The sequence below is a fragment of the Carex rostrata genome, chromosome 26, assembly GCF_964058835.1.
Source record: "Carex rostrata chromosome 26, lpCarRost1.2, whole genome shotgun sequence".
Lineage (NCBI taxonomy): Eukaryota > Viridiplantae > Streptophyta > Magnoliopsida > Poales > Cyperaceae > Carex > Carex rostrata.
Genome location: NC_135943.1, coordinates 7,583,537 through 7,655,625, shown reverse-complemented (window position 1 = coordinate 7,655,625; position 72,089 = coordinate 7,583,537). Strand labels below are relative to the sequence as shown.

General features: G+C 37.2%; 1 protein-coding gene, 3 long non-coding RNA genes and 1 pseudogene across 4 annotated transcripts; all 5 read right to left on the bottom strand.

Annotated features, from left to right (window-relative positions):
- Positions 1-28,017: 28,017 nt before the first annotated feature.
- Positions 28,018-28,820, bottom strand: LOC144544640 (uncharacterized). The gene is made up of 4 exons (XR_013508280.1): positions 28,783-28,820; positions 28,379-28,478; positions 28,220-28,294; positions 28,018-28,076 (listed from the first exon to the last, which is right to left on the bottom strand). It is a non-coding gene; the product is annotated as an uncharacterized LOC144544640 (long non-coding RNA).
- A 19-nt stretch (positions 28,821-28,839) lies between these two features.
- On the bottom strand, positions 28,840-29,836 carry LOC144544639 (uncharacterized). The gene is made up of 3 exons (XR_013508279.1): positions 29,585-29,836; positions 29,379-29,506; positions 28,840-29,036 (listed from the first exon to the last, which is right to left on the bottom strand). It is a non-coding gene; the product is annotated as an uncharacterized LOC144544639 (long non-coding RNA).
- A 1,159-nt stretch (positions 29,837-30,995) lies between these two features.
- Positions 30,996-64,367, bottom strand: LOC144544664 (uncharacterized). Its single transcript, XR_013508293.1, has 4 exons — positions 64,292-64,367; positions 63,879-64,190; positions 63,180-63,275; positions 30,996-31,162 (listed from the first exon to the last, which is right to left on the bottom strand). It is a non-coding gene; the product is annotated as an uncharacterized LOC144544664 (long non-coding RNA).
- LOC144544028 (uncharacterized) lies at positions 38,413-43,769 on the bottom strand (annotated as a pseudogene).
- Positions 64,364-67,250, bottom strand: LOC144544294 (uncharacterized). Its single transcript, XM_078292749.1, has 6 exons — positions 67,247-67,250; positions 66,346-66,525; positions 66,143-66,239; positions 64,726-64,807; positions 64,513-64,631; positions 64,364-64,424 (listed from the first exon to the last, which is right to left on the bottom strand). The coding sequence occupies exons 1-5, from the start codon at positions 67,248-67,250 to the stop codon at positions 64,611-64,613; spliced, it is 384 nt and encodes a 127-aa protein (XP_078148875.1). The 3' UTR covers positions 64,364-64,424; positions 64,513-64,610.
- Between the last annotated feature and the right edge of the window lie 4,839 nt (positions 67,251-72,089).

The following is a 72,089-nucleotide window of genomic DNA, read 5'->3' as shown; positions in this document are numbered from 1 at the left end:
AGCCTTCACCCGAGCCTCCATCTGATGAAGTGCCTGAGAAGATAATCAGTCGATATCTTCTTCTGTGAGATGCGGAGCTGGCGGCATAGAAGAATATGACTGTGAAGAATGCGATCGAAAACCGCTAGACCCACTAGAGCGAAATGCATCTCGTCTTGCATGGAACATTAAAATTAAGACAATCAGTATTATTTGACAAAACTAAAAATAAATTTCAAATAATGCACCGAGACCATAGTTGTCACCGTTGACATTCTGATCATCAATGTCAGCTTAAACAAGTAACCGGCAAGTAGGCCTTGGCTGACTTCTACCGGTCAGGTACACGAAACAGCCACAAGGGGAAAAAATAAGCCGTGCAACAAAAAAAGAAATGATATATTATGAAGGAAACTTATCTTACAAGCGAAACCGAAAGGAAGCCATGGTTGTTGCATGCATACCGTTCCAATAAAGCAGCCCACTTCAAGAAAAGCTCCATCTACATAAAAAAAGTACAACTCAATTATTGGTACTAACGAAGAGTGAAGGTTGTGAGATCAGTGTTGTTCGTACAATAATCTTTTACGTCTATTTGACTAATTTGCAAAAACATACAATTATTGAATTTTACGATTTCTTCTATTTTGAGAATATGTAGGTCCAAGAAGAGTAAGAACTGTAGTATAATATGCTTGGACTGAAGAAATCACGAAGACTTTTATCAAGAATACAAATTGTAAAATCAGAAACTTGGTAAAGTAAGTGTGAGGTTGATTAAAATGGGATAAAACGTTGGTAACGTTTTCAAAACGTTGTAACGTTTTACATTGGTCTGAAACAATAAACTGATCAAAAGAAGAAACTATGTTACAGCGTTGTAACGTTATACAAACGTTGTGACGGTTTACAAACGTCATAACGTTATACAAACGTTGTAACGTTTAACAGCTACAGAACTTTTAAAGCACAGCTGTTCAGTATCAGCTAGAAACGTTGTAACGTTTTAAAGCTTCAAATAACTTCTATTTTGATCAAGTTTTTACAGGTTAAAACGTTGTAACGTTTTACTAAGCTGTCAGAGAATTAAAACCCTAAAATCGCATTTGAATAAAACGTTGTAACGTTTAATAAAACGTTGGTAATGTTTTATGTCAAACAGCTCATTTTTGAGCTGACACTATAAATAGAGTGATGGGATCTCTTCCCAAATTATCTCAGCCGACCCTAATTAATTCAAAAGCAATTTTCTGAGAGCTTAGCCTACTCCATTGTTGTGAGAGCTTAAACTTCAAAATCCCTCAAGCAACCTCAAACCTACTTCACTAATCTTGATATAGATTAGATTAGAGTGATCTATTAAGTGTTCCTCTTGTGTTTCTAGAAAATCGAGGCCTTGTTCTCATCTCTTTGAGTTGGCCGTTTGACATCCCGCTTGGTGTGTAAGGGCTCAACGGTTCACAAGTTGTAATCCTTTCGTATTGGGTAATAGAAATGCGCACCTCACAAGGTTGCGAAGCCCCGGAGACGTAGGCCTTTGTTTTGCCGAACTCCGTTATCACCCCGCGTGTCAAATTTCTCTAAACTCATCTCTTTACTTTCAATTGCAATTTAATTTCAGTTTTTGAGCAATTAGAGGTGCCCCTAAGTGCAACAAAGTGGTATTAGAGCAAGTTACTCGAATTAAGACACACTTAATTGGAGATTAGATCAACTTGACAAATGGCACCCTATAGATCCGTGAAAGAACCCCTAATTTTTGGTACTACTACCAAAAATTTCATGCATTGGAAGAAAACCATGATTAATTACTTGAATATCCTTGAGGTGTGGTATGTGGTTGAAAATGGGTATACACCAACATACACAAGTGTAGCTACCGAGGGTTCAACCGATACCAAAATTGAGACCGTCGATTCCAAACAAACCAAGAAAGACAATGACCTAGCAACCAATGCCATATTCAATTTGGTTAGTGAATCGGTAGCCTCACTCTTTGGTAGTGCATCAAGTGCGAAAGAAATGTGGGATGCTCTTGTAAACCGGTATGAAGGCAATACCCAAATCAAACGAACCAAAATAACCGGTTTAGAAGCAAAATTTGAAACCTTTAAGGTTGAAGATGGTGAAAGCGTTGAGGATATGTATAATAGACTTATGCATATCCAAAATGAGTTTACCGAATTGGGAGAACCACTTTCTAACAATAAACTTGTAGGAAAGCTATTGAGGGTGATGCTCATGAGGGATAGATGGTCCGGATTGGTGAGTGCTCTAGAGGCAATCCAAGGCACGCATGACACATTCACACCGGATGACCTCTATGCACACTTTAGGAGCTTCGAAGAAAAACTTCGACAATCCGGTGATTTGAAGCAAAGCTCAAAATCTAAAACCGTAGCTTTCCCGGCACAAAACCGTAACTTTCCGAGCTCCTCAAACACCCGTCTTTCAAATGATCAATTTATCAACAAAATTGATCATGAAACATCCAAGGATGCCCTTCTCTTATCCAAGATGTTTCAAGGAATGCTTGACTTTGAAAGAAAATACAACAAGGAACGAGAAGAGAAGAACAAAAGGGTAATGTGTTTCGCTTGCCATAGAGAGGGGCATTCCATTCAAACATGCTTCAAGCTATTTCCACAATTGAAGAACACGGATGGCGAAACACAACAAGATCGAAAACCAAGACAAAAGTATGATGGGTACAAGAAGAAGAAAGCCAAAGCTATGCAAGCTTTGTTCTCGAATAGTGAAACGGAACAATCCGATACGGAGTCGGAGAATGAAGAGGAGATCAACCTTGCATTTATGGCAAGTGTAGATGAAGGTCCTTTGAAAATTGACTTGGACTCAATTATAGCAAGCAAGAACATCACCGATGAGACAACCATCAACTTTCTCATGTAACTCGCTAAATCAAAGAATGCCATGGAGGGAGATGATGTAGTCAAAACCTCAACAAACTTTGCTAATGAGGTACACTCAACACTTAGTCTTGATGGTTATGAGACCGAACTTGAATTTATAAATGAAGGTGGTGAAGAATATAGTGGTGAAATTGATGTTGAAAATTGCATAATAACAAATGAGACCAATAATGACTTGTATATCAATAGGGTAGACACCAATGATGCGAGCACTTTCAAAAATGAAATTCTAATGCACAATGATCATGAATCTAGGTTGAAATCACTCCTTGGTGAGTCCAATAGAACCTTGGTTGAGAAGGAAGGTATTATTCAAAAATTAATTGCTAAAAATGACATGTTAGAACTTGAAATTAAAAAGTTAAAAGCATCACACTTGGGTGAAATAGGCATTTTAAAAGTTAAAGTTCAAACCTTAGAAACCGAAATTTGGGCATTGAGATCTCCTAGTGAATTATCAAAAGTCACTAGTCTAGATCCCTATTATGTGAGCAAGTTGATACATGATCAATCCTATTATAAAAATGATAGAGTTGGTCTTGGATTTGAGAAGGGTAAATCCCCACTTAAATCTAATCACATGCGAGGCCCTAAAGGAAAAGGGGAACATTCTCAAACTTCAAGTATTCCAAATGCCAAACTAAAGTTTAATTGTGAACAATATTCAACTTATCAATTTTTTACTAACAAGGGTTTAACTCCTTTGAACAAGGAATCATCAAAATTGAAGTCTTCTCATGTTTCAAATGCTAAACAAGATCAAAAGTCACCAAATTATGCATTTAGGTACAAGTACAATAAAAGAATTTCTAAGAACAAAAATGTCTCTAAAGATAGTGATAGGAACACTCTTAATCCAAAAGGGTCAAACAAAACATATTTCAAAGGACCCGATGGATGGTTTTATGAATTCAAAAATAAAATTGCTTTACAAAACCAAACTCAAAGAAATGGTTTAGCTAGAGATATTCCCCAACATCACAATAGAATTGATTCTAACAAAACCAAGAGTGTTGTATTTAAAGTTGCAAATGGGTCACATGGTAATAATAAGAGTAGTTTGCATGAAGTGAAGTACCAATTCATTCTCAAACAAGGTTCTACTACTCAAAAGCAATCAACTACAATGTGCAACTATTGTTGCAAACTCGGCCACACTTCCTTAGAATGTAGATTTAGGAATGTAAACAACAAACATAATGTTGTTTGGGTTCCTAAAGCTATACTAGCTTAGGTTCACACTTAATCTCCCCTAAAAGTATTATAATTGCCAAACATAAAGGGGGAGATTAAAGACAAGGTATATGTTAGTTACTAACTCAATAATAACTAATATATACTTTGTAGGTGTGTTTGATTTCATCTCAAAAGGAAAGTGCTTGGATCATTGATAGTGGATGCTCACACCATATGACCGGTGACAAATCTAATTTTAAATTCTTAGAACCATATGATGGAGGTACGGTTACCTTTGGCAATAATCAAAGAAAGAGCTCTATTATTAGTATAGCCTCAATTGGTAACCAACACTTGACCATATCTAATGTATATCTTGTTGATGGATTAGATTACAACTTACTTAGTGTAAGTAAGCTATGTGATTCGGGATATTATACCAAATTTGATGCTAATGCTTGTCACATAGTTAAGTCCTCGGACAATGCTCTAATTTATTCGGGTAAACGAAAGAAAAATGTTTATTACTTGTATTTTACTCACTTTGATTCCGGTGAAACATGTCTAAGCGCCATATCTAATGGATCATGGTTATGACATCGTAGATTAGGTCATGTTTCAATTGATACCATTAGGAAGTTAGTGAAATTAGATCTTGTGCGTGGTTTACCAACACATAAACTAGAACTTGAAGGATTATGTGAGGCATGTGTTCAAGGTAAACAAACCAAAAGTAGCTTTAAATCCAAGGATATGGTTTCAACCGATCAACCTTTGCAATTATTACATATGGACTTATTTGGACCAATAAGTGTACCAAGTTTAGCAAAGAAGAAATATGCATATGTAATTGTAGATGACTATAGTCGCTTTACTTGGATTTTGTTCCTACAACACAAGGATAAAGCATTAGCAACTTCATTGAATTTTGCAAACGTGTTGAAAATGAAAAGGGGTCAAAAATCATTAGGATTAGAAGCGACCATGGGGGGGAATTTGAAAATGCAAAATTTGATCAACTTTGCTCTAAAAGGGGATACAAACATGAGTATTCGGCTCCTCGCACACCTCAACAAAATGGGGTAGTTGAGAGGAAGAACCGAACCTTAGTTGAGCTTGCCCGAACCATGCTAAATGAATACTCCTTACCTAAACACTTGTGGGCCGAGGCAGTAAATACGGCATGCTACGTGGTAAATCGCGTAAGCATAAGGACCATATTGAATAAAACACCATATGAGCTATGGAAAGGGTACAAGCCTAAGATATCTCATTTTAGAGTATTTGGTTCAAAATGTTTTGTTCTTGATGAATCTCCCAAAGTAACTAAATTTGATTCTAAATCAATTGAGGGAATGTTTGTAGGGTATTCAAATTCAAGTAAAGATTATAGGATTTACATTCCATCTCAACGAATTGTAATTGAATCCGTGCATGTTAAATTTGATGAAAGTGTTAATCAAAAGGTCGAGAAAGGTATTGAGATTGTAGGTGTTGAAGTGCCAATTCTTGATCAAGATGAAGTTGAGACAAGAACCGACACAATTGAGAATCAACCCGAGCAAACTCAACCCGAAATGGATACAACCAACAATATTGAGACGGATCAAATAATTGAAGATGCAACCAATAAGGAGATGGATCCAATAGTTGAAGGAATGCAAACCGAAGAGATACAACCTCCAAGAATTGAGTACCAAATCCCTCAAGACCTAAGGGAAGTACCATCTCATCCTCTTTCTAATGTAATTGGTGATCCTAGGAAAAGGGTTAAAACAAGATCCAAATTAAATCAAATGATAGGTCATTGTGCATTTGTATCTCATATCGAACCTAAAAATTTCAAAGATGCAAATGTAGACCCTAGTTGGATTTGTGCCATGCAAGAAGAACTTGCTCAATTTGAAAGAAACAAAGTTTGAGAACTTGTACCTAAGCCAAATGATAGGATGATTATTGGAACCAAATGGGTCTTTAGAAATAAAAAGGATGAAGATGGAAATGTAATTCGCAACAAAGCTAGGTTGGTAGCTCATGGGTACAAACAACAAGAGGGTATTGACTTTGAAGAAACCTTTGCACCCGTAGCTCGTCTTGAATCCAATAGAATGCTTTTAGCATATGCATCAAACAAAAATTTCAAATTATTTCAAATGGATGTTAAAAGTGCATTTTTGAATGGATTCATAGATGAGGAGGTGTATGTTAATCAACCTCAAGGCTTTGTTGATTCAACATTTCCTAATCATGTGTATAGACTCACCAAATCACTCTATGGACTCAAACAAGCCCCTAGGGCATGGTATGGTAGATTAAGTTCCTTTCTAATTGACAATGAATTCATTAGAGGCAAAAATGATACAACTTTTTTCACCAAGAAAAGGAATGGATCATTATTGGTAGTGAAAATTTATGTAGATGACATAATTTTTGATTCACCTAATGCGGCACTTGCCGAGGAATTTTCTTCTCTTATGAGTAGTGAATTCGAGATGAGCATGATGGGTGAATTGAATTTCTTCTTGGGACTCCAAATCAAGCAACTCATGGATGGCACCTTCGTGAGTCAAACCAAGTATGCGACGGAGTTGATCAAGAAGTTTGGGATGACCGAAAGCAATACAAGCAAAACTCCAATGGCTACAAATGCCAATCTTGACTCGAATCCAAATGGCACATCGGTGGTCATCACTCAATACCGAGCTATGATAGATAGCCTACTCTATTTAACCGCTAGTAGACCCGATATAATGTTTGCGGTATGTCTATGTGCTAGGTATCAAGCAAATCCCAAAAAATTGCACTTGAAAGCCGTTAAAAGAATTCTCAAATATGTCAATGGTAGTTTAAATTTGGGATTATGGTATGGCAAACAATCGGATTTAGACTTGATAGGATATGCCGATGCCGACTTTGCCGGGGATCGTATGGATAGAAAAAGCACAAGTGGTACATGCCAATTTCTTGGTGGTTCACTTGTATCTTGGTCGAGTCGCAAACAAACCTCGGTTGCCCTTTCCACAACGGAAGCCGAGTATGTAGCGGTTGGTAGTTGTTGCACACAAATTCTTTGGATGATCCAATCCCTAAACGATTATGAAATTTGCTTCCGCAACGTACCAATTATGTGTGACAATACTAGTGCCATTATGATATCCAAAAATCCGGTCCTTCATTCTAGAACCAAGCACATAGAGATAAGGCATCATTTTATTAGGGATCACATAGAAAAAGGTGAAATTGAACTCATACATATCGACACCAAAGAACAAATTGCCGATATATTCACAAAACCCCTAAATACTCAACAACACAATGAATTAAGATTTAAATTAGGCATGCTTGAACTTAGAGAATAGACATATTCAAAACTTATTTCAAAATAATTCATTGCAATCAAAATAGTTCATTAAATATTGCCCTACAGGAACAAAACGTTATAATATTTTTGAAAATGTTTGTAACGTTTTCTGAACCTTCAAAAAGTCCGAGAGCTTCACAAAAACGTTACATAATGTTTCTGAAACATTGCAACGTTTATCTGACAAGGGGCTAACATTGTAAAAGTTACACAAAACGTTGGTAACGTTTGTAAAGCGTTACAACAGTTATCTGACAGGGGATCAAAATTACAAAAATTACAAATAAAAATGTTGTAACGATTTACAAACGTTGGTAACGGTTTGTGAGACTTCAAAAGTCCGAAAGCTTCACAAAAACGTTACACAAACGTCATAACGTTTTAGGTAAAAACACAGTATTTTGAGCAAACGTTGGTAACGATTGTCAAACGTTGGTAACGATTGTCAAACGTTGGTAACGTTTTATAGCGAAAAGGGGTTATATTGGATCCGGACCCGTCCCTTCCTTCTTATTCTCTCCAAAGCACCCCTTACTTCCTCTTTTTCTCTTTTCTTCCTCCTCCGCCGCTCTCTATTTCTCTCCTTGCAAGGCTAACCGACATCACAAAATCGACAAATTTTTGTGTGATTTCTCTTCTCCTCTCTTCTCTCTACTCAAATCCACTCACAAAATCTCATTTCTTTCTCTCTATCTCTCTCTCTCTCCAAAACCCTAACCAAAACCCTAGGCACAAATCCGGTGATCCGACCGTTGGATTGACGATCCGGCTTCACCACTGCACTTCTTGGGTTCGTCTCTTCTCGGTTTCACGCTTCTCTTCTTAATCGGTAAACTCTCAGTTTAAACTCAATCCAATGGCTCCAAAAGCCCGTGCTATTCCTAAGGGTGGTAAGAAAAGACCCCGTGTGGATTCGGAGGGTGGTCAAAATAGTGAACCTAGAACCGAATTGGACAATTCACCGGTCAAATAGATACCTGTTTCGGGATATTGTTGCCTATGAGAATTATGTGGGGTCTTTTATGAATAGGAAAATAACCGATTGCTACCGGTTTGATAAATCAACGGTTACCTTCTCCCAACCCGAGGATGACAAGATAATTGACTATGTGAATCATTGGGGTTGGGAACCTATTGTGACTTGTAATGAACCATACACCCATCTTCTAACCCGCACATTCTATGCAAACATCAAAATCCAAGATGAACCCTTCATTATCACTTCTTGGGTAGGCGGGCAAGAAATTGCACTTTCTCTGGGTAATGTGGGTCAATGGCTTGGGGTTCAAAATGACGGGGAGGAAACCTATCCCTTGAGGAGTTGGCCTCTCTATGCCGATGGTACCTCAAGTGACTATAAGAAATGGTTTAACCGAAACAACATAGCCGGAGCACCAATCTATGTTTCTCACCTTCCATCCCTACATCGGTTACTCTTTCTATTCATCAACAACATTCTCATGCCCAAAGTCACAATCAAAACCAATCTTGAGTGGGGACCCATGTACTTTCTTCGTCACCTTATTCAATTGGATGGAAAGAGCATCAACATACCCTACATCTTTCTTCATCACATAAGTGGTGCATTTTCAACCACGGTCCATTCTCTGCCCTATGCCCATCTCATTCACAAAATCATCCGTCTCAATGGTATTCAAATACCTGAAGAAGCAGAAGTCTCCTTCCCGACTAATTTGGTTGATCACCTAACCAAAATCGGGTGGGTTCATGGTCATTCATCCTCTGGTCTGAGGCGCTACGAACCTGATGTAAGAGATATCAATAAGTGGATAAACCATCAGGAAGCCCTACCCAATCTATATTGGGATCCGGAAGAAGAAGTGGCCCCGGCTCAACCTCAACCTCAACCACAATACATGCCACAAGCGGGTGCGTTTGTTCCTCCACAAGGCCAAGAAGCACAAATGTTGTGGTTATGCCAACAAATGCATGCTCAAAGCCTTGAGATTCAACAAAATCATCAAGCAACGCTAAGGAGGTTCGATAATCTGGAAAATGGGCAAATGAAGATAAGGAAACAACTGCGAGCACATGCTCGAGCTCTCAATGTGCTTGATGAAGCACAATCCAGTCTCTCGAATCGCTTTATCAAGCAATATGGTCCCTCGGGAAGCCCGGCACGAGCACGTGAAAATCTGGTTGAGGAAGAGGACCTAGATGATGAGGAAGAGGAGCTTGAAGGTGATGGAGAAGTGGCCGACGCACCAAACGACCCCATGAATGACGAGTAGATCGCACAATTTCAAAAACTAAAAACTTGTTAAGTTAATTGTTTGTTGATTGCATGAATTGTTTGTTAAGTGCATGTTTAATTTGAATTGTTGAATTGATTTAATTTGGTTGTGTTAGTTTAAATTGTTGAATTGGTGAAGTATTGCCTTGAACTAGTTTAATTTGGTTAATTTAGTTGAATTGCTTGAATTGTGTTATTTGGAATTTGGTGTGGATATGTATGAGATGTAGATGTGTTAAATGTGGTGTATGAATTGCTAACTTGTTATGGGCTATATTGCAAAATTGCAAAAATTTTTGAATATGTCCAATTGGATATATTGGAGCCTTGACAAGTTGTATTGAATTGCTTGGATTGCATGAATTGAAATGTTTTATATGCATGGTTTATGCATATTGATATGCATAATTTGATGTGATGTATTGAAACTAAATTATCATGCATGTTAGATACCACTCTCAATCTTATTTTATTTAAAAGTTATCATTGTTATATTGCTAAATTGAGGGGGAGTGCATAATTTGAGGGGGAGCACTTTAAGTTAGTGCTAACTTTTCACCCTTTCGTCGATTTCCAAAAGGGGGAGAAATTGGTACAATTGGCTTAACATGCAAAATCAAAATTGGATAAACTAATTTCTGAAAATTTTCGATTTATGCACTTACTCACATTGTATATTTTTGCAAATCGCCAAAAGGGGGAGATTATTGTTCGTACAATAATCTTTTACGTCTATTTGACTAATTTGCAAAAACATACAATTATTGAATTTTACGATTTCTTCTATTTTGAGAATATGTAGGTCCAAGAAGAGTAAAAACTGCAGTATAATATGCTTGGACTGAAGAAATCACGAAAACTTTTATCAAGAATACAAATTATAAAATCAGAAACTTGGTAAAGTAAGTGTGAAGTTGATTAAAATGGGATAAAACGTTGGTAACGTTTTCAAAACGTTGTAACGTTTTACATTGGTCTGAAACATTAAACTGATCAAAAGAAGAAACTATGTTACAGCGTTGTAACGTTATACAAACGTTGTGACGGTTTACAAACGTCATAACGTTATACAAACGTTGTCACGTTTAACAGCTACAGAACTATTAAAGCACAGCTGTTCAGTATCAGCAAGAAACGTTGTAACGTTATAAAGCTTCAAATAACTTCTATTTTGATCAAGTTTTTGCAGGTTAAAACGTTGGTAACGTTTTACTAAGCTGTCAGAGAATTAAAACCCTAAAATCGCATTTGAATAAAACGTTGTAACGTTTAATAAAACGTTGTAACGTTTAATAAAACGTTGGTAACGTTTTATGTCAAACAGCTCATTTTTGAGCTGACACTATAAATAGAGTAATGGGATCTCTTCCCAAATTATCTCAGCCGACCCTAATTAATTCAAAAGCGATTTTCTGAGAGCTTAGCCTACTCCATTGTTGTGAGATCTTAAAACTTCAAAATCACTCAAGCAACCTCAAACCTACTACACTAATCTTGATATAGATTAGATTAGAGTGATCTATTGAGTGTTCCTCTTGTGTTTCTAGAAAATCGAGACCTTGTTCTCATCTCTTTCAGTTGGCCGTTTGACTTCTCGTTTGGTGTGTAAGGGCTCAACGGTTCACAAGTTGTAATCCTTTCATATTTGGTAATAGAAAGGCGCACCTCACAAGGTTGCGAACCCCGGAGACGTAGGCCTTTGTTTTGCCGAACTCCGTTATCACCCCGCGTGTCAAATTTCTCTAAACTCATCTCTTTACTTTCAATTGCAATTTAATTTCAGTTTTTGAACAATTAGAGGTGCCCCTAAGTGCAACAATCAGACCACCTAAAAAAAACTATAACATACAACTATCAGCTCAAAAAAGTAACGGAAAAGTCAGCTTTGGCTGACTTCTACCGGTTATGTACACGAAACAGCCACAAGGAGAAGAAATAAGCCGCGCAACAAAAAAAGAAATGATATATTATGAAGGAAACTTATCTTACTAGCGAAACCGCAATGAATCATGGTTGTTGCATGCGTGCCATTCCAAGAAAGCAGCCCACTTCAAAAAAAGCTCCATCTACATAAACAAAAGTACAACTCAATTATCGGTACTAACCAAGAGTGAAGGTTGTGAGATCAGACCACCTAAAAACAAACTACGACAAAGACCTATCAGCTCAAAAAAGTAACGGCCAATTCAGCTTTGGCTGACTTCTACCGGTTAGGTACACGAAACAGCCTCAAGGAGAAGAAATAAGCCGTGCAACAAAGAAAGGAATGGATATATTGTGAAGGAAACTTATCTAACAAGCAAAACCGCAAGGAAGCCATGGTTGTTGCATGCGTGCCGTTCCAAGAAAACAGCCCACTTGAGGGAAAGCTCCATCTACATAAACAAAAGTACAACTCAATTATCGGTACTAACCAAGAGTAAAGGTTGTGAGATCTGACCACCTAAAAACAAACTACGACATAGACCTATCAGTTCAAACAAGTAACGGCCAAGTCAGCTTTGGCTGACTTCTACCGGTTATGTACACGAAATAGCCACAAGGAGAAGAAATAAGCCGTGCAACAAAGAAATAAGTGATATATTGTGAAGGAAACTTATCTTACAAGCAAAATCGCAAGGAATCCATGGTTGTTGCATGCGTGCCGTTCCAAGAAAGCAGCCCATTTAAGGGAAAACTCCATCTACAAAAACAAAAGTACAACTCAATTATTGGTACTAACTAAGAGTGAAGGTTGTGAGATCTGACCTCCTAAAAACAAAATATAATATAGACCTATCAGCTCAAACAAAGTAACAGTGCAGTCAGCTTTGGCTGACTTCTACCGGTTATGTACACAAAACAAACTCAAGGAGAAAAAATAAGTCGTGCAACAAAAAAAGAAGTGATATATTGTGAAGAAAACTTATCTTACAAACAAAAGCGCAAGGAAGTCATGGTTGTTGCATGAGTGCCGTTCCAAAAAAGCAGTCCACTTCAAGAAAAGCTTCATCAACATAAACAAAAGTACAACTCAATTATCGGTACTAACCAAGAGTAAAGATTGTGAGATCTGACCACCTAAAAAGAAACAATAACTTTGACCTATCAACTCAAACAAGTAACGACCAAGTCAGCTTTGGGTGACTTCTACCGGTTATGTACACAAAGGAGCCTCAAGGAGAAGATGTAAGACATGCAACAAAAAAAAAAGAGATATATTGTGAAGGAAACTTATCTAACAAACAAAACCGCAAGGAAGCCATGGTTGTTGCATGCGTGCCGTCCTAAGAAAGCCGCCCACTTGAGGGAAAACTCCATCTACATAAACAAAAGTACAACTCAATAATCGGTACTAACCAAAAGTGAAGGTTGTGAGATCTGACCACCTAAAAACAAATTACAACATAGACCTATCAGCTCATACAAGTAACGCCCAAGTCAGCTTTCGCTGACTTCTACCGGTTATGTACACGAAACAGCCTCAAGGAGAAGAAATAAGCCGTGCAACAAAGAAAGAAGGGATATATTGTGAAGGAAACTTATCTTGCAAGCAAAACCGCAACGAATCCATGGTTGTTGCATGCGTGTCGTTCCAAGAAAGCAGCCCACTTCAAAAAAAGCTCCATATACATAAACAAAAGTACAACTCAATTATCGGTACTAACTAAGAGTGAAGGTTGTGAGATCTGACCTCATAAAAACAAAATATAATATAGACCTATCAGCTCAAACAAGTAACAGTACAGTCAGCTTTGGCTGACTACTACCAGTTATGTACACAAAACAGCCACAAGGAGAAAAAATAAGCCGTGCAACAAACAAAAAAGAGATATATTGTGAAAAAAACTTATCTTACAAACAAAACGCAAGGAAGACATGATTGTTGCATGCGTGCCATTCCAAAAAAGCAGCCCACTTCAAAAAAAGCTCCATATACATAAACAAAAGTACAACTCAATTATCGGTACTAACTAAGAGTGAAGGTTGTGAGATCTGACCTCATAAAAACAAAATATAATATAGACCTATCAGCTCAAACAAGTAACAGTACAGTCAGCTTTGGCTGACTACTACTAGTTATGTACACAAAACAAACTCAAGGAGAAAAAATAAGCCGTGCAACAAAAAAAGAAGGGATATATTGTGAAGAAAACTTATCTTACAAACAAAAGCGCAAGGAATCCATGGTTGTTGCATGAGTGCCGTTCCAAAAAAGCAGTCCACTTCAAGAAAAGCTTCATCAACATAAACAAAAGTACAACTCAATTATCGGTACTAACCAAGAGTGAAGGTTGTGACATCTGACCACCTAAAAGGAAACAATAACTTAGACCTATCAACTCAAACAAGTAACGGCCAAGTCAGTTTTGGCTGACTTCTACCAATTATGTACACGAAGCAGCCTCAAGAAGAAGAAATAAGACATGCAACAAAAAAAAAAGAGATATATTGTGAAAGAAACTTATCTAACAAACAAGACCGCAAGAAAGCCATAGTTGCTGCATGCGTGTCGTTCCAAGAAAGCAGCCCACTTGAGGGAAAACACCATCTATATTGACAAAAGTACAACTCAATTATCGGTACTAACCAAGAGTGAAGGTAGTGAGATCTGACCACCTAAAAACAAACTATAACAGACACCTATCAGCTCAAAGAAGTAACGGCCAAGTCAGCTTTGGCTGACTTCTACCGGTTATGTACACGAAACAGCCTCAAGGAGAAGAAATAAGCCGTGCAACAAAAAAAGAAGGGATATATTGTGAAGGAAACTTATCTTACAAACAAAATCGCAAGGAAGTCATGATTGTTGCATGCGTGTTGTTCCAAGAAAGCAGCTCATTTAAGGAAAAGCTTCATCTACATAAACAAAAGTACAACTCAATTATCGGTACTAAACAAGAGTGAAGGTTGTGAGATCTGACCACCTAAAAACAAACTGCAACATAGACCTATTAGCTCAAACAAGTAACGGCCAAGTCACTTTTGGAGGACTTTTACCGGTTATGTACACAAAACAGTCTCAAAGAGAAGAAATAAGCCGTGCAACAAAGAAATAAGTGATATATTCTGAAGGAAACTTATCGTACAGGCAAAATCGCAAGGAAGCGTTGGTTGTCGCATGCGTGCCGTTCCAAAAAAGCAGCCCATTTCAAAAAAAACTCCATCTACATAAACAAAAGTACAACTCAATTTTCGGTACTAACTAAGAGTGAATGTTGTGAGATCTGACCTCCTAAAAATAAAATATAATATAGACCTATCAGCTCAAACAAGTAACAGTGCAGTCAGCTTTGGCTGACTTTTACCGGTTATGTACACAAAACAGCCATAAGGAGAAGAAATAAGACAAGCAACAAAAAAAAGGATATATTGTGAAGAAAACTTATCTTACAAACAAAACCGCAAGGAAGCCATGATTGTTGCATGCGTGCCGTTCCAAAAAACAGCCCACTTCAAGAAAAACTCCATCTACATAAACAAAAGTACAACTCAATTATCGGTACTAACCAACAGTGAAGGTTGTGAGATCTGACCACCTAAAAAGTAACAATAACTTAGACTTATCACCTCAAACAAGTAATGGTCAGGTCAGTTTTGCCTGGCTTCTACCGGTTATGTACATGAAGCAGCCTCAAGAAGAAGAAATAAGACATGCAACAAAAAAAGAAGAGATATATTGTGAAAGAAACTTATCTAACAAACAAGACCGCAAGATAGCCATAGTTGCTGCATGCGTGTCGTTCCAAGAAAGCAGCCCACTTGAGGGAAAGCTCCATCTATATAAACAAAAGTACAACTTAATTATCGGTACTAACCAAGAATGAAGGTTGTGAGATCAGACCACCTAAAAACAAACTACAACATAGACCTATCAGCTCAAAAAAGTACCGGCCAAGTCAGCTTTGGCTAACTTCTACCGGTTATGTACACGAAACAGCCTCAAGGAGAAGAAATAAGCCGTGCAAAAAAAAAAGAAGGGATATATTGTGAAGAAACTTATTTTAAAAATAAAACCGCAAGGAAGCCATGGTTGTTGCATGCGTGTCGTTCCAAAAAAACAGCCCACTTGAGGGAAAACTACATCTACATAAACAAAAGTACAACTCAATTATCGGTACTAAAAAAAAGTGAAGGTTGTGAGATCTGACCACCTAAAAGCAAACTATAACATAAACCTATCAGCTCAAACAAATAACGGCCAAGTCAGCTTTGGCTGACTTCTACCGGTTATGTACACGAAACAGCCTCAAGGAGAAGAAATAAGCCGTGCAACAAAAAAAGAAGGGATATATTGTGAAGGAAACTTATCTTACAAACAAAATCGCAAGGAAGCCATGGTTGTTGCATGCGTGCCATTCCAAGAAAGCAGCCCATTTAAGGGAAAGCCCCATCTACATAAACAAAAGTACAACTCAATTATCGGTACTAAACAAGAGTGAAGGTTGTGAGATCTGACAACCTAAAAACAAACTACAACATAGACCTATTAGCTCAAACATGTAACGACCAAGTCAGATTTGGCTAACTTCTACCGGTTATGTACACGAAACAGCCTCAAGGAGAAGAAATAAGCCGTGCAACAATGAAAGAAGTGATATATTGTGAAGGAAACTTATCTTACAAGCAAAACCGGAAGGAAGCCGTGGTTGTCGCATGCGCGCCGTTCCAAGAAAAGCTGCCCACTTCAAGAAAAGCTCCGTCTACAAAAACAAAAGTACAACTCAATTATCACTACTAACTAAGAGTGAAGATTGTGAGATCTGACCACCAAAAAAAAACTATAACACAGACCTATCAGCACAAACAAGTAACGGCCAAGTCAGTTTTGGCTGACTTCTATCGTTTATATACACAGAACTTCCACAAGGAGAAGAAATAAGCCGTGCAACAAAAAAAGGATATAATGTGAAGAAAATTTATCTTACAAGCGAAACTGCAAGGAAGTCGTGGTTGTCGCATGCGCGCCGTTCCAAGAAAGCAATCCACTTCAAGAAAAGCTTCATCTACAAAAAAAAAGTACAACTCTATTATCGGTACTAACCAAGAGTGAAGATTGTGAGATCTGACTACAAAAAAAATACAATAACACAGACCTATTAGCACAAACAAGTAACGGCCAAGTCAGCTTTAGCTGACTTCTACCGGTTATGTATACCAAACAGCCACAAGGAGAACAAATAAGTCATGCAACAAAAAAAGAAAGGATGTACTGTGAAGGAAACTTACATTACAAGCGAAACCGCAAGGAAGCCGTGGTTGTTGCATGCGCGCCGTTCCAAGAAAATAGCCCACTTCAAGAAAAGTTTCATCTACAAAAACAAAAGTTCAACTCAATTATCGGTACTAACCAAGAGTAAAGGTTATGAGATTCGACCACCTAAAAAAACTATAACACAGACCTATCAGCTCAAACAAGTAACGGTCAAATCAACTTTAGCTGACTTCAATCGGTTATTTAAACGAAACAGCCATAAAGAGAAGAAATAAGCCGTGCAACAAAAAAAAAGAATATGTTGTGAAAGAAACTTATCTTACAAGCAAAACTGGAAGGAAGCCGTGCTTGTCGCATGCGCACCGTTCCCAAAAAAGATGCGCAATTCAAGAAAAGCTTCATCTACAAAAGTACAACTCAATTATCGGTACTAACCAAGAGTGAAAATTGTGAGATCTGACCACCAAAAAAAAAACTATAACACAGACCTATCAGCACAGACAAGTAACGGCCAAGTCAGCTTCGACTGACTTCTACTGGTCATGTACACAAAACAGCCACAAGGAGAAGAAATAAGCCGTGCAACAAAAAAAAAAGAATGTAATGTGAAGGAAACTTATCTTACAAGCGAAACCGCATGGAAGCCGTGGTTGTTGCATGCGGGCCGTTCCGAAAAAGCAGCCCAATTCAAGAAAAGCTTCGTTTATAAAAACAAAAGTACAACTCAATTATCGGTACTAACCAAGAGTAAAGATTGTGAGATCTGACCACCAAAAAAAACTATCACACAGACCTATCAGCACAAACAAGTAACGGGCAAGTCAGTTTTGGCTGACTTGTACCGGTTATGTACGCAAAACATTCACAAGGAGAAGAAATAAGCCGTGCAACAAAAAAAAAGAATGTAATGTGAAGGAAACTTATCTTACAACCGAAACAGCAAGAAAGCCGTGGTTGTTGCATGCGCGCCGTTCTAAGAAAACAGCACACTTCAAGCAAAGCTCTATCTACAAAAACAAAAGTACAACTCAATTATCGGTACTAAACAAGAGTGAAGGTTGTGAGATTCGACCACCCAAAAAAACTCTAACAAAGACCTATTAGCTCAAACAAGTAACGGCCAAATCAGCTTTAGCTGACTTCTATCGGTTATGTAAACGAAACAGCCATAAGGAGAAGAAATAAGTCGTGCAACAAAAAAAAAGAATATGTTGTGAAAGAAACATATCTTACAAGCAAAACCAGATGGAAGCCGTGGTTGTTGCATGCACACCGTTTCAAAAAAAGCTGCGCAATTCAAGAAAAGCTTTATCTACAAAAACAAAAGTACAACTCAATTATCGGTACTAACAATGAGTGAAGATTGTGAGATCCGACCACCAAAAAAAAACCTATCACACAGACCTATCAGCACAGACAAGTAACGGCCAAGTCAGCTTTGGCTGACTTCTACCAGTTATGTACACGAAACAGCCAAAATGAGAAGAAATAAGCCGTGCAACAAAAAAAGAAATGATGTAATGTGAAGTAAACTTATCTTACAAGCGAAACCGCAAGGAAGCCGTGGTTGTTGCATGCGGGCCGTTCCAAAAAAGCAGCCCAATTCAAGAAAAGCTTCGTCTAGAAAAACAAAAGTACAACTCAATTATCGGTACTAACCAAGAGTAAAGATTGTGAGATCTGACCACAAAAAAAAAACTATAACACAGACCTATCAGCACAAACAAGTAACGGTCAAGTCAGCTTTGGCTGACTTCTACCGGTTATGTACGCAAAACATTCACAAGGAGAAGAAATAAGCCGTGCAAAAAAAAAAAAATGTAATGTGAAGGAAACTTATCTTACAACCGAAACCGCAAGGAAGCCGCCGTTCTAAGAAAATAGAGCTTTCAAGAAAAGCTCTATCTACAAAAACAAAAGTACAACTCAATTGTCGGTAATAACCAAGAGTAAAGGTTGTGAGATTCGACCACCCAAAAAAATTCTAACAAAGACCTATCAGCTCAAACAAGTAATGGCCAAATCAGCTTTCGCTGACTTCTATCGGTTATGTAAACGAAACAGCCATAAGGAGAAGAAATAAGCCGTGCAACAAAAAAAAGAGAATATGTTGTGAAAAAAACATATCTTACAAGAAAAACAGGAAGGAAGCCGTGGTTGTTGCATGCGCACCATTCCAAAAAAAGCTGTGCAATTCAAGAAAAGCTTTATCTACAAAAACAAAAGTACAACTCAATTATCGGTACTAATCAAGAGTGAAGATTGTGAGATCCGACCACCAAAAAAAAAACTATAACACAGACCTATCAGCACAGACAAGTAACGGCCAAGTCAGCTTTGGCTGACTTCTACCGGTTATGTACACGAAACAACCACAAGGAAAAGAAATAAGCCGTGCAACAAAAAAAGAATGAATATATTGTGAAAGAAACTTATCATATAAGCAAAACCGCAAGAAAGTCGTGGTTGTCGCATGCACGCCTTTTCAAGAAAGCATCCCACTTCAAGAAAAAATCAATCTACAAAAACAAAAATACAAGTCTATTATCGGTACTAACCAAGAATAAAGGCTGCAAAATCTGACCACCTAAAAAAAACTATAACATAGACCTATCAGCTCAAACAATTAACGGCCAAGTCAGCTTTGGCTGACTTCTACCGGTTATTTATACGAAACAGCAAAAGGAGCAGAAATAATCCGTGCAACAAACAAAGAAATGATATATTGTGAAAGAAACTTATCTTACAAGCGAAATCGAAAGGAAATCATGGTTGTCGCATGCGTGCCGTTCCAAGAAAGCAGTCCACTTTAAGAAAAGCTCCATCTACAAAAACAAAAGTAGAACTCAATTATCGGTACTAACCAAGAGTGAAGGTTGTGAGATTCGACCACTTAAAAAAACTATAACACAAACCTATTAGCTCAAACAAGTAACGGCCAAGTCAGCTTTAGCTGACTTCTACCGGTTATGTACATGAAACAGCCATAAAGAGAAGAAATAAGCCGTGCAACACAAAAAGAAATAATATATTGTGAAAAAAAAACTTATCCTACAAGAAAAACCGGAAGGAAACCGTGGTTGTCGCATGCGCGCCGTTCCAAAAAAGCAGCTCAATTCAAGAAAAGCTCTATCTACAAAAACAAAAATACAACTCAATTATCAGTACTAACCAAGAATAAAGGCTGCGAAATCTGACCACCTAAAAAAATCTATAACATAGACCTATCAGCTCAAACAAGTAACGGCCAAGTTAGTTTTGGCTGACTTCTACCGGTTATGTATACGAAATAGCAAAAGGAGCAGAAATAAGCCGTGCAACAAAAAAAGAAATGATATATTGTGAATGAAACTTATCCTACAAGCGAAACCGAAAGGAAACCATGGTTGTCGCATGCGTGCCGTTCCAATAAAGCAGCACATTTGAAGGAAATCTCTATCTACAAAAACAAAATCAGAACTCAATTATCGGTACTAACCAGGAGTGAAGATTGTGAGATCTGATTACCTAAAAAAAACTATAACAGAAACCTATCATCTCAAGCAAGTAACGGCCAAGTCAGCTTTAGCTGACTTCTACCGGTTATTTACACGAATCAGCCATAAGGAGAAGAAATAAGTCGTGCAACAAAAAAAAAGAATATATTGTGAAAAAAAAACTTATCCTACAAGCAAAACCGGAAGGAAGCCGTGGTTGTCGCATGCGCGCCGTTCCAGGAAAAGCAGCTCACTTCAAGAAAAGCTTTATCTACAAAAACAAAAATACAACTCAATTATTGGTACTAACCAAGAATAAAGGCTGTGAAATCTGACCACCTAAAAAAAACTATAACATAGACCTATCAGCTCAAACAAGTAACGGCCAAGTCAGATTTGTCTGACTTCTACCGGTTATGTATACGAAACAGCAAAAGGAGAAGAAATAAGCCGTGCAACAAAAAAAGAAATGATATATTGTGAAGGAAACTTATCCTACAAGCGAAACCGAAAGGAAACCATGGTTGTCGCATGCGTGCCATTCCAATAAAGCAACCCAATTCAAGAAAATCTTCATCTACAAAAATAAAAGTATAACTCAATTGTCGATACTAACCAGAAGTGAAGATTGTGAGATCTGATCACCTAAAAAAAACTATAACACAAACCTATCAGCACAAACAAGTAACGGTCAAGTCAGTTTTGGCTGACTTCTACCGGTTATGTACACGAAACAGCCACAAGGAGAACAAATAATCCGTGCAACAAAAAAAGAATGAATATATTGTGAAAGATACTTATCTTACAAGCGAAACCGCAAGAAAGCCGTGTTGTCGCATGCGCGCCGTTCCAAGAAAGCAGCCCATTTCAAGAAAAGATTCATCTACAAAAACAAAAGTACAACTAAATTATCGGTACTAACCAAGAGTGAAGATCGTTAGATCCGACCACCAAAACAAAAACTATAACACAGACTTATCAGCACAAACAAGTAACGGTCAAGTCAGCTTTGGCTAACTTCTACCACTTATGTACACGAAACAGCCACAAGGAGAACAAATAAGCCGTGCAACAAAAAAGAATGAATATATTGTGAAAGATACTTATCTTACAAGCGAAACCGCAAGAAAGCCGTGTTGTCGCATGCACGCCGTATATTGTGAAAGATACTTATCTTACAAGCGAAACCGCAAGAAAGCCGTGTTGTCGCATGCGCGCCGTTCCAAGAAAGCAGCCCATTTCAAGAAAAGATTCATCTACAAAAATAAAAGAACAACTAAATTATCGGTACTAACCAAGAGTGAAGATTCATCTACCGGTTATGTACACGAAACAGCCACAAGGAGAACAAATAAGCCGTGCAACAAAAAAAGAATGAATATATTGTGAAAGATACTTATCTTACAAGCGAAACCGCAAGAAAGCCGTGTTGTCGCATGCGCGCCGTTCCAAGAAAGCAGCCCATTTCAAGAAAAGATTCATCTACAAAAACAAAAGAACAACTAAATTATCGGTACTAACCAAGAGTGAAGATCGTTAGATCCGACCACCAAAAAAAAAACTATAACACAGACTTATCAGCACAAACAAGTAACGGCCAAGTCTGCTTTGACTGACTTCTACCGGTTATGTACACGAAACAGCCATAAGGAGAAAAAATAATCCGTGCAACAAAAAAAGAATGAATATATTGTGAAAGATACTTATCTTACAAGCGAAACCGCAAGAAAGCCGTGTTGTCGCATGCGCGCCGTTCCAAGAAAGCAGCCCATTTCAAGAAAAGATTCATCTACAAAAATAAAAGAACAACTAAATTATCGGTACTAACCAAGAGTGAAGATTCATCTACCGGTTATGTACACGAAACAGCCACAAGGAGAACAAATAAGCCGTGCAACAAAAAAAGAATGAATATATTGTGAAAGATACTTATCTTACAAGCGAAACCGCAAGGAAGTCGTAATTGTCTCATGAGCGCCGTTCCAAAAAAGCAGCCCACTTCAAGAAAAGCTACATCTACAAAAACAAAAGTACAACTAAATTATCGGTACTAACCAAGAGTGAAGATCGTGAGATCCGACCACCAAAACAAAAACTATAACACAGACTTATCAGCACAAACAAGTAACGGTCAAGTCAGCTTTGGCTGACTTCTACCGGTTATATACACGAAACAGCCACAAGGAGAAAAAATATGCCGTGCAACAAAAAGAGAATGAATATATTGTGAAAGATACTTATCTTACAAGCAAAACCGCAAGGAAGTCGTAGTTGTCGCATGCGCACCGTTCCCAAAAAGCAGCCCAATTCAAGAAAAATTACATCTACAAAAACAAAAGTACAACTCAATTATCGGTACTAACCAAGAGTGAAGATCGTGAGATCCGACCACAAAAAAAAAAACTATAACACAGTCCTATCAGCACAAACAAGTAACGGCCAAGTCAGCTCTGGCTGACTTCTACCGATTATGTATAAGAAACAGCCACAAGGAGAAGAAATAAGTCGTGCAACAAAAAAAGAATAAATATATTGTGAAAGATACTTATCTTACAAGCGAAACCGCAAGAAAGCCGTGGTTGTCGCATGCGCGCCGTTCAAAGAAACCAGCCCATTTCAACAAAAGCTTCATCTACAAAAAAAAATACAACTCAATTATCGGTACTAACCAAGAGTGAAGATCGTGAGATCCGACCACAAAAAAAAAAACTATAACACAGACTTATCAGCACAAACAAGTAACGGCCAAGTCAGCTTTGGCTGACTTCTACCGGTTATGTACACGAAACAAGCATAAGGAGAAGAAATAAGCCGTGCAACAAAAAAAGAATTAATATATTGTGAAGGATACTTATCTTACAAGTGAAACCGCAAGGAAGTCGTGGTTGTCGCATGCGCGCCGTTCCAAGAAAACAGTACACTTCAAGAAAAGCTTTATTTACAAAAACAAAAGTACAACTCTATTATCGGTACTAACTAAGGGTGAAGATTGTGAGATCTGACCACCTAAAAAAAACTATAACATAGACCTATCAGCTCAAACAAGTAACGGCCATGTCAGTTTTGGCTGACTTCTACCGGTTATGTACACGAAACAGCCACAAAAAGAAGATATAAGCCGTGCAACAAAAAAATTATTAATATATTGTGAAAGAAACTTATCTTACAAGCGAAACTGCAAGGAAGTCGTGGTTGTCGCATGCACGTCGTTCCAAGAAAGCAGCCCACTTCAAGAAAAGTTTCATTTACATAGAAAAAAGTACAACTCAAATATCGATACCAACCAAGGGTGAAGATTGTGAGATCTGAACACGTAAAAAAAACTATAACATAGACCTATTAGCTCAAACAAGTAACGGCTAAGTTAATTTTGGCTGACTTCTACCGGTTAGGTACACCAAACAGAGTCAAGGAGAAGAAATAAGCCGTGCAACAAAAAAAGAAACGTTATATTGTGAAGGAAATTTGTCTTACAAGCGAAACCGCAAGGAAGTCATGGTTGTTGCATGTGTGCCGTTTCAAGAAAGCAGCCCACTTCATGAAAAGCTCAATCTAGATAAACAAAAGTAAAACTCAATTATCGGTACTAACCAAGAGTGAAGGTTGTGAGATCTGACCAAACAGTCAATCTGAACCGTTCAATACGATCTCCACATTTATATGTACTTGTAGACTAAGTTTTATATGTTTGAGATAGGTAGAACACTACTGTTGAATGGTCTAAAATCTTTAGATAAAGTGATTTTCTACCTATCTAAAAAATTATTTAAAAAATTCTAAAAATTGTAAAATTTGATCTACAAGTACATATACACTAGATGCCTTGTTGCGACATAGCCGCAACCATTTCCTTTGTGTATGCTGACGTACATATTTTATATTGAAAATGTGTGTATATGCTACAAATTGTACAGATTTATTAAATATTTCTTGAATTTGTATGTACCAGACGGTATCGTATCCAAAGGTAGTTCCAGTAGTTTGTAATAAAGGAGCATATATAAAGGTTAAAGAAGCTCTTGCTGGTATAGAAGTATATATAAAAATTTATTTGAAGAGAAAATAAATATTTGTAAAGATTTATTACACCACAAACTTATATGATAAGCAGTTAATTTCACAAATAAATTAATATAAGTGCCAGCAATTTTTAAAGTGGTCATTAATATTGGAAAATGTAAGCAAGAGTTATCATACAAAACAAAAATTGCAAAAAACATGTCACATATTTTACATGGGAATATAAGTAAGAGTTATCAAACAAAACAAAAATTACGACAAGCATATCATATATTTTACATGTACTGCCAATAGTAGGTAAACTACATTAGTTATGTAAACATTAGTTTATTACAAAATGATTAGCAAATTAAATGGCAATAACACTTGGGTGATATGATATAACACAGTGCTTATGTCATTCACAGTGTAGTGGTGTAGAGCTTTCATCATCCGTAGAACAGAGAACAATGCAATGAATAGTAGACAAAACAGGGGAAATAAGTGTTAAATGTGAGAGATTTGGATGAAGAGGCAAAGCAGTGTACATAAAGATTATAGGATTGTCCATGGAGAAATAACCTGATAATTGCCTAAAATTATTAATTAATCGTAGCATCTCAATCTATAACAGGAAGCGCTTTGGACCCAAATAATTTTTCACAGAACTGGTAATGCTATCATTAGCAATGCTTTAATTAATAATTTTACTCTACAAAAATGGTTGTTGTTCTTACTTTACAATTAGAGAAATCAACACATGAGAATGGACCAATTGAAGAGGCTGCTATTTAGTGAAAGTTTAAAGTACAAGCTAATGAAATTACCTCCCAGGCTGGTAATATGTGGAATCCGCCCACTACTGGCTGACAGTTCAATCCAGCTTGAACCCTACATCACATTAACAGTTGTATTCATTGAGGAGAGTTGAAACTAACAATGAGGGGCGTGGGGGCGGGGGGGGGGGATTCTATGGTACCATCGTACTTGTCAAGCTCTCCGTGGAGTAAGCACACCTCAATCTGCAATAAGAAGAGCCTTCCTTAATATGCTATGTATAAATGTACAAACAGAACAATATCTCAATTCTAATAACTACAATGATAAGCCATCTTTGGGGCTTCTATGTTTTAATTTTCATCATGCAAAGGTTTTTTTATAAATAAAAAGAAAAGCAAAATAGTCCGTGCTGATTGCAAATAACATTATCCCTCAAACCCTGAAAATAATTAATAGAGAAAATTCAACAAACATTATATCACTAAACTTCAGTGGCAACACAGTGGATTTTTCGGAGAAAAGGGAAATAAGAAAGCAAACCTCCAAATTTGTTTTTTGCAATGCAAATATCTTTGGGCCTTCTTGTCCAGTTTGTCTAATATATCCTCCTTTTTAACAAATGTAACAGCAAATTACAATTATATTCTTTAAATTCAAGAAAAGTTGCACTTATGTTCAGCACATATATGTATCACAGTTCACAGGAACAATACCTACCAATCCAGGAAACGACTTCAGGAATTCTTTGACCAGAAATTTTACATAAAGTAAAATAGCTCAAGCTAGCACACAACCGGTGCTTTCCCTATTTTATTAGACTGTATAGGAAAAAGCATGCAAAACTGAAGGTACCCCAAAGAATCGGAGAGAGAGATACCTAGAAGCTTGAGCAGCGGAGACAGAGAGGAGCAGGAGGGCAAGCACAACTACATTATCAGAGACAAAACTTGCAAAAATCCTGAAATTGATTACTAAAACTTTCTAATTCCATCACTTCAAAAGAAAACCACTTCGTTCAATTAAAGTAAGGTAGGAACGAACCAAAAGAAAAAAAATAAATAATACTCACCTCAATAGAAGAGAGATTGGTCGGCTGCTGCATGCGCATGCCAGTATTCTGGTCTCTGACATAGTCTCACATGTCCTTGCATACCTTGCCATCCCTCAAGCACGCGCTGATCTTGGTCCAGTATCAAGGGTCAGAGATGTGGTCCTTGAGCAAGCCGTAATAGTCCTGAAGCTGGTACTCAAGGAAGGCAACAGATTTTCACGTTTTCTAAAGGATGTGAGATTAATGTTGTGATCTACAACACTCTTATAGATGGGCTGTGAAGCAAAGGTAAAACTGAGAAGGCGACAGATTTTCTAAATGTCATAATTTATGAACAATGTAAGGTTAATGTCATCTCACCTATGGAGAGCTGTGCAAGAAAGCTGAAATAAAGAACCATTGGATTTTGTACTTTATATGATTGAAATAAAGGTGAAACTGACAAGGCATTAGATTTCCTAAATGTCATGATTTGCAAAGGACATGATCCTAATGCCGTGGCCTATACAAGTTGTGAAACTAAGGTGAAAGTGAGAAGGCATCAAATTTTCTCAATGTGATGATTTCCAAAAGGCAAGACGTGTGCCACGTTCAACACTCTTTTAGAAGAGCTACGCAAGAAAGGAGAGAACGACAAAGTATCACATTTGCTGAATGCGATGATTTCCAAACTGAAAATGAAATTGACAACGCTCATGAGTCTAATGTCATGACCTATGGCACTCTTTTTAGTGGGCTATACCAAAAAAATGAAATTGACAAGGCATTTTTTTTTTTTTTTTGTAAACAGATCAAACTAAAAATTTAAACAAATGGCAAACTGAGGAGAGACCTGATTTTCCAAATGTCATGATTTTCAAAGGGCATGAGCCTAACACCAAGACTGGCACTTGAACAGGACTATACTGACTATACTGACTATTTATCCTTATTTATATAATAACAGACAGGACTGGCACTTGAACAGCCATTCAGTAAATTGGCGGACAAAATATAAACAAAGAAGAGAAAGTCAATGCAAGTGCTTAACCAGCATGAACAAATAAGCATACCTAAATCAAAAACAAAAAAAGGATGGGAAATTGAGGTCATCACTAGGCACAATTGTAGTAATAGATGTGAAAAGCAAGTATATATGGGATTTATGGGCCACGTTACCCAAAATGGCAGTAGGAACATACTATGGCAGTGCCTCACAACATATTCCCAACTTTTACATTATTAGTTATCAAGCAAACATCACAGACACAATTCGAAATCGTAAGTGATGCTCTGAAAATGTTGCTTAACTTCTAGTAAATATACCTTAAATGCCATTGTGTCCCAGATTGCAAGAGTTTTATCGGCACCAATGGTGATGAGTTGTGGTGCACTTCCCATTACTCTTGAGAGCTCAACTGCAACAACACCCCCGTCATGTGCCTGTTCACACCCAATAAAATAATGAGAAAATCAGATTATTATATGATAGCAGTTTAAGAACAGGCACTTTATTAGACATACTAAATTTGTGCATTTTGAGAACTTCAGACTAAAGTGCGATACATAGTATCTACAAATACAATTAAGTGCTGTCCTAAAATAAGAAAGGGAGTCCCATTCTATTCATCAAAAGCATGAATTTGAATTTTGGTTTTTCTCATTCGTTCCTCAAAATTTCGAAGTTCCATGCTAAACAAATGAGGAGGAAGAATTACCTTGAGACTATAGGTCTTGATTTATTATCGAAATGGTTAACTTTATCAAAAGACCCTTTCATTGGAAGTTCAAATGAATGCGTATAAGTTTTGGAACGAGTTCATGTGAATCATTGATATGATCAACACTCCATAGTATAAGAAGGCCATCACTAGCGCCCGATACCAAAAATTGCTGATAAGGTCAAAATAGACAACAAAAAAAAAAAAATCTGCATCAACTATAACAAAGTCTAATTTATCAAAATTCATATCACGTAGTAACAAGTACCAGTAAATTAACCATGTCTTAAAAGAAAAGTTAGTGTTGTGTGCTACCTCACCACTAGCTGCAACAAATGTCATCAAGCAAGCTATGGAGCCTTTATGACCTCCCGTGTACCTTCTGACCATCTACACAGTATACCATCTTCAGTCATGATTCATTAAAATATACCAAAAAGTTAAAAAAAATCAATTTAGGAAGCTTCATATAACCTTCCATGTAATAATTGATAATACTCTTATAACACCATCAGAACCACCGAAAGCAACAAGTGGGCCATCGTTGGAAGCAGACCAAGATAAGAACTCCATACTATAATAAGAGAAAAGTTGAACATTTACTGGTGGCTCAAGTGATATTCAAACATTAAAAATCGAAAAAATGGAAAGGATAAAAGAAAAAGGTCTTGTGCGCGCTTAATTAACCAAATGGGTCATGTACAGTAAGAATATTAACAAACATTTTATAAGAACACCAAAATATGTCCACTACCTCACTCTCGAGATAGATCACGAGGACAATTTGGTCATATTTTTAGAAGAAATAACAAAAGAAAAGCATGACATTTAATCCTATTATGCTTAGTGATTCACAAGAAGAATTTTTTTTCACATACCAAAGTAGAGATCGATTATCAAGCTCCTGTTTGGGTACATCCCGTCCCCCCGCATGGTAACAAGATCCAAAAAGATGGCCTTATTCTCACAACAAATCATGACAAAATGTCTCCCTCTAGTGGATGTCACTGGGCTACCACCAAAAGCAGAGGAGTTTTGGTTCACTGCAGTTGGGGCCTCAGAAGCCGCAGCCCGGCTACACCACTGCTGCCAGTAACGCACGTCATCGTCAAAGAAACCAACCTGCTTCACACTTTACAGGAAGATGGTTCGTCAGTGTAAGGGCATTATTGTAATTTTCCATGTCAACTAGAAGCACTGACTGTAATAGACCAACCATTACACACAAATCAAAGTGAAAGGGGTCATCCCAGATGGACTTGAACTGGCATGTCAATACAAGCTTGCTTTAGTAAGGTACCTCCATAATTGATACCAGTATGATACAGAACTGTATACCTAATTATGGTATGAACTGAAACAGTATGTACAGTTAACTTACAAGAAGGTATTATGCAATTCAGCACTGAATGTTCTATATCAGTACCAAAATTCTAGAAAAATGATGGTCTAAAGAAGGGTAAAATTGAGTTACCTGCCTCCTCTAATGGCCTCTGTGGGCCTCCTTCTGTGGGAATCTGTGTCACCCTCTGCTAATTTCTCGAGCTTTGCTCCAACTAACTGCCTCTCATCTACTCCTCCCGCTTTAAGCTCGTATATTATCTGAAATATCAGATCAGTGAAGATTTACAATGCATTGATCGTAATTCCTACAGAGAAAAAATGAAGTTGAATGGAAACCTGGTGGTGCTCCTAGTCCCAAACGGAGACGCGATCGGAGGCATCAGCAGTGACCATCCATGGATGCGTGGGATGAAGCTGGATCTTCACGATCTTGTCACTCGTCGGGCGAAATGCCCTTAAGCGAAGCATCTTACTCTCTCACAATGACTTTCTTCACTTCTCTACTTCTCTAGAGAGAGAGAGAGAGGTTTGATAGATCTGAGGAAGAAGAAGAAGGAAGAGTTTCCCGAGTTGTAACAGGAAAAGGAATGAATTAGAGATCTGGAGCACTATGTAATTACGAGAAAGTCGGTTGGCTAGCGCAAGAGAGTTCGATCGGTGTATGAGAGGCGGAGGCTTGGCGCGAGAGGAGAGGATTCTCCCGATCTCTCTCTCTACCTCGCTCTTTCTCCGAAGAACTGAACTAAATGCCACTAAATAGAAGTATTGGAGAAGCTAGGCAGCTAGCCGTTGTGATAAAACGGAAAGAATCTTCTATTTGGATTTCCTAAGATATCAAACAGATTTGGAATGGAATGGAGGAGCTGAGAGAGAGCGGAGATAACATAAATTCCACCTGAGTTTTTAGGTTTAGGAGAAAGACGATGATAGCACCTGAGGTAACATAAATTGTGAGTTTAGATCTTGACCGCTCCATCTGCTTTTGCACGAATATTGAAGGTACCCAGTGCATTCCACATGGATCGTTTTTTATTTGATGGTGATTCAACAGAGACAGCCACAGTCCTTTGCTTTGCGTGTAGAGCAAGCCACCTAGCCACCTACTTCAATTATTAAATTACATAACCTAATTCATTTATCTATATCTATATATATGTGTGTGTGTGCATTTAAATTACATAAATGAATTAGGTTATAAAAAGATGTTATTAATTTACATAAATGTACAAATTATTAAATTAAAATTCTGTAAATAAGAATTTTCATAAAAATAACATACAATTTTTTGTGACATTAAAAATAAGTAGTTTGATAAGAATAAAAATGTTAATAAAAAGTTTGCTAATAAAAAAAAAGGATAACGAAGATACAAACAAATTATAAATTGAGTTTAGAAACTTTCGTTTGATTAAATGTAATGGACGGTATTGTTCTTTTAATTGCCAGAGAAATCTCAATCGATCAATTACAATTAGCACGAATCTCAAAGCCCTTCTTACCTCTATTAAATTTGAAAGGTTGCTTCGGCAACTATTATGCAATTGTTTTTAAGACATGGAAGAACATATATAGAGATGTTATATATATAAGGTGGTGAGCTTCATAGACAAATTATAGAAATTGCGTAGGTAATAGATCATGTTTTCATCTTTATACAACAAAAACTAACACTTCACAGTAGGTAAGTCTAGACTGCAGATCATGTTTGGAAGAGAGATAACATGCTGTGTATGCGTGCTATCTGTTTATGGCAAATCTTCCAAACATACCTTTTGTCATGACAAGATAGTTAACTGTTTTGTTGATATCTCTATCAACACAAAATAGTATTTACAACTAACAAAATATGTCAACGTTTTTTAAAAACCATAGCTCAGTTATGCCTTCTTCTCTTTTGCTTTCCTGCTGCTTTCACTGTTGTTTAAAATAAGGATATGTGTTAGTTTGTCTTGTAATTCGGAAATGATTGAACTACTTTAATTTATTCAATTGTTTTAGTAAAAAAATGAAGTGCATTTTTTTTTTTGATATATTTTTCATCCAAACTCTTAATAGGGGGTTTCTTATTGTAAGGCATAGTGAATATAATTTGGTTTAACGAATAGATTGTGAAGATGTTAATAATGTGTTTTGCAATGTTTCTATATGAGGAATTGTTTAGGGCGGTTTGGAGTTCATGGGGTTTTTAGGTAGGTTGTTTAAGTTCATAATTGTTGGTTTCTGATTTGTGGTTGAGGGTTTAGGTTTTATGAGTTGCATAAAAAAAAGTGAAATTGTGAAGGTAATGGATGTTGTAGATGACAGATTTACAGGTGGAATTTAGAAGGTGCTACGAGCCTAGCTCTCAGATGCAGGATAGATCAAACAAAATCAAAAATAACGATCAATTTTATTGAATTTTGGATAAAAGAGATACTGGACAGAATAACCAGAAAATCGAATGCTCAAAGCAATTCGCCAAGTTTACTAAGAATTTTCACGATACATCTCCATAGGAGTCTAAGTCTTATATAGGCGATGTGAATGGTAAAAGAAAGTAAAGAAATTGCAGTAGAACTCAACATAATCAATATTGGAGCGCCATGTCAGCGTGAAGCGTTGACGTGGCCTAACAAACTCCTAACGACTTCTGCGTCTGTCAGTGAAACGGTTTGCTGATCCTCGTCTCCATTCAGCGATCACTCAATACCTCCATTTCTAATTGCGGAGGTTCCCCCTTGTCAGCGATAGCCTCTTTGTTACTGATGTGGGTCCCAGTTGCAGCGACACTTCTTTTAATTGAGTCCTGCCCCAATTCTTTGCCCTTGCTGCCCAATTCCCCTTCTTTCTTCCCCAGCTCCTCTTCTTCAACGGTAATCCCCAAATCGCCTATCTCCCGTCGCAATTCCCCCTCCTTAAGGAAATTCGTGTCCTCACGAATAAAATCAGGAAATGTCTGTGCAATTTCTTCATAATCTTCCCAAGTTGCATCTTCGGGAGCTTGATTCTTCCATTGTACCAAAAGTTGCGGTTGTGCAGCATTCCGTCTTTTGACCATCCTTCGACCAATTACCAAGTGGGGCACTTTCTCCAAATTGCTGCTGGGAACGCCTAATGGAAGTGTTGGGGAGGGTATATGAGCATTTCCCAGCTTAGCTTTTAGCTGAGACCACTACTACAGAATAAGTGATTATACACGGACATAAACAAGCGAGCTACACGGATTTCCCGCCGCGTAGGCTGTCACGGTTTAGAAATCCTTGTATATATACACACGGATATTTACCGCGTACAATTACCGAATAGCTACACGGATTATTACATACACAGCCGTTTACAAATACTTGACACTGGCGCTCTCCATAACCGAGCTTCACGGATTATTACATAAAAAACCGTGTACAATTAGATTTCTACACGGTTATTTATCTAAATATCCGTGTAGCTCTCTTATTTTTTAATTTTGTTTAATATTGAAATATCTTTCTACACGGATATATAAATAAATATCCGTGTAGCTCTCTTATTTTTTAATATTTTTTTAATATATAATTTTATGTATTAATTTTCTTCTTTATTTTTTTAATGTGGAAACACCTTTCTACACGGATGTATAATTAAATATCCGTGTACCTCTCTTATTTTTTAATATTTTTTAATATTGAATGACCTTTCTACACGGATGTATAATTAAATATCCGTGTAGCTCTCTTATTTTTTAATATTTTTTTAATATATAATTTTATGTATTAATTTTCTTCTTTATTTTTTTAATGTGGAAACACCTTTCTACACGGATGTATAATTAAATATCAGTGTACCTCTCTTATTTTTTAATATTTTTTAATATTGAATGACCTTTCTACACGGATGTATAATTAAATATCCGTGTAGCTCTCTTATTTTTTAATATTTTTTTAATATATAATTTTATGTATTAATTTTCTTCTTTATTTTTTTAATGTGGAAACACCTTTCTACACGGATGTATAATTAAATATCAGTGTACCTCTCTTATTTTTTAATATTTTTTAATATTGAATGACCTTTCTACACGGATGTATAATTAAATATCCGTGTAGCTCTCTTATTTTTTAATATTTTTTAAATATATTATTTTATGTATTAATTTTCTTCTTTTTTTTTAATGTGGAAACACCTTTCTACACGGATGTATAATTAAATATCCGTGTAGCTCTCTTATTTTTTAATATTTTTTAAATATATTATTTTATGTATTAATTTTCTTCTTTATTTTTTTAATGTGGAAACACCTTTCTACACGGATGTATAATTAAAATCCGTGTACCCCTCTTATTTTTTAATATTTTTTTTATATTGAATGATCTTTGTACACGGATGTATAATTAAATATCCGTGTAGCTCTCTTGTTTTTTAATATTTTTTTAATATATAATTTTATGTATTAATTTTCTTCTTTATTTTTTTAATTTGGAAAAACCTTTGTACACGGATAAATTTTAAAATGTCCGTGTATAATTGAACTACTTTTTTTTAAAAAAATTTTGCTTTTTTTTGGCTAGCCTCCAGTTTTGCCAGCCATTTAAAATCAGATCAATTCCAGAACAGAGAATTTCCAAAATAAGAATACCAAAACCGGTAAATTTTCAAAATTTCCAAATTATATAAAAAATTAATACAAAATTCATGTACACTGAATTATACAAAGATCATACAAATCCATATTCTGGTTTACAAAATTCTTTTATAAAAAAATCTGCCCACATACATCTAAAGTGATCTAACTGCTCCTTGGAGTAACTCTTTGAATCTGGTGAATACTACAAAAAATTCGAAACATGCAAGTTACAAAAATACGGCAACTACATCTCTGTTTTGCTTTATAGAAATAAATTATTGCAATTATAACAATGCAACTAATAAAACAAGTTTAGAGGAAATCAATATTAATTGTATGGACAAGTCAAGGCAAAACATATGAATTACATACCGGATATGCTGGCCATTTGAATTGTATGCTCTCAACAAAGTGAAACATAAAAATCATCGTGTAATAACCGCACTCCCAACCGCCAATCTGTTGCGGGCACTGATATTTACATTCAGCAGCCTATGTCAGAATGACAATAAATTTTTGAACCCAAAAATATGAAATTATAAAATTATAGTGTGCTCACCTCCTTCCAGAGCCCATTCATTTTATTTCTGCTCTTACCCGTGCTCTGCACTCCACCCTCTTTAAGATATTGCCGAAAAGCCCTTACAAAATTGAGTGACTGTAATTAGCAATTCCACAATTATAAAAAAAAAAATCAAACCAAGTGATATTTAGATAACTTACTTAATTATAACAGTCATGACTCTTTTAGACTGCTGAGTGGTGATGGATTTGTCGGGCCGCCTTGAATCCATGACATAAATCGTATTTTCAAGTGGCACAATCATCAACAAACACCAGTGGGAGCTGTGGGGGGAGAAGAATTGTAGTACTTTAGCATAAAATTAGTGACATATATATTTCAGCATGTAATGGTGACACAACTGTTTGCTATGGTTCATTGTGTAATTGTTTAACTGAAAATATAAACAATTAAGGGTTACAAGTAACCTACTTTTGGTGGTATGGCAGGAGAAGAAATTTCTTTTGATCCCCACGAGCATGATGCATCGCTTTACGCAAGTAGTCGACACAATCATCCTCATACCATTCCAACATGTTTCCATTAATTCTGCCGGGGTCCAAAAGTGCACACAAGTTCACCTTACCTTTCGATGCGGTCTCACGGCATTTCTGGACTAGGAACCTGAAAAATCATCATTTTACATTAGAGTATATATATTTGAGTGCTATACACATGATATAAATAATTGATTGGTCACTAACATGAGGAAAACGGTGATGACTCCCACATCGAGCCATTTATCGCTTGACGAGGCGCCCTGTAGAAAGTCGTTGAATTCTGTGAAAGGCAGCACGACCTCCCTGCCATCGTGTAGAAACATACCGGGGGGGACACTGAAGGTAACAGCCGTCATGTCCTTGGGTGCCTTGATCAAGTGGGCGTGGAGAGTCTGCAACTGACCAGGCAAACGGCTAACCTCTTCTGCTGTGAGCCCCGTACGGTCTAGTGGCGCATCCACTGGCGCATCTACTGGCGCATCCACTGGCGCATCCACTGGCGCATCTACTGGCGCATCCACTGGCGCATCAGGCACTTCTGGCGCAACAGACACCAAGTATAATTCCATGTCCCGTACCGGTGACAACGCTTCATCCTCATTGATTGTCTCACCTCTTCGTATCTGTATCAAATGTTGTATATGTCTTTTTCAAGTATTTGAAAAGAATGATTTGAATAAGATATCCCATTAATTTGGAGTTTACGTACATTGTCCAAAATAATTTGATTTTTCGGCCATTGGACTGTCGAATAGCGGGCATCATCAAGCACCACCATTTCATCGACAGGGACAGGAAGAGGTATTCTCACAGCCCAATCCTGCGTGATCTTCTCAATCGCTACGCGGAGATAGTTGGGCCTCAACTGATCACCGGCTGCAGGAGGATATACAGTGCCCTTAGCAATGGTCAGAGGAGTAGTACCGAAATACATGACGAGGTCGCATGCTGTGGCCTCCTGCAATAATTATCAGCAATTAGTTGTCTTTAGAATGAAATAATATTGTCTAGCGAATTAACCGCGAGAATCAACAATACCTTTCGATTATGAACAAGTAGTGGTTACCTTTAGATTGTCCAAGCCGCCTATCACTTCGGTCCCGGATGCCTGACTGCTTCGCCGAATTCCCGGAGAAACGGGAGGTCGGTCCTCGGATGGCTGCCTAATTTGGTGCATTTGGTTCACCATCCTTGATTCCAGCTCAGCCAGCTTCTGGTTGTACTCCATTGAAAGCTCCTCGCGTACCTCCTGGCGCACCTGCGCCAACCTTGATTCCATCTCGTCTTTGTTGACCTTGGCACGAGGTCTTCTCCGGGGTTTTGCTCCATTGAATTCCTCCTTCCAGCCCGTGTAGACCCCTCTGCCCCTAACTCGACCGGTGTGTTCTGGATTCGGGAGCGCCAAGGACAAGGAATCTTCTTGACTTGCGACAGTCCGGGCACCAGAATTGACCTCCTCCACCTCCAACTGTTAATTAAAAAATTGGTTATAACAAAACACTAAGTAATGTACACAGAGTTATGATTTTGTTTGAATGACACAGTTATAACAAAAGGCTCTTACCATTTTATGAGCAACGGGCTCCACGTCTTTTGGGAGTACTATCCGCCCCTCAAGGGTTACCTCAGATCTTCCCATGAGCCAATCTTGGCCCCTAGGATTTTTTATCTTAACCACGGGTGAGTCAAACTGTTGGTTTTTCAAAATAACTTTTGCCCATTCTTTCGAGTTACCCTCGTAACCACCTGACCCTAATTTGTGCGGGTACTTGTTCATTTTGGCGATCTTCCTGCCCTTCTCACTTTTTTTCTTCGAACATCAAAGTAAATCCATTACTTAAGGAAGATGGGTACAGATTGAGAAAGAACAAAAACTAAGAGCATCTCCAATCCAGCAATTGAAATTAATTGCTAATTTGTGCGGTTATGAAATTAATTCCAACAATTGCTAAATAAGCAATAGCCGTACAACCCAGCAAATACAGAAACAATTGACGCATCAGCATAAGCAATCCATAAGCAATCACTGTTGGAGATGCTCTAATGAGTTACCTAAATTTACATACCTTGAATTCTTCTGTTTTCTTCAAAGCTTGGAACTCCTCCCACACCTCTTGTGTCAGCCAAGGATACACTGGCAACGGATCTTTCCCTTGATCCATGTAAAGTGTTTTCAACCTGCTCTTGAATTGCTTCCAAGCTTCATTCATTATCTTCAAAGACACTCCCTTTATCTTGTCTTTTGGGTCGTCCACGATGTTCCACTGGTCCTGATTGACAACGAAACTACTGCATGTAAGTTCATCTACTCCAAAAAAAAAAATAGAATTGTTAGGTACTTTACCTTCACAATGTTCCACCATTGGTCCTTGTCCTTCTTTTGATCAAACTGATCCCAGCGCTCGACCAGGATAGATGCATGTTTCTTCACCGTGGAGGCGCAAAAATTTGAGTACTTTGCCCGATTATCACCCGTCGCACAGCCGTTCTTGTGGAATTCGATTGGCAATATTTCCTTCTGCTCAGTGATCTTCTTGCACATTGTCGGACCTCTTTTCCTTTTTTCAGGCTGAGCCTGCGAGACCTCTTCTTCCATGACAGCTACATTCTCTCCTTCTACATTATCCATCACAGCTACATTCTCTACATTATCCTCACCTGAATGTGTCATCGTTCTTTCTACAATCTACCGAGCGAGTGAGAGGAGCTTAGAGGTTCACCAACTACAGGAGGACAGAGCGAAACACCAACAGTGGCAGCACCAAGAGAGAGGAACCACGGAAAGAGAGAGGAGGAGACGCGTGGGTTTAGGGTTAAGGGGAGACGAAGGGATTTTGAAAAGAAAGTGACCAGGCCGACCCAGCGCGCATTTTATTTCGCGCAAACCATTTATACACGGATATTTAATTAAACATCCGTGAAGGAAGACATTTCTAGACGGTTATTTCATTAATAATCCGTGTATAAATTCTATGCGTTTGCGGAAACAAATTCGCGCCTTGGGAAGTTCGAAATGTAAAGACATATTTTTATTTTTTTTTAAAATTTTTAAACTTAATTTGCATCTAAACTCAAATATTTATAAATAATAAAATTTCAGAGTTTGAAGCGACGTCGTTCCGACTTCCATTAGATAATTATTTAAAAAGCACATTTTCAGTTTAAATAGCAAATCTTTTAACTTTCTACACGGATGTTTAAGTAAAAAACCGTTTAGAAATGATAGAGAATGTCTCCACGGATATTTCATTAAACGTCCGTGTGCAAATATTTATTAATTTAAAATTCTTAGAAGACGAAACGGCTCTTCAAAATTCTATATGAAACTAGTTCGATCAAGATATTTATATAAATTTTATTTGCAAGTAGAAATGGCCAAAGTCCCTCCGGCCGGCAGTGCTCACCCCTCAAATGTGCCGTGGCCATTGCCCTCCGGCTACGTCCCGCCCGAAGAGGTTGATGTTAATTTCGAACTCCCCCCCGGTTTCGAAGTCCCTCCTGGCTATCTCAGGCCTCCTCCCAACTACAGGAGGACATGGCCGTGGCCGCCTTCAAATGTGCCACGCCGAAGTCCAATGGGGCATCCACCACCAAAGCCGTACATAAGGAGGGGCGATCGCTGGATCAGGCCAAAGAGCCCCTGGATTAGGAGGAGGCCGGGGTCGCGCCAGGGCCTTTATGAAGGCATGTTTCATTAATTTAGCTATCTTTATTTGTTTTCTTCTTCTGTATTTTGTTTAATCAGTTTTTTTTGTGTTATATGATGTATTAGCCAGGATCCTTTTTGATGTAATATATTTTGTTTAATTTAATCAACATTTTGTTTTCTATAAATTTTTCTTTTTTGTTAAATAAATGATGCTATCTAAATAATTAATAATGTTAATATGTTATAGATATAAATTAACGTGTTAAATTAAAGTGTTAAAATACCTTTCTACATGGATATTCAATTGAAGTGTTAAAATACCTTTATATTAATAATCTCATATTTATATTAATATTTAAGTAAAGATTCATAAAATATAAACAGACAAAATATAAACAATTAAAATATAGACAAATGAAATATAAATTATTTAATATTAAAAATAAAAATAATCTATTTCTTGGTTTTATTTGAAGATTCATCTTTTTTGTCTTTATTGCTTTCTTGATCTTCTTCATTTTTTTTCTGCTTCTTCCTCGCCCTTCTCTTCTCCTCGTCTTCCTCTTCTCCTTCCTCCTCATCATCTTCTCCAGCAGCCTCTTCCTCTTCCTCCTCTTCCTCTCCCTCCTCTTCTTCTTCATCGTCGTCTTCGTCATCATCTTCTTCTTCTTGGTCATCGTTCTCGCACCTAGGGCAGATCCATGAATTGTATCTCGGATCTCTGCTGCCTTGGTAAGTATTTGAGCAGACGCATAACGGGTGGTATGAGTCTTGACAGTGGTTGCAATGGAACAACCACTCATATTTTCCGACCTCTTGGCACACTGTGCACTGTATGCCTCCAGTGGGTAAGTCGTTTTGTGAGTCGTCTGAGTCTGAACCTTCAGTTTGCTGGAAGAACTCACTCTCAGAACTATTTGAATCGTTAGAGTTTGAGTAGTCACTGTTATTTTGTGAGTCATCGGATGAGTAGGGATCCATTTTTCCTGGGAACAAATTAAAGAAGTAAGTTCAAAAGAATTGTACAATTCAGATTGTTTTGTAATGGAGTTTCTCGGATTATATAGAATTATGAAGTTGTTTTGATCGTCTTCTCAGATAATTACATAGAAAGGCAACTATTCGAATTCCGCGCTTCAAAATAAATGCAACATTTTACAAGATTCATGCATAACGGACGTCTTAATTAAAATAACTATTTCTACACGGACGTTTGATTAAACGTCCGTGTACGATTCTTTCTAATAGTTTTGGTCAATAAATATGGCTCTAATTACTAAAGGGTTAGGGAATGAATATGGTGCCCTTTCAATTTTCTTTTATTTAATAGTCATAAGTTCCAACGATGCAAAAGCCTGCTCATAATTAATACATGTAAAAGAGTAAAAACTAATTAATAAAGAGTAGGGCTAAAAGTCCGTGTGGAATACCTTTCTACACGGATTTGTAGTTAAAAGTCTGTGTGAAAAACCTTTCTACACAGAGTTTTAATTAAAAATCCGTTTAGAAAGGTTTTCCAAACGGATTAAAGGTCCGTGTGGAAAACCTTTCTAAACGGATTTTTGTTGGTACTTACATAAATAATAAGTTGCCTTTATTTTTTTATTCTTAAATGATGCACTTAATATGTCAACTAGAAAAAAAACACTACATATAAACAATGATACGAAATCATAATATTGAACCACAGATCATACAAAACCATATTAAATAGTAAGAATAAATGCAAAATTTCATAATATGGAGCGTAGTTTCCTTTTCCAGTTTAAATAATAAATGTAAAAACTTAAGGATAAATGCAAAATGGCTGCGAACATTTAGAAAGGTTTTTAAACATTTTAAAATATTCAAAAAAAGAAATACATAGCTAAAAGAGAGCTACACGGACATTTAACTACATGTCCGTGTAGAAAAGCAATTTGTCATTAAAACTCTTCTTAAGGGAAAAGGGGGCTGTTCGATGGGTTCTCTCACCATCGGTTCTGCTTATCAGATATCTATATTCATAAAATTTATATTTAAAAGGAATAAATAAACAAATAAAATGTAAAATACAAAAACACAGTAAAATATTATCGATCGATTTACAGTCATCCAAAGATCTCATCAGTAATGCAAATAAACTATGCTTATCTATTCGGCTATTCATCTCTGAAATATTATAAAAGAAATAAATATTATAAATTGTTTTTTTCTGGAATATAAATATGAAATTGTTCACGGTTAAACGAAATAAATATTATACATTGGTTTTTTTTTTCCTTTTTTTCTTTTTTTCCACTGTTTGAACATTTTCCCATAGTCCTTCACTATGGTCAGATCTCATGTAATTTGCTTCGTCTTGTTCTTCAGTAGTTGTTGCTATCTCAGCTTGCACATCGGCACAAAATGGAGGTATCTCATCGAACTGGTCGTACTCTTCTTCGTCGATTACGTTTTCTATCCCAACAATCCTTCTTTTTCCGGGTAAGACGATGCTCCACCTAGCATCACTCGGGTCAGTGACATAAAAGACTTGGGTTGCTTGCTTGGCGAGTATGAACGGATCATCAACATACCCGACTCTGTTAAAATCTACCATTGTGAACCCGTCGTTATCAACTTTAACGCCACGGTCTTCGACCCATTGACACCGAAACAAGGGAATGCTGAGGTGAGCATTGTAAACGAGCTCCCAAATTTCTTCAATAACACCGTAATATTACTTTGATGCCATTACAGGCCGGGCATCCCCTGATCTACTGAATTCTTGAGACGTCGCCACCAACGTCACCCCACTATTTTGCATGGTGCTCTTATCACTTTGTAATTTAGTGTAAAATGTATATCCATTAATCTCGTATCCTTGGAATGTTCTAACAACCATTTGGGGTCCTTGGCCCAGCCATCTAACCGTTTCACTTACGGGCGACATTTCGGAGTGTGACTTCACTCTTTCTTTCAGCCATCCTATGAAACAACGGTTATGCTCGTCAGTAATCCACTTCTGACTTCTCGTGTAGTTCTGTTGTCGAAGGATTGCCATGTGCTCATCTATATAGGGAGTGACATCTGCCATGTGCTGTAGTACAATAAAATGTGCCTTTAACAGTTCATCTCTATCAGCAAGTATGGCTTTCAACCCAATAGTCCCTACTCCTTGGAGCCTTCCCTCGTATCGAGATGTTGGAACGCCAATAGGACCAACACCGGTCATGTAGTTGGTGCAAAACTCAATCACCTCTTCCGTGGAATATCCTTCTACGATGCTACCTTCGGGCCGATGTCGGTTCCTTACGTAACTTTTCAAAATACCCATGAATCTCTCGAATGGATACATATACCGCAGGAACACGGGACCACAAATCTTAATTTCCCTCACAAGGTGAACAACAAGGTGAACCATAACATCGAAAAAAGATGGCGGAAAATACATCTCAAGATGGCAAAGAGTAACGACGACCTCCTTTTGCAGAGAGTCCAATTTTAGCGGGTCTATCACTTTGGAATTAATTGCATTGAAGAAAAAACAAAGCTTCATGATGGCTTGCCGAACGGGCTTTGGTAAAATTCCTCGGATTGCAACAGGAATCATATGTGTCATTAAAACATGACAGTCGTGGGATTTCGGACCAATCAATTTCATGTCCTTCATGGACACAAGCTTCTTAATATTCGAAGAATACCCTGATGGGACTTTAATACTATGAAGGCATTTACAGAAGCTTGTTTTCTCGGTCTTCGACATTGTGCACATTGCGGGAGGTAGGTATGCCTTTTGCTTCCCTTTATCCTGCGGTGCAAGCTTGGGTCTTATTTTCATTTCCACCATGTCTTTTCGAGCATTGATACCGTCTTTAGTCTTCCCCGGAATATTCAACAATGTGCCGATCAGACTGTCGCAGACATTTTTCTCAATATGCATGACATCTAGGCAGTGTCTCACTTCTAAATATTCCCAGTACGGTAGCTCCCAAAATATGGACTTCTTTTTCCAAATATTTTTCGGTGGTGCTTTGGCACATTTTCCGAAAACAACTTTAAGATTTTTAACCAGCAGGAAGACACCCTTCCCGTCTAACGGACGACGTGCCACTCCAAGCTCAGTGTTCCCGTTGAATTCTTTCTTCTTCTTACGGTATGAGTGATTAATAGGAAGAAACCTACGGTGCCCCATGAAAACATTCTTTTTACAATTTTTCAACCTCAGCACCTGCGTGTCATCTTCACAGATAGGGCACGCTTTTGCTCCTTTAGTACTATAGCCCGATAAATTTCCGTACGCGGGAAAATCGTTTATGGTGCAAAATACCATGGCCCGCAGCTCAAATTGCTCTTTACCGTACGCATCCCACACCCGGACGCCATCCCTCCACAATTTTTGGAGGTCCTCAATTAATGGTGCGAGATATACATCTATGTCATTTCCGGGTTGTCTGGGTCCTTGGATTAGTAATGACATCATTATATACCTGCGTTTCATGCACAACCAAGGAGGAAGATTGTAAATGCATATAAGAACTGGCCAAGTACTGTGCCGACTGCTCATGCTTCCAAACGGACTCATTCCGTCTGTGCTCAACCCTAGCCTAAGGTTTCTTGATTCGCCACCAAATTCTGTGAAATCTCTATCAATGTTTCTCCACTGAGGAGAATCAGCTGGGTGTCTTAGTTTACCGTCCCTTTTGCGCTCGTCTTCATGCCAACGCAATAATTTCGCATCTTTGGGATTTGCAAATAACCGTTTGAATCTCGGTATTATCGGAAAATACCACACCGACTTAGCCGGAGCCCGACCCTTGTTTCCTTCATCGTTACCATCGTCAGTGTCCTGGTTCTTACGTCTGTACCGTGAAACACCGCATTTAGGACAAACATGCATGGCCTCGTACTCTCCACGGTACAATACACAGTCATTCGGACAGGCATGTATTTTTTCGACCTTCAAGCCCATTGGACAGATCAACTTCTTCGCCTGATATATTGTACAGGGTAACTCGTTGTTATCTGGGAGCATTTCTCGTAAGAGCTCTAATAAGGACGTGAAACTCTTGTCGCTCCAACCATTGTCTGCTTTTAAGTTCAACAATTTCAACACAGCTGACAGTTTTGAAAATTTGGTACACCCGGGATATAACGGCCTTTTGGATTCATTAGACATATACTGAAATTTTTTATAATTTTTATCACTAATTTCATCTTCCACATCACGTAACATGTCTTCTAGATTTTCAATAAAATCGTATTCTGCATTTTCATCAATATTCACACAATCATCCTCGTTGTAATTAAGTTCAAGTAGATTATCAAAATTTTCGACATTCTCAAAATCATCGTTGGAATGAAGCTCAAAATTATCATCAACTTCTACATTAATATCAACATTGTCTTCCAAAACAAAATTTCTATTGGTAGCACTACATTCCCCAATTTTCTCACCATGCATAAACCAACACGTATATCTCTTCTGAAATCCCCGACAAATCAAATGAGCTCTAATTTCTTCCAAGTCCCCAAATCTTTTAAAATTGCTACAATCTCTACAAGGACACAAGATGTCGTTATCCTTTGTCTTCGCTCTATAACTCTCGGCACATTTTATGAACTCATCAACGCGAGCCAAATATTCTGCAGTATCACGTCGCAATTCGTACATCCAACTTCGATCCATCTGTAAATTAAATTAAAATAATGATTCCAATTAGTCATGGTGGTCGAGCAACATACATTGTTACAAATTCTTGGCTTACAAACGGGCCGGTTTACAATCGTAACCCACTCCTTGAATATTATGCCTCATATGTGAACACATTAATTAGCGGGATTTAATTAGTGTTTAAGAAAAATTCGACAGCATTTCCCCTTAACTCCCCAAGTATGCGTAAACCACATACTCGTAGGAGCAATAAGGAGAAATGCTGACGAATTTTTCTCAAACACTAATTAAATCCCGCTAATTAATGTGTTCACATCCTAAATGAGACACAATATTCAAAGAGCAGTCCCAAACGGGGGACTATCCAAAATTAATCCCTATTAGATTAATTTTGAACGGGCATGGACCTAAAAGCATCAATAGGTCGGTTATTGGACCACAATACACTAATTATTTACATTACCTTAACAGATCAAGCATGCATGCATTAATAAATAATTGACCTAAATAATTAAGCAATAATAAGTACCAGAAAATTAGCGAGAGAAAAGAGGAAGACTAACCCTAGCAAGATAGAGAGGAGAAATGCAAATTAACTTCAAAGATCTCAGCTTCGGTCTCGATCCTTCTGCGCAGAAATCAGACCAACAGAGAGAGAGAGAGAGTAATTGATCAAAACGGCGCTGGAAGAAGGCCTTTTTGTAACCCTAAACCTTTCTACACGGACATTTATCTATAAAGCCGTGTAGAAAGTCGAGAGAGCTACACGGACTTTTATATAAACAGCCGTGTATAATTATTTTTTAACTCTTTTTAATTAAAAGAATCAACCTTTTTTAATTCTACCTTTCTACACGGCTCTTTATTAAATGTCCGTTTAGCATTGTATTTTTTTTGGTTTTTTTTTTTATGTTTTTCAGATAGCAAAACAAACAATTTCCAAAAAAGAGGAAGACATTTAAAATCCTGAATTCCAAAACATATATAGCAATTTGAACAAAAAATTCATGTACATTAATTTATACAAAAATTACAAATTCTTATTGAGCATTAATTACAAAAGTTAAATCCATATAAACTAAAAAATTCTATCAAGGACTGGAAGAGGTGGATATATGAAGGACCCTCAGAATCGGATGGAGAGTCAGATGAAGACGATCTCGTCCGACTCCCCACCCGGCTCTGGTCCTTCATCCGACTATCCGGCTCTGAAATTATCCTCCAAAAAAACTTTAGCGCACAAATCAGACCAATTAATTGGGGAAATGAAGCAATTCGCATGGGAATTCGAGATGTAGGTTATCAATTATATCGGACTGGTCATCTTATGAGCTCCAAAAACAGTAGCTCATCTTTATAGATTTGCGATCCGAAATAATTGATAAACCTAAATTTCCGCCCAATTGTTAACTGTGAGAGGGAGAGTACAGATTGATCAATATGTTCTAATAAAGAAAGAGTTCAATAAAGATTCATATGTAAACTAAAATTTCCATTAAGGACTGGAAGAGGGGATCCCCTCTTCCAGTCGTTAATGGATATTTTTAGTTTACAAGTGGGTGATTCTTTCCTTTTGGTGCCAGTAGGGTTTAGAGAGGGTAATATGAAGATACATATTTTAATAAAGAAAGAGCTAGCTGAAAATAAAAAGTTGGATGAAGGACCTTCAAAAAAAAGAGAAGAGGTGGATGAACAACCTTCAGAGTCGGATGAAGAGTCGAATGAAGAGTCGTCCGACTCTTCATTGGACTCTTCATCTGACACTTCGTCTGGCTCTGAAGGTCATTCATCCCTCCTCTTCCATTTTTTTTGAAGGTCTTCATCCCAACTCTTTATTCGATCAGCTCTTTCTTTATTAAAACATGATCTTCATATTACCCCCTCTGTAAATAATCAGATTACAGAGAGAGAGAGAATTGATCAAAACGGCGCTGGAAGGAGAAGGCCTTTTATATAACCAACTTGGTGCTCGAAAAGGCGCGCCCTTACCAAAACCCTAAAATAACCTTTCTACACGGCTTTTTATTAAACGTCCGTGCAGCTCTCTCAAGCTTTCTACACTGTTATTTAAACAAACATCCGTGTACAAGTTGGACATTTCTTCACGGTTCTTTAATTAAATATCCGTGTAGCTCTCTCAAGCTTTGTACACTGTTATTTAAACAGACATCCGTGTACAAGTTGGTCATTTCTTCACGGTTCTTTAATTAAATATCCGTGTAGCTCTATCAAGGCTTTCTACACTGTTATTTAGACAATAAGCCGTGTACATTCCCTAATAAACGTCCGTGTAGCTCTCTCAAGGCTTTCTACACCGATTCTTTAATAAAAAACCGTGTAGAGATTTCACAGATATTCCGGGCACCCAAAAAATTACAATTTCTCCACGGTTTTTACGTAAAATTGTCAAATCCGTGTACAATGTGCAGTGTACAATGACCATTTTTGTAGTAGTGGACACATGAAATACGGGATGTATTAGGGAACCAGTTGGTAGATTCAGTCGGTACGCAACGGTACCAACCCGTTGTAATACCTCAAAGGGACCACAATACTTGGAACTCAACTTCTGGTTTCTCGCACCTCCAACTGTGATCTGACGGTAAGGTTGTAACTTGAGATAGACCCAATCACCAACTGAGAAACTTCTTTCACTCATGTGCCTGTCATCGTTCTTCTTCATTCGGTTTTGAGCCTGTTTCAAATTAGCCTTCAGCTGACTAAGAGCTGCCTGTCTGTCTCTCAAAAACACATTTACTGACTCCACCTGACTTCTGGGTGCACTCCCTAAAGCTAGCAATGGAGGAGGATAGCCATACAATGCCTCAAAGGGGGGAATCTTGATTGCACTATGCCAATTGGTATTGTACCACAATTCTGCTAAGGACAGATAGTGACCCCATTTGTTTTGCTTATCATGTACCATGGCTCTCAAATACTGTTCTAAGCATTGGTTGACTTTCTCAGTTTGACCATCTGATTGAGGGTGGTAAGCAGTGCTCATGTTTAATTTGACCCCTAATTTTGTCATCAACTCCTTCCAAAATCGACTGGTAAATATGGGGTCCCTGTCAGAAACTATGGATACTGGTAATCCATGAAGCTTGTAAATATGATCCATGAATGCTTGAGCAACAGTAGCTGCACTGAAAGGATGTACTAGTCCAATGAAATGTGAGTATTTGGTCAACCTATCTACCACCACCAATATTACTTCAAAACCCTTGGATTTAGGCAAACCTGTAATGAAATCCATTCCCACACTTGTCCAAGCTTCCGCCGGTATGGGTAAAGGCTGTAGCAGCCCAGGAGAGGCATTGTGTTCAGCTTTGTTGAGCTGACAGTTGGGGCACTGTTGCACAAATTTGTGCACACTTTCCTTCATCAATGGCCAATAAAAATTTCTCTTAGCCCTTTGATAGGTGGCAGTCACACCTGAGTGCCCACCCAAGGTTGAATCATGCAACTCTCTTAGAATTTGTTGCCTCCAATCTCCTTGAGTACCTACACACACCCTCCCTTTATACCTCAAAACTCCATGGTGTTCTGTCAACTGGTGGGTTGAATTTTCTTCCCTGTCTTCCTCCAATTTCTCCTTCAAGTTTGCAATCCACACATCACCCTCATAGCTTGCCTTAATGTCTTCTACCCACTGTGGTATGAGTTCACTTATCATATTCACATCTTCTTCTTTTCTCTCTACTTCTCCTTGTTTTGCCTCTTCCTCCTCACTTTCAGCTAGATTCCCATTTTGCCCCTCTTTTCTTGACAATGCATCAGCCACCTTATTTTCAACTCCCTTTTTGTACTCTATTTTGTAATTGAGGCCTAATAGTTTGCTCAAACCCCTATGCTGCATGGGTGTATTAACCTTTTGCTCTAACAAATACTTTAGGCTCACTTGATCAGTTTTAATGGTAAATCCATTTCCAAGGAGATAATGCCTCCATTTGGTCACAGAAGTATACAATGCCAACAATTCTTTTTCATAGGTGGATAGTGCCTAATTTTTAACTCCCAACTTCTTACTCAGATATGCAATGGGTCTCTTATTTTGCATCAACACTGCACCAATTCCCTCCTTACTGGCATCTGTCTCTACAACAAAGGGTTGATGAAAATCTGGCAATTTGAGAACTGGAGCTGTCACCATGGCATGCTTGAGCTAATCAAAAGACAGTTGTGCTTCTTTACTCCACCTGAAAGAATTTTTCTTCAAAAGATCTATCAGTGGTCTAGATATCAAGCCATACCCTTTTACAAATTTTCTATAATAGCCAGTAAGGCCCAGAAAACCCCTCAACTCCTTCACATTTTTAGGGCTTTGCCAACTGGTCATAGCCTCTATTTTCTTTGGGTCTGTGGCTACCCCTTCCTTAGAAATAATATGCCCCAAGTATTCCACCCTTTGCACCCCAAAATCACACTTAGATTTCTTAACAAATAATTGGTTGTCTAGTAGGGTCTGGAGTACAATTTGGAGATGTTGCTTATGTGAATCCAGATCCTTACTATACACCAATATGTCATCAAAGAAAACTAACACAAACTTTCTCAAATAGGGTTTAAAAACTGAGTTCATTAAGGCTTGAAAGGTGGTAGAAGCATTAGTGAGACCAAATGGCATGACTTGGAATTCAAACAATCCCTCATGAGTTTGAAAGGCTGTCTTGTGCACATCCTTTTCATTCCTTCTGATTTGGTGATAACCAGATCTCAAATCTAGTTTAGAGAAATAATGCACTCCATCTAATTCATCAAGCAAATCATCAATTAGGGGTATGGGATACTTGTTTTTGATGGTTTCATCATTCGATCTTCTATAATCAATGCACATTCTCCAAGTTTCATCCTTCTTCTTGACCAATAGCACTGGTGAGGAGTAACAACTGGTGCTAGGCTGTATTAGGGATTTGTTGAGGAGTTCTTGTGTGATTTTCTCAATTTCCAATTTCTGAAAATATGAGAATCTATATGGCCTGAGGTTGATTGGCTTAGAGTCTGGTTTAAGGTTGATTTTGTGGTCTACAGCTCTTTTTGGAGGTAGGGTTTGTGGTTCTTCAAATAATTCAGCATATTGGTCAATTATTTCTTTTAACTCAGCCGCAACTGCAACACCTGAATGTCTGACTTCTTCTTCTTCTAAATTGAATAACTGGGCCACAAATACTTGACTACCCTTCTTCTTTTCTTTCACCACATCTACTCCTTCCTCTGTCACTCTTATTTCAGCCTTCACCTTTTCAATTAACAATTCCACCCATTTGCCTGCCAATTCTAATGTCATTTTTCCCTTCTTCAGATTGATTATGATATCATCTTGTTTAGCTACCCAATCACACCCCAGGACAATATCATAGCCAGGCACATTCAAAATTCTCAAGTCTGCTTCCAATTTATGCCCTTGCACAGTAAACTGGACCTTTGGGCAAATTTGGTCTGTCACTAGTCTTTCACCACCAGCACTCCTAAAGGCCTTTAAGGGCAATGATACAGTGGTTAGATTCAGTTTCTGGACTACCACAGGGTTTATGAAAGAATGTGTAGCCCCAGTATCCACCAACACACATATAGGAAAAGTACCAATTTTGCCCTTGTACATGAGTGTCTTACTGATTCCAGCATTGCCAGTACAGCTCAAAGTAATTAAAGGCTCTTCTACTATCTCCTCTTCCTCCTGCTCTCCCACTCCTTCAATGCCATACTGCTCATTACCTTCCTCTTGTTCTTCTTCCCCTTCAATGGTGTACAACCCCTTGGCACACCTATGGCCTTGACTCCATTTTTCACTGCATTTATAGCACAGCCCAAGTGCTCTCTTTTGCTCAATAGAGAGGTTAGTGGAAGGTTTAGCATACTGGTTGTTTGGTGGTTTTGGATGGAGGTTCAATTTAGATGGAGGTAGGGTCTCATTCATCCTTCTGACACCATTATCAGTGGGTTTTGTATTTTTAATTGGAGGAGAGTAGTTGGTGAAATTGGAAGGTCTGAAATTGGATTGGTACTGATGTTTTAGGAAACCCACCTTCTTCTCAGCTGGACCAACTGCCACTTCAATTTCCAATGCCAAATTGAATGCTTTATCTAAAGTTTTAGGTTTGAAAAGGTTTATGGAGTTCTGGATCTCCTCCCTCAGTCCACAGATAAAACTCCATACAAAGAAAAATTCATTCTTGATACCAGTTTCTACCATCAACCTTGCCTTAGCCCTCTGAAATTCTCTCACGAATTCATCAACTGTAGTGCTCTGTTGCACCCTTTTGAACTCTACTACTGGGTTTTGATGAGTTCGCACTTTGAATCTTTCAAATATGGCATCAACCAACATACCCCAGGGTGGATCCGGGTGCTCAACCCGATAACAGCTATACCATTCCTTGGCATCACCCACAAAACTCATAGTTGCCATATTTACTTTATACATCTCAGGTGTTTGGTAATAAGCAAAATAAAACTTACAATGCTCTAACCAATCGCCAGCTTTGCTGCCATCAAACACAGGTAGCTCAATTCGGGGCATGAGAACTCTTTGTGCGGTGGCCTGATCAGCGTACCGCTCAGCTCGTCCATGACCTTGCTGGTCATCATTCTCAAAACCAGGGGGAGGTTCTCGTCTATCCTCCACTCGATCGAGCCCAGTGGATATATACCCACTGTTGCTGCCTTGTCTTACATCAACCCCCTTGCCCTTAATCGATCTACTCATCCGATCCATCGATGCCATCAACTGTTGGAATCGATCCTCCTGGATGCAGTTAGAGACTTGAAGTTGTTCATCGCGTGCTAGAAATCCGTCATGGACCTCTTTGGCGAGCTGGTTGAGCTTATCATTGATCGTGACCAAATCCAGCTGCACCAGTACCTCTTCAGGCGGATCTGGTACTCGCTTCGGCGGCATCGCTCGAACTGATACTCCCAGATGCAATCGAAGGGCTCTGATACCACAACTGCTACGAGCCTAGCTCTCAGATGCAGGATAGATCAAACAAAATAAAAAATAACGATCAATTTTATTGAATTTTGGATAAAAGAGATACAGGACAGAATAACCAGAAAATCGAATGCTCAAAGCAATTCGCCAAGTTTACTAAGAATTTTCACGATACATCTCCATAGGAGTCTAAGCCTTATATAGGCGATGTGAATGGTAAAAGAAAGTAAAGAAATTGCAGTAGAACTCAACAGAATCAATATTGGAGCGCCATGTCAGCGTGAAGCGTTGACGTGGCCTAACAAACTCCTAACGACTTCTGCGTCTGTCAGCGAAACAGTTTGCTGATCCTCGTCTCCATTCAGCGATCACTCAATACCTCCATTTCTAATTGCGGAGGTTCCCCCTTGTCAGAGATAGCCTCTTTGTTACTGATGTGGGTCCCAGTTGCAGCGACACTTCTTTTAATTGAGTCATGCCCCAATTCTTTGCCCTTGCTGCCCAATTCCCCTTCTTTCTTCCCCAGCTCCTCTTCTTCAACGGTAATCCCCAAATCGCCTATCTCCCGTCGCAGAAGGCCATAAAGGTCATCAATCTGATATTGAGACCTATAACAATCTGATTAATGGGATGTGCATTGAAGGTAAAATTGATGAGGCCGATGATAATTTAAATAGCATGATTGCTAGAAGGCATAAGTGTTGTTCGTACAATAATCTTTTACGTCTATTTGACTAATTTGCAAAAACATACAATTATTGAATTTTACGATTTCTTCTATTTTGAGAATATGTAGGTCCAAGAAGAGTAAGAACTGCAGAATAATATGCTTGGACTGAAGAAATCATGAAGACTTTTATCAAGAATACAAATTGTAAAATCAGATACTTGGTAAAGTATGTGTGAGGTTGATTAAAATGGGATAAAACGTTGGTAACGTTTTTAAAACGTTGTAACGTTTTACATTGGTCTGAAACAATAAACTGATCAAAAGAATAAACTATGTTACAGCGTTGTAACGTTATAGAAACGTTGTGACGTTTTACAAACGTCATAACGTTTTACAAACGTTGTAACGTTTAACAGCTACAGAACTACTAAAGCACAGCTGTTCAGTATTAGCTAGAAACGTTGTAACGTTTTAAAGCTTCAAATAACTTCTATTTTTATCAAGTTTTTACAGGATAAAACGTTGTAACGTTTTACTAAGCTGTCAGAGAATTAAAACCCTAAAATCGTATTTGAATAAAACGTTGTAACGTTTAATAAAACGTTGGTAACGTTTTATGTCAAACAGCTCATTTTTGAGCTGACACTATAAATAGAGTGATGGGATCTCTTCCCAAATTATCTCAGCCGACCCTAATTAATTCAAAAGCGATTTTCTGAGAGCTTAGCCTACTCCATTGTTGTGAGAGCTTAAAACTTCAAAATCCCTCAAGCAACCTCAAACCTACTTCACTAATCTTGATATAGATTAGATTAGAGTGATCTATTGAGTGTTCCTCTTGTGTTTCTAGACAATCGAGACCTTGTTCTCATCTCTTTGAGTTGGCCGTTTGACTTCCCACTTGGTGTGTAAGGGCTCAACGGTTCATAAGTTGTAATCCTTTCGTATTGGGTAATAGAAAGGCGCACCTCACAAGGTTGCGAAGCTCCGAAGACGTAGGCCTTTGTTTTGCCGAACTCCGTTATCACCCCGCGTGTCAAATTTCTCTAAACTCATCTCTTTACTTTCAATTGCAATTTAATTTCAGTTTTTGAGCAATTAGAGGTGCCCCAAAGTTCAACAAAGTGGTATCAGAGCAAGTTACTCGAATTAAGACACACTTAATTGGAGGATTAGGTCAACTTGACAAATGGCACCCTATAGATCCGTGAAAGAACCCCTAATTTTTGGTACTACTACCAAAAATTTCATGCATTGGAAGAAAACCATGATTAATTACTTGAATATCCTTGAGGTATGGTATGTGGTTGAAAAGGGGTATACACCAACATACACAAATGTTGCTACCGATGGTTCAACCGATGCCAAAATTGAGACCGTCGATTCCAAACAAACCAAGAAAGACAATGACTTAGCAACTAATGCCATATTCAATTTGGTTAGTGAATCGGTAGCCTCACTCTTTGGGAGCGCATCAAGTGCAAAAGAAATGTGGGATGCTCTTGTAAACCGGTATGAAGGAAATACCCAAATCAAACGAACCAAAATAACCGGTTTAGAAGCAAAATTTGAAACCTTTAAGGTTGAAGATGGTGAAAGCATCGAGGATATGTATAATAGACTTATGCATATCCAAAATGAGTTTACCGAATTGGGAGAACCACTTTCTAACAATAAAATTGTAGGAAAGCTATTGAGGGTGATGCTCATGAGGGATAAATGGTCCGGATTGGTGAGTGCTCTAAAGGCAATCCAAGGCACACACGACACATTCACACCGCATGACCTCTATGCTCATTTTAGGAGTTTTGAAGAAAAACTTCGACAATCCGGTGATTTGAAGCAAAGCTCAAAATCCAAAACTGTAGCTTTTCAGGCACAAAACCGTAACTTTCCAAGCTCCTCAAACACCCGTCTTTCAAATGATCAATTTATCAACACAATTGATCATGAAACATCCAAGGATGCCCTTCTCTTATCCAAGATGTTTCAAGGAATGCTTGACTTTGAAAGAAAATACAACAAGGAACGAGAAGAGAAGAACAAAAGAGTAATGTGTTTCGCTTTCCATAGAGAGGGGCATTCCATTCAAACATGCTTCAAGCTATTTCCACAATTGAAGAACACGGATGGTGAAACACAACAAGATCGAAAACCAAGACAAAAGTATGATGGGTACAAAAAGAAGAAAGCCAAAGCTATGCAAGCTTTGTTCTCGGATAGTGACACGGAACAATCCGATACGGAATCGGAGAATGAAGAGGAGATCAACCTTGCATTGATGACAAGTGTAGATGAAGATCCCTCGAAAATTGACATAGACTCAATTATAGCTAGCAAGAACATCACCGATGAAACAACCATCAACTTTCTCATGGAGCTTGTTCAATCAAGGAATGCCAAGGAGGGAGAGGATGGAGTCAACACCTCAACAAACTTCGCTAGTGAGGTACACTCAACACTTAGTCTTGATGGTTATGAGACCGAACTTGAATGTATAAATGAAGGTGGTGAAGAATATAGTGGTGAAATTGATATTGAAAATTGCATAATCACAAATGAAACCAACAATGACTTGTGTACCAATAGGTTAGACACCAATGATGCGAGCACTTTCAAAAATGAAATTCTAATGCACGATGATCATGAATCTAGGTTGAAATCACTCCTTGATGAGTCCAATAGAACCTTGGTTGAGAAGGAAGGTATTATTCAAAAATTAATTGCTAAAAATGACATGTTAGAACTTGAAAACAAAAAGTTAAAAGCATCACACTTAGGTGAAATAGGCATTTTAAAAGTTAAAGTTCAAAACTTAGAAACCGAAATTCGAGCATTGAGATCTCCTAGTGAATTATCAAAAGTCACTAGTCTAGATCCCTATTATGTGAGCAAGTTGATACATGATCAATCCTATTATAAAAATGATAGAGTTGGTCTTGGATTTGAGAAGGGTAAATCCTCACTTAAATCTACTCACATGCGAGGCCCTAAAGGAAAAGGGGAACATTCTCAAACTTCAAGTATTCCAAATGCCAAACTAAAGTTTAATTGTGAACAATATTCAACTTATCAATTTTTTACTAAAAAAGGTTTAACTTCTTTGAACAAGGAGTCATCAAAATTGAAGTCTTCTCATGTTTCAAATGCTAAACAAGATCAAAAGTCACCAAATTATGCATTTAGGTACAAGTACAATAAAAGAATTTCTAAGAACAAAAATTATTCTAAAGATAGTGATAGGAACACTCTTAATCCAAAAGGGTCAAACAAAACATATTTCAAAGGACCCGATGGATGGTTTTATGAATTCAAAAATAAAGTTGCTTTACAAAACCAAATTCAAAGAAATTGTTTAGCTAGAGATGTTCCCCAACATCACAATAGAATTGATTCTAACAAAACCAAGAGCATTGCATCTAAAGTTGCAAATAGGTCACATGGTAGTCATAAGAGTAGTTAAAATGAAGTGAAGTACCAATCCATTCTCAAACAAGGCTCTACTACTCAAAAGCAATCAACTACAATGTGCAACTATTGTTGCAAACTTGGCCACACTTTCTTAGAATGTAGATTTAGGAATGTAAACAACAAACATAATGTTGTTTGGGTTCCTAAAGCTATACTAGCTTAGGTTCACACTTAATCTCCCCTAAAAGTATTATAATTGCCAAACATAAAGGGGGAGATTAAAGACAAGGTATATGTTAGTTACTAACTCAATAATAACTAATATATACTTTGTAGGTGTGTTTGATTTCATCTCAAAAGGAAAGTGCTTGGATCATTGATAGTGGATGCTCACACCATATGACAGGTGACAAATCTAATTTTAAATTCTTAGAACCATATGATGGAGGTACGGTTACCTTTGGGAATAATCAAAGAAAGAGCTCTATTATTGGTATAGGCTCAATTGGTAACCAACACTTGACCATATCTAATGTATATCTTGTTGATGGATTAGATTACAACTTACTTAGTGTAAGTAAGCTATGTGATTCGGGATATTATACCAAATTTGATGCTAATACTTGTCACATAGTTAGGTCCTCGGACGATGCTCTAATTTATTCGGGTAAACGAAAGAAAAATGTTTATTACTTGTATTTTACTCACTTTGATTCCGGTGAAACATGTCTAAGCGCCATATCTAATGGATCATGGTTACCAACACATAAACTAGAACTTGAAGGATTATGTGAGGCATGTGTTCAAGGTAAACAAACCAAAAGTAGTTTTAAATCCAAGGATATGGTTTCAACCGATCAACCTTTGCAATTATTACATATGGACTTATTTGGACCAATAAGTGTACCAAGTTTAGCAAAGAAGAAATATGCATATGTAATTGTAGATGACTATAGTCGCTTTACTTGGGTTTTGTTCCTACAACGCAAGGATGAAGCAATTAGCAACTTCATTGAATTTTGCAAACGTGTTGAAAATGAAAAGGGATCAAAAATCATTAGGATTAGAAGCAACCATGGGGGGAATTTGAAAATGCAAAATTTGATCAACTTTGCTCTAAAAGGGGATATAAACATGAGTATTCGGCTCCTCGCACACCTCAACAAAATGGGGTAGTTGAGAGGAAGAACCGAACCTTAGTTGAGCTTGCCTGAACCATGCTAAATGAATACTCCTTACCCAAACACTTGTGGGCCGAGGCGGTAAATACGGCATGCTACGTGGTAAATCGCGTAAGCATAAGAACCATATTGAATAAAACTCCATATGAGCTATGGAAAGGGTACAAGCCTAAGATATCTCATTTTAGAGTATTTGGTTCAAAATGCTTTGTTCTTGATGAATCTCCCAAAGTAACCAAATTTGATTCTAAATCAATTGAGGGAATGTTTGTAGGGTACTCAAATTCAAGTAAAGCCTATAGGATTTACATTCCATCTCAACGAATTGTAATTGAATCCGTGCATGTTAAATTTGATGAAAGTGCTAATCAAAAGGTCGAGAAAGGTATTGAGATTGTAGGTGTTGAAGTGCCAATTCTTGATCAAGATGAAGTTGAGACAAGAACTGACACAATTGAGAATCAACCCGAGAAAACTCAACCCGAAATGAATACAACCAACAATATTGAGACGGATCAAATAATTCAAGATGAAACCAATAACGAGATGGATCCAATAGTTGAAGGAATGCAAACCGAAGAGATACAACCTCCAAGAATTGAGTATCAAATTCCTCAAGACCTAAGGGAAGTACCATCTCATCCTCTTTCTAATGTAATTGGTGATCCTAGGGAAAGGGTTAAAACAAGATCCAAATTAAATCAAATGATTGGCCATTGTGCATTTGTATCTCATATCGAACCTAAAAATTTCAAAGATGCAAATGTAGACCCTAGTTGGATTTGTGCCATGCAAGAAGAACTTGCTCAATTTGAAAGGAACAAAGTTTGGGAACTTGTACCTAAGCCAAATAATAGAATGATTATTGGAACCAAATGGGTCTTTAGAAATAAAAAGGATGAAGATGGAAATGTAATTCGCAACAAAGCTAGGTTAGTTGCTCAAGGGTACAAACAACAAGAGGGCATTGACTTTGAAGAAACCTTTGCACCCGTAGCTCGTCTTGAATCCATTAGAATGCTTTTAGCATATGCCTCAAACAAGAATTTCAAATTATTTCAAATGGATGTTAAAAGTGCATTCTTGAATGGATTCATAGATGAGGAGGTGTATGTTAATCAACCTCAAGGCTTTGTTGATTCAACATTTCCTAATCATGTGTATAGACTCACCAAAGCACTCTATGGACTCAAACAAGCCCCTAGGGCATGGTATGGTAGATTAAGTTCCTTTCTAATTGATAATGAATTCATAAGAGGCAAAAATGATACAACTCTTTTCACTAAGAAAAGAGATGGATCACTCTTGGTGGTGCAAACTTATGTAGATGACATAATTTTTGGTTCACCTAATGCGGCACTTGCCGAGGAATTTTCTTCTCTTATGAATAGTGAATTCGAGATGAGCATGATGGGTGAGTTGAATTTCTTCTTGGGACTTCAAATCAAGTAACTCATGGACGACACTTTTGTGAGCCAAACCAAGTATGCGAAGGAGTTGATCAAGAAATTTGGGATGACCGAAAGCAATACAAGCAAAACTCCAATGGCTACGAATGCAAATCTTGACTCGGATCCGAATGGCACATCGGTGGACATCACTCAATACCGAGCTATGATAGGTAGTCTACTTTATTTAACTGCTAGTAGACCCGATATAATGTTTGCAGTATGTCTATGTGCTAGGTATCAACCAAATCCCAAAGAATTGCACTTGAAAGCCGTTAAAAGAATTCTCAAATATGTCAAGGGTAGTTTAAATTTTGGATTATGGTATGGCAAACAATCGGATTTAGATTTGATAGGATATGCCGATGCCGACTTTGCCGGAGATCGTATGGATAGAAAAAGCACAAGTGGTACATGCCAATTTCTTGGTGGTTCACTTGTATCTTGGTCGAGTCGCAAACAAACCTCGGTTGCCCTTTCCACAACGGAAGTCGAGTATGTAGCGGCCGGTAATTGTTGCACACAAATTCTTTGGATGATCCAATCCCTAAATGATTATGAAATTCACTTCCGCAACGTACCAATTATGTGTGACAATACTAGTGCCATTATGATATCCAAAAATCCGGTCCTTCATTCTAGAACTAAGCACATAGAGATAAGGCATCATTTTATTATGGATCACATAGAAAAATGTGAAATTGAACTCATACATATCGACACCAAAGAACAAATTACCGATATATTCACAAAACCCCTAAATACTCAACAACACAATGAATTAAGATTTAAATTAGGCATGCTTGAACTTAGAGAATAGACATATTCATAACTAATCTTAAAGTAATTCATTGCAATCAAAATAATTCATTTAAAGACTGTTCTGCAGGAACAAAACGTTATAACGTTTTGAAAACGTTGGTAACGTTTCTCTGAAACTCTAAAAAGTCCGAGAGCATCATAAAAACGTTACATAACATTTATGAAACGTTGCAACGATTTAGACAGATCAGGCTCATATTCTAACAAAAACTGAGTAAACCGTTGTAACGTTTCCGAAACCGTTGTAACGTTTTTCTTCTGATACTTAGCCAAATTTCTGAGATAAATTACACTATATAAGCGTTGTAACGATTGGAAAACGTTGGTAACGTTTTATGCAACTTCAAAAAGTCCGAGAGTTACACAAAAACGTTACATAACGTTTCTAAAACGTTGCAACGTTTATCTGACAAGGGGCTAACATTGTAAAAAAAAATTACACAAAACGTTGGTAACGTTTGTAAAGCGTTACAACGGTTATCTGACAAGGGATCAAAATTGCAAAAATTACAAATGAAAACGTTGTAACGGTTTTCAAACGTTGGTAACGTTTTGTGAGACTTCAAAAGTCCGAAAGCTTCACAAAAATGTTACACAAACGTTACAAAAACGTCATAACGTTTTAGGTAAAAACACAGTGTTTTGAAAAAAAAACGTTGGTAACGATTGTCAAACGTTGGTAACGTTTTATAGCGAAAAGGGGTTATATTGGATCCGGACCCGTCCCTTCCTTATTCTTCTTCCTCCATTCTCCTTTCTTCCTTCTCTTCTTCTTCTTCCTCTACTCCGCCGTTCTCTCTCTCTCTACTCATTCCGGCCACCTTACTCCACCAAATCAAAAAATTCTTCTTGATTTCTCTTCTCCTCTCTTCTCTCTACTCTATTCTCTTCTCCAAATCTCTTCTCTCTCTCTCTATCTCTCTCTCTCCAAAACCCTAGCCAAAACCCTAGGCGCAAATTCGGTGATCCAACCATTGGATTGACGATCCGGCTTCACCACTGCACTTCTCGGGTTCTCCTCTTCTCGGTTTAGCGCTTCACTTCTTAATCGGTAAACTTTCACTCTCAACTCAATCAAATGGCTCCAAAGAAAGGTGCGGTTGCTAAGGGTAAGAAAAGACTCCGTGTGGACCTGGAGGGTGGTCAAAACAGTGGGGGGAACCTAGAACCTAACTGGACTATTCACCGGTCAAATAGATACTTGTTTCGGGATATTGTTGCCTATGAGAACTATGTGGGGTCTTTCATGAATAGGAAAATAACCGATTGCTACCGGTTTGACAAATCAACGGTTACCTTCTCCCAACCCGAGGATGACAAGATAATTGACTATGTGAATCATTGGGGTTGGGAACCTATTGTGACTTCTAATGAACCGTACACCCATCTTCTAACCCGCACATTCTATGCAAACATCAAAATCCAAGATGAACCTTTCATTATCACTTCTTGGGTTGGCGGGCAAGAAATTGCACTTACTCTGGGTAATGTGGCTCAATGGCTTGGGGTTCAAAATGACGGGGAGGAAACCTATCCCTTGAGGAGTTGACCTTTTTATGCCGATGGTACCTCAAGTGACTATAAGAAGTGGTTTAACCGAAACAACATAGCCGGAGCACCAATCTATGTTTCTCACCTTCCATCCCTACATCGGTTACTCTTTCTATTCATCAACAACATTCTCATGCCCAAAGTCACAATCAAAACCAATCTTGAGTGGGGACCCATGTACTTTCTTCGTCACCTTATTCAATTGGATGGAAAGAGCCTCAACATACCCTACATCTTTCTTCGTCACATAAGTGGTGCATTTTCAACCACGGTCCATTCTCTACCCTATGCCCATCTCATTCACAAAATCATCCGCCTCAATGGTATTCAAATACCTGAAGAAGCAGAAGTCTCCTTCCCGACTAATTTGGTTGATCACCTAACCAAAATCGGGTGGGTTCATGGTCATTCATCTTCGGGTCTGAGGCGCTACGAACCTGATGCAAGAGATATCAACAAGTGGATAAACCATCAGGAAGCCTTACCAAATCAATATTGGGATCCGGAAGAAGAAGTGGCCCCGGCTCAACCTCAACCTCAACCTCAATCACAATACATGCCACAAGCGGGTGCATTTGTTCCTCCTCAAGGCCAAGAAGCGCAAATGTTGTGGTTATGCCAACAAATGAATTCTCAAAGCCTTCAGATCCAACAAAATTATCAAGAAACGCAAAGGAGGTTTGATAATCTGGAAAGGGGGCAGATGAAGATAAGGAAACAACTGCGAGCACATGCTCGAGCTCTCAATGTGCTTGATGAAGCACAATCCAGTCTCTCGAATCGCTTTATTAAGCAATATGGTCCCTCGGGAAGCCCGACACGAGCACGTGAGAATCTAGTTGAGGAAGAGGACCTAGAAGATGACGAAGAGGAGCATGCAGAGGAAGGTGATGGAGAAGAAGAAGTGGCAGACGCACCATACGACCCCATGAATGACGAGTAGACCGCAAAATTTCAAAAACTAAAAACTTGCTAATTTAATTGTTTGTTGATTGCATGAATTGTTTGTTAAGTGCATGTTTAATTTGAATTGTTGAATTGCTTTAATTTAGTTGTGTTAGTTGAATTGTTGCTTTGAAATGATTTAAAGTTGGTTTAAATTGTTGAATAGTATTGCTTTGAACCAGTTTAATTTAGTTTAATTGCATGACTTGATTGAATTGCGTTATTGTAAATTTGGTGTGGATATGTATGAGATGTACATGTTTTAAATGTGGTGTATGAATTGCTAACTTGTTAGGGGCTATATTGCACAATTGCAAAATTGGATATCTTGGAGCCTTGACAAGTCTTATTAAATTGCTTGGATTGCATGAATCGAAATGTTTTATATGCATGGTCTATGCATATTGATATATATAAGTTGATATGGTAAATTGAAATTGAATTATCTTGCATGATAAAGTTATGCCCTCAACCTTATTTTTATTTGAAAGTTATCGTCATTATATTGCTAAATTGAGGGGGAGTGCATAATTTGAGGGGGAGCACTTTAAATTGGTGCTAATTTTTCACCCTTTCGTCGATTTCCAAAAGGGGGAGAAATTGGTACAAATGGCTTGACATGCAAAATCAAAATTGGATTAACTAATTTTTGAAAATTTTCGATTTATGCACTTACTCACATTGTATGTTTTTGCAAATCGCCAAAAGGGGGAGATTGTTGTTCGTACAATAATCTTTTACGTCTATTTGACTAATTTGCAAAAATATACAATTATTGAATTTTACGATTTCTTCTATTTTGAGAATATGTAGGTCCAAGAAGAGTAAGAACTGCAGAATAATATGCTTTGACTGAAGAAATCACGAAGACTTTTATCAAGAATACAAATTGTAAAATCAGATACTTGGTAAAGTATGTGTGAGGTTGATTAAAATGGGATAAAACGTTGGTAACGTTTTTAAAACGTTGTAACGTTTTACATTGGTCTGAAACAATAAACTGATCAAAAGAAGAAACTATGTTACAGCGTTGTAACATTATACAAACGTTGTGACGTTTTACAAACGTCATAACGTTTTACAAACGTTGTAACGTTTAACAGCTATAGAACTACTAAAGCACAGCTGTTCAGTATCAGCTAGAAACGTTGTAACGTTTATAAAACGTTGTAACGTTTTAAAGCTTCAAATAACTTCTATTTTGATCAAGTTTTTACAGGATAAAACATTACCAACGTTTTATAAAACGTTGGTAATGTTTTACTAAGCTGTCAGAGAATTAAAACCCTAAAATCGTATTTGAATAAAACGTTGTAACGTTTAATAAAACGTTGGTAACGTTTAATAAAACGTTGGTAACGTTTTATGTCAAACAGCTCATTTTTGAGCTGACACTATAAATAGAGTGATGGGATCTCTTCCCAAATTATCTCAGCCGACCCTAATTAATTCAAAAGCGATTTTCTGAGAGCTTAGCCTACTCCATTGTTGTGAGAGCTTAAAACTTCAAAATTCCTCAAGCAACCTCAAACTTACTTCACTAATCTTGATATAGATTAGATTAGAGTGATCTATTGAGTGTTCCTCTTGTGTTTCTAGACAATCGAGACATTGTTCTCATCTCTTTGAGTTGGCCGTTTGACTTCCCGCTTGGTGTGTAAGGGCTCAACGGTTCACAAGTTGTAATCCTTTCGTATTGGGTAATAGAAAGGCGCACCTCACAAGGTTGCGAAGCCCCGGAAACGTAGGCCTTTGTTTTGCCGAACTCCGTTATCACCCCGCGTGTCAAATTTCTCTAAACTCATCTCTTTACTTTCAATTGCAATTTAATTTCAGTTTTTGAGCAATTAGAGGTGCCTCAAAGTTCAACAATAAGCCTGATGTTATGGGCTACATATTTTTATCGATGGCCTATGACAGAATGGTGAAAGTGATGTTATGGAGTACATTATGTAGAAGAGAGGTTAACATTACGTAACAGTCTTTTTGGTTGTTCTCTAAAGTTTTATGTATTGTTGAATATTATATGAATATAAGATTTCATTACCTGGTTTGTGGCTTTTTTGACGATTCTTGTATAAACAGTGGTCTGCTTGCTTTATTTGTCTCAAAAGTTGCTGGAAGTTTTGGTTGTGATTCAAAGCTGCATGAGAAAATTAGTTGTAGAAATAGATTAAATATTGATTTCAAAGAAAAGGCATTAAGTAGAAACAGATTAAGTAGCGCTTTAGCTGGTGGGAATAAAGTAGCGGGCATATTTTTTTTTTTTAGTTGTATATACATGAGATAATTCATCAGGGAAACTTGTTTTCAGTTTTGAATTTCATCTACCTTGTACCAACTAAAGTAGCTGTAACCTCTTTATTGTTGTATATCAAAAGTGAAACTGAGAAGATATCAGACTTTCTATTTAAGACAAATCCTAAAAAAATGTAAATCTAATATTGAAATGCAAGTTAGTAATAAGAGAACTATCACCTATAGCATTTTTATTCTTGGGATGTTTAACTTATGTGAAGCTAAAAAGACAAATAACTGAAGATATTGACATAGATTGAATTCAAAATGTGTAAGCTAATTATAATCTAATACTCTATGTGCATAATGTATCTATTAAGCACTATGCCTCATTAGCAACAGTACTTGAATAAAGAAAAATGAGAAGTCACAGGTGGCAATGACTTTGTAGCATTTGTGCAGAATTACTTGAAAAACTGAGAAAAATATTGTGTTTTATTTTTAGTACCTGCTTTTTTGATATGGCGTTGCTGGTGTTGTCGGTAGTTGCTGTGTTGTTGTTGGTGGTACATCTCGTATGTTAGTCACATGATAGTAGATGCTATCTTGTGTGAACCTGTTTCTTTCCCATTTTACTGTAAACAACAATTATTTGTTCGTCAGCTCGCTAAATTTTGGCGGTGAGTATTCCTTTCCTTCGGTTTTGGACCAGTTTAAAAGGTCTTGTGCTGAAGAGCCAACCAAGTCCTCGGCTAGTTTTCCAATAAAACTGAATTGACCCTCACTCGTATCGTCAGTAACTATCAAGCTGAAATTGAGCCTGTAGAACGAATTTAACAAAAATATATTAATAATTATTGTAGGAGATATTGATGAGTTTTGAAGAACTTTATTATTGGTTTCTTAATGTAATAAACTCACCATGGCATAGGTTTTCGTACATTGGCTTTGCATTTGTAACAGCAGTAAGATGGTCTTCTAACTTTTGTCCTATGTACCATCCAAGTTCTTCTAGCGTATCAAAAATTTTTGCAACGACATTAAATGATTTATCCTGCATTGTTTATTCTTTGTTTATTGCTTTGTAACAACAAGTAATTATTGACGAAAATGTTTTTTTTTCCTGTAGTTTGGTTGTTTACCTGATTTTCTGGTATGCACATTTCGTGAAGCTCCTTAATGGAAACTAAGACAAGTTGCTCACCATGCTGTTCTTCGAATGGTGTGGCTTCATGTATTATCAGTTGTTTGTCGTTGTTTGCTATTTTGTATATAGTTATCAAGAAGTTGATAAGCTTATTGTTTACCTATTGTACAATTGAAAACTATGTAGTTTGCTTATTACATATCAGTACCTTTGCCGAAAAGCAGCTATCTCTGGCAGTTGTTGGTCTTGATATATTCTTGTTGCCGAATATGTTGTGAGATTCCATTTTTCTGTGATTTTGTATATTAAGTTAAAAGTTTAACCCCAAATTAGCCCTGTTACGTCTCAACTAAAGCTCTAACTAACCTCGCTAAAATTTGTCTAATTTTGAATCATTTAAGGCTCACATTTGGCTTCAACTAATAAAAAATTAAAATCATAGTCAGCATGTACCAATACATGCCAGTAATGGACCTGACCAGTACTGTATCAAAAATAGGTATAACAAATTAAATTGGAGATATCTTTAACTCCAATTTTGTTTTGGTCTTTGAACTTTAGGGAAGTATTTTTTTTCACATAAAAATACACTCAATTGTACCTAAGACAGTTGAAACAGTAAATGGATACATTTCTTTTATGCAAATTTTTTGGTCGTTCATCTCTCATGGTGTTCTAATTGTAATTCTTATGCAATATTGAGTAAAGAGACCCATGCATTTTTTTGTTCAATATTCTTTTTTGCATGGTCCTTTTATAGTTCATCAGTAGGAAAATTGTATTATTTTTGTAATAGTAGGTGATCCCCTTTTGAAATATATTTTTTTAGAAAGGAAATATAACTTCTTTTTTCGTGTCGACATGTTTCGTATGCGTAAAAGAATTACATCTTTAGAAAGCCAAGAAAGGCAATAAATAATTTTATTTGGAAGCACCCATCAATTGTCCAAAAAATAAAAGATGGAAATAGTTGTTAAATTTTTTTGTGGATGTAGAAATTCTTACCTTTAAAGGGGACCAACCAAAGAGAACTAAATGCAACAATGATGTCTTGCGTTTTTTATTCTTCTTCTATTCTTTGATCAATACTCTGTCATCCCTGTGACGTGATAAATACAGCTGTTATATGTAGTCAGATAGTTGTAAAGAGTATATATGTAATATTCATAGTTGGGATTAATTTGTTATACTCACATAGTCATTTGAAGGACAAGAAAATTTGTCCTTTGCTGCTCTTTCATTATAGCTTGAATATTACAACATTGCAATAAATAGTAATTTATTGACTTAGACTATTATAAATTGTGATTCCATTTCGAAAGTATGTTTTATCATGTTTGAAATTCTAAAAATGTTGAACTTGCGAGAATTTCTAAAGTGCTTCTATATTCTGTACTTCCTATATCTTTGAGTAAATGAGGGTAGTTCATTACTAACAGTAAAGATATGGGAAATTTGACAAGGTGCAAGTAATTGACAACAAACATGAAAATTGATTAAGTTATGTGAACAATTAAGTCTAGGAAATTGTTAATTGAGTACGAAAAAGATTGGTAAAAAAAATAGAGTAAGAAAGTAGTAGAGCTGTTCAGCAAGTTAATCTTGAGCATAATGAGTACTTGTACCTTTCGTCTTCTATTTCTACATCTCTTATGCTGACCAGTGCATTGTTTTTTTTGACCTTTTTTATTGGTCCAATGAGAACGACTTGACCAATGACATCTGGTTCATTAAATTTTGATTAGAATTAGTGTCACTAATATGAGATTTTTGCAAGGTGTTTTGAGAACTTTTTTACTTTTTCATAGTTCATGATGCAGGTACTTACCGACAATTGTTCTATCTCCTGTGATAGTGGTTCCAATGCTGTTCAGTGATTTGAAATCAAAGTACCGTAGTGGAAATGATGCCTCATCATTCTGAATTTTTGTTGCTCCCGTCAGCTGGATGCGAGCGTCATGTTCTACTGTTCTGAATCCCTCTCGCTTAATTGATTGTATGTGTAACACTTCGTCAATTAGATTATATTTTAATGTATAAAAGTAATTATAATTTAGTGTTTGAATTTTGAGGACAAAATTCTTTTTAAAGAGGGAAAGAATGTAACGCCACGTCAAATCAAAAATATTATATTAAGGTACAATATAAATAATGTACATATTTGTTTATCCGTATATGTCAATTTTCTTTGTTCATTTATTTAATTTTTACTACTTAACAAATTATCCAAACTAAACCACGGTGAAAAGAAAACAAATAATTTATAATTCTGATATAGATCTCTGAAATTATATAGCCATATAAATACCGTTGCCAAGTCATGAAAAGCCCAAAAGAATTATCCATTTAGTTATATGTTAACTGTGAAATAAAAACCGATCAAACAGTCGTATAACCCAATATAATCCAATTATATATCTGACAGAAGATATATCTATCAAAAGGTGCAAATCTAATTTAAATACATAACTGCTCAAATTAACCGGCGCCTCTCTGATCCAAAATAGAAACTATATCTATATCTATCTATACATATATATAATTAAACAGTGGTTACATCCCTTTGTCTTTTTCTCCGCAAATCACCACGGGAATCAAAAGGTGAGAAATATTAGATTTGTTCGATTTTGTCCCTTTCTCTTAATTAAACCTTGATTAATTTTCGTTCTTTCTTAAAAAGCCTTGATTTCCGATTTTGCATATTCTGGGTTGATAATTTTTATACTTACTCATTGGATTCCGCTACTTTGTATGGTATATAATTTAGGATATTAATTCAATTTGATAGGACTTTTTGAAAATTACGTAGATTATTTTGTTATGTTATTATTAGATTTCTGAAATTTTATAAACTTGTTCAATTAGTTAAAAGTAACCTTTAATAAAAGTTTAATTGATTATCGAATAGTTCTTTGATAATATTATAAAGTGAATTAACGTTTGTATAAATCCTTAGATGCAACAATGAATTTCCATAAACTTAATTTAGTTCATGAAGATCAATTCTTATATTTTATTTATTTAATTTAAGTAAATTGTTTAATTTAAGTAAACTTAATTTATTTAATTTATTAAACCTTATATATTATTCTTAATCTGAAATTTTTAGTTTATTTATAATAACCTCCTTTTTTTTTTTAAAAAAAACCGAAATTATTATTTTTTTTTATATATAACCAGAGACTCAATTTTGATCATATCATTGTATTTATAATCTATTACATCTAATTAAGTTTCGGATATAATTAGGATCAAATAACCTAGACTTCTTAATTGACAAAACAACATCTAAAATGTATAAATATTAATTTGGGAACCGTATTACATGGTCTAGGTCTGAGTTCTGAAGTAAAGAGTGACGAAGAAGCGGTAGCGTACTACACCACAATAGCAGGTGCGGGTTCCTGGTCTTTTTACAAATAATACAAAAAATGCATGGATTGAGGTAAGTAGTCATTTTTCTTAATCTGGTGGATAAACTGCATGTTGTGAATGTCGAACAATCGTTTGAATTTGTGTAGAATTGCATGATAGGAACTCTTGATGCATGAAATTGAATTGATAGGAATTGAATTGTGAATTTGAGAATGGGGAACTTGAATGAATCGTTTTAAATTGGGGCCGTCCGTGTGAGGCGGCTCTGCATGTGTTTTTGAAAAGCGGGTTGTCCATGTGTGGCAGCCCAGTGTGTGAACAGGACAGAACAGAACAGAACAGAACGGGTCGCCAAATTCGCGGCGGTTCGCCGGATGGGTCCCCGAAATGGCCCATCTAGAGTGTGATAATCGGGTCGTCCTTGCGTGGCGATTCGCCGGGTTTTCATGTACGGGCATGGATTCCCAGAGTGTGGAATTTTAAAACCTTTTGAAATGAGTTAAAAAGGGGCGGGAATAAAAACTGGTTATTTTAAAGTGATTTGCATATCCGAATTGATAGGGACATGGGGAAAAATTCAAAAACCTTCTTTTTATGTTATTTGGGGAATTAAATGCATTGATTTGTAAAAGCACCGGGCTGGAACTAAATCCCGCACTGAGAGTTAGTTCGATCTCTCACCGTACCACCTGTTATGTGGGTTCCAGGAAACGAAGAAGAAAGCATGGAGGAAGGCCGCGGGTGAGGAAATTAGCGGAAGTTGTTAAGATAGCCACTCTCTGTTTATTTTATATTTGTATGAACAATATATTGTGTGGACATGGCAGTGACTGTTTGACTAGCCATGTCTGACATATCGTCCCCTTTCTGTTTGTTTGTGAACTCCATCATTTTTAAATAAAGTGGCTTGTTGAATGTTTTTATTGATGATGTATGTGATGTGCTTAACGCCTAGCGCATAAATGCGCGGCGGGTTGTCCGGGGGTGTGACAACTAAGTTGGTATCAGAGCCAGCACATACAATATCAATAATTAACCGCTGAGTGAGTGCGCGTTAAGGTCTTGTCTTTAGAAATTCACGTTCAGGTCCTATCTTCATAAATATAAGCGTAACAACAAATTATATCCGTATATATATTTTTATATTCTTTCTACTTATTTAAATGTCCTAGTATGTTAAGCGTACTCTCTATATCTCAGACATGGATAGTGACTAAAATAAATTGTAAATTCTGAATTCTTCAATTACCTAATAAAAAAAAGAAGAAGAAGATATTTTCTAAAAAGAAATATATTTTTATGTATACAACATGAGGTACTTAAAATTTTAGTGATGAGCATTGCTAATGATAGAATAACAACATAATTTTAGTTAAGGGTCGATATATGCACCGAATTCTAGTTGTTTGTGATCCAAATTACTATTCCTATTATTTTAGTTTATTTAAAAAAAAAAAAAACATATAGCAGAAATTATAAAGACATATAATAGGTCCTGAACACAGATATTAAAAAGAATAATAATAAATAAAAAAATTAGCGACGTATAATTTATTTATTATTAATGTACATGCTATTTTTCTTATCTGATCGATTTTCTTTAGATTTCCTACGTACAGTTATGACAGTTCTGGATATTAAAAACAAAATAAAAATAATTGTTAAGTTCTCTTGTTAATTTAAAAAAAAAAAACCAATTTTGAAATTAATCTTATCTGATAAAACTATAGAAATGGTGAGAGGACGCCCCAGAACCAGAGTCAATGCTAACAACGACAGAGAAACCGTCCCACTCACTGCCGATGCCCAAGTTGGAGCCAATCACTTGCAGACCCTCTTACAAGGTCTTGAGAGAGTCGCTCGGATTGCCATGGAAGCAGAACATAGAAGGCCTCGAGAAGTAGACCCATTCTTTGAGCTCTACCGCTCATTCAATTCTCTACATCCCCCAACGTTTGATGGGACAGGGGATTTTGCATTGGCCGAAAACTGGATCGCCAATATCAAGGACAAATTCCAAATTCTACGGGCCCCAGAGGGAAATAGAGTGGAACTAGCCACCCAACTTTTCGAAGGACACGCTCGATTCTGGTGACAGGAAGCGAAGCGTCAGACCACAAGACCTGTGAATTGGGTAGAGTTCGAGAGACTATTTGAAGGAAGGTACATGGATATAAGGTCACGAGAACTACTTCGTCAGAAGTTCACTAGCCTTAAACAAGGAATCGATCCTGTGACGGAATACAATTCCAAATTTGAAAACCTAATGAGGTATGCGCCTGACATCGTCCAAGATGAATTCCGCCTAAGGCAACAGTACCTTGGCGGTCTAAACCCTCGCCTTGCCCAATTGATTGACATGCCAGGAATAGAAGGACTTGCTGACCTGATGTCTAGAGCTTCCACTGCTGAGTCATATGAGGCTCGCATCAACCAGGACAACGGCTCCCGAAACATCCGACCAAGGGTTGAGGAAAATCCTAGACTCATCCAACCAAGAAACAACGATCATCCCTACCATGGGGTAAATTGTGACCATTGCGGCAAAAACCATGCAACTTCTCGGTGTAGAGTCTTAAATGGTCTGTGCCATCGATGTAGCAAGCCAGGACATTTTGCCAGAGAGTGTCCAGAGCAGGCTGTGCAAAACAAAGCAGTCCAGAACGGGGGTCTTAACCGTGGTTACGTTAGGCCACAAACTTCAACTGGTAATGTTACCAACCGAACACCTTTCACAGGAGAATCAAGTGGCTACAACAACAACAATAGGAATGGAAATCAGAGCAACAACCGAGTAGGAGTACATGTGCATCAATGCGCCTGTGATTGTGCAAATGTGATTGAAGGAGTTGAAGAAATGCATGGAGAAGAAGAGGTGGCAACAGGACGCATGACAGGTATGCTAAAAATTATCTGAGTATTATGTTTACGTGCTCAGAGACACAGGAATTATTCGACATGACTCAACTTATTTGAAGAAGATGAGATACCACTCACGAGGTGAATATCTAGAGGCGACCTCTATAATTTAAGTCAGGAGATCACATGTGGCTAAACGTGTCTACAAAAAAAAGTATGGCGTTTTGGAGACACACAAAAAAAAAAAAAAAAAAAAAAAAAAAAAAAATATGATAAATATGTAGGATCTTCTGAGTTATTAAAGCGTATAAAACCCCTTGCCTATGAGTCAGCACTACTCCCTAACCAGGATAAAGTACAACCCGTCCCTAGTCTTCCAGTCTTCCACATTACATTTTAGACCAATTCAGTGTCGTCAACCATTCCAACTTACGCCTGAATAATACATTAGTTTACGAAAAAAATATATATATATATATGTTTCTTATAAAAGTCCTAGACACAAAACAACTTAATTAGACTTCAGAGCAAAACTGTTCGACAATTGTTTGTGCGATGGTGACACCACTCAATCAGAGAACTTACATGAGAGTTGGAAAACACCATACACGTGAAGTATCTACATATATTTGAGATGTCTGAGAATGGTTTTGTTCAGATGATTGAACATAATTCTTAAGGAGGGGAGGATATAACACCACGATAATTTAATTAGAGTGGCGCAGCGGAAGCGTAGTAAAAGTATCTATAGTTTATGTTGGAATTTTGAGGACAAAATTCTTTTTGAAGAGGGGGTGAATGTAACACTTCGTCAATTAGATTATATTTTAATGTATAAAAGTAATTATAATTTAGTGTTTGAATTTTGAGGACAAAATTCTTTTTAAAGAGGGAAAGAATGTAACGCCACGTCAAATCAAAAATATTATATTAAGGTACAATATAAATAATGTACATATTTGTTTATCCGTATATGTCAATTTTCTTTGTTCATTTATTTAATTTTTACTACTTAACAAATTATCCAAACTAAACCACGGTGAAAAGAAAACAAATAATTTATAATTCTGATATAGATCTCTGAAATTATATAGCCATATAAATACCGTTGCCAAGTCATGAAAAGCCCAAAAGAATTATCCATTTAGTTATATGTTAACTGTGAAATAAAAACCGATCAAACAGTCGTATAACCCAATATAATCCAATTATATATCTGACAGAAGATATATCTATCAAAAGGTGCAAATCTAATTTAAATACATAACTGCTCAAATTAACCGGCGCCTCTCTGATCCAAAATAGAAACTATATCTATATCTATCTATACATATATAT

Coding starts and splice junctions, on each gene's coding strand:
- LOC144544294 (XM_078292749.1), bottom strand. Junction 64,808..66,142: donor GTAGAAATAGAAGACGAAAG/GTACAAGTACTC, acceptor ACAAAATCACAG/AAAAATGGAATCTCACAACA. Junction 64,632..64,725: donor ATAGCTGCTTTTCGGCAAAG/GTACTGATATGT, acceptor TATACAAAATAG/CAAACAACGACAAACAACTG.